Genomic DNA, 72089 nt, shown 5'->3' with positions numbered 1-72089 from the left:
TAATTGAAAGGCAGGAGAGTACAAAGAACACAGAGAGGGAACATAGAAGGAAAGAAATAGCTTCCAACCACTGGTTCACTTGCCAAATGCCTGTAACAGCTGTGGCCAGTCTAGGACAAAGCCACAAGCTCAGAGTCTGAGTCTCCGATGTAAGTATCAGGGATCCAAGTACTTATATCATCACTTGCTACCTCTTTGGATTTGTGACAACAATAGGCTGGAGTCAAGAGTGAATCTTGGACTTGAACACAGGCACTCCAATATGGGATGGGGCATCCTAAACACAGAGGGCATCCCTAATCACAACATCAAACATCTGCCCCCTTGGTAGACATTTCTCTTTTAAATATTTATTTTTTATTTGAAATACAGAGTAATAGACACAGAGAGGTAGAAGTAAAGGGAGCAAGCAAGATCTTCCATCCTCTGGTTCACTCCCCAAATGGCTATAATGGTTGGAGCTGAGCTGATGCAAAAGCAGGAGCCAGGAGCTTCATCCAGGTCTCCCACATGTCTATAGGGACCCAAGACCTTGGGTCATCTTCCATTGCTTTTCAAGACCATTAGCAGGGAGCTGGATCAGAAGTGGAGTAGCAGGGAGACCAACCCATGTGGAATGTTAACATTGCAGGAAAAGGTTTAGCCTGATACCCCATGGTGCCAGTTCCCTGGTAAGTATTTCTAACAAAAGGATTTAAAGTTGAGTTTTTTTTTCTATCATTCCCATCAAATGTATTCTAATGTATTTTAATGAAGGGATAAAGTATTCACAAAAGAAAATGGTTTCACTTGCTACAGGAAAAGATTATTACAAAATTCACTTAAAAGAAAAGAAACCTAAATTCAAGTTGCCAATTGCTCCTACTATCTATCTTAGGTTGCAGTGCTTGTGTGTCTGCCATTGTTTTTTAACCATTATACATTCTTATGTTGCACTGTTAGTACTCAAGGGAGTTAGAAATGTGAGATGAAAATTGAATGCAAGGTTAATGTTCTTTTTTTCATCCTGCAGCCCTAATATTCTGCTTGGTACATTTCATTTTGGTAATGCAATAGTGCTTTCACCCAGCTACAGTGCCTGCATTAATACCACCTGTCCTGACCTCAGCATGGATATTTAAACAGCACTCCACCATGCAGAGAAACTCCAGACCAGTGGCAGTCCCTGCCAGTAAGAACCAGTGCTGCCTTGATGGAGAAACTGAGTGCCTTCTCCTTACATACTGCATTTCATTGCTGACAGTCAAACTGCAGCACACTCTGTGTCATTCTAGATTAGTCCTAATACAATCATGTAAATGAGTCAAGTTATTTGCCATAATCTGGGGGTGTACCCTGCAAAACAAACCTAACTGGCAAAGGCCATGAGTTACCTTTATTATTTCTCTGAGAATCTAGGCCATTAGATCATCAAATAGGAGGGTCAAAAGTAAAAGCATAAAAACTATTTCCAGGCACAAGAATCATAGGGAATGGTGAGGAACACCACATTAAGAAGCCAGGGACTTATTCTAGTGTCTAGACAGTCATTGCCTAATTTTTTTGATGGCACATTTAGTGCTCTCTCAGAAGTGCTGTAGCTCAAGTTGTCACTTGTATCAAATTCAACTTCACAAGTCATAGCCACTGTTCTGCTCCACTTGTGTGAAGGTAACTCAGTGCAGTACTGGCATTCCAACTCTGAAGATATTACGTTTGCATTTGAATGCTGGGGCTGTCACTGATTAGCTATGTGAGCTTTGTGCAAATTACTCAATCTCTTAATCTGTAATCAGAAAAACAATAGCTACTTTACAGGGCTGTGCTGAGGATTTGGGATGAAATTGTGATGTCCTCACTACCTTATATAGAGTAAACTACTAGTTAAACACAAAGTGGTCCCTTCATTGTAAAATTCAGCTTTAAAACCCTTTGCTCCACAGAGCTGCCCAAATAGATGTGGTTAAGAAACAGCAGACAATTGCAGAACTGATTAGTAGTTCCACCATATTGGTGAATTTATGGTGTCTGAAAGCAACAAGATTGACTTCCCTTAAGTGCTAGATGTAATTGACAGTCAGCCCCATACCTTGCTCTTTTTCTGTGCTCCCTGTGTATCTGGGAGCCAGAGCCTAAATGGTGGTGCTCCCCATAAAAAGTCACTTATCAGTCAGCCACTCTACTGCTTGGGAAAACTTCTAATCCTCTTTCAAATGTCACTTCCACCATGAAACTTTCCTGACTCCCTGAGTTAGGAAAACACTCTTCATGGTAGCTTCTTAAATGACCACAAAATTCTTATATTCCTTCCACTGCAAGCTAAAGTCTGGGGCCAGTACCATGGTATAACAGGCTTAGACTCCGCCTACAGTGTTAACATCCCATATGGGCACTGGTCGAATTTCAGCTGCTCCACTTCCAATCCAGCTCCCTTTTAATGATTTGGGAGAGCATCAGAGGATAATTCAAATCTAGGCCCCTGCGTGCACCAATGTGGTAAATCTGCAGGAAGTTCCTGGCTCCTGATTTCAGACCAGCACAACACTGGCTATTGTGGTCATTTAGGAAGTAGATCAAAGAATGGAAGATCTCTATCTTTCTTTCTCTCTCTAATTCTTCCTTTCAAATAAAAATAAATCTTTTTTTTTAAAAAAAAAAGGAAAATTAAGATCAGGAATAGCACGATTATACAGTAGATTAAGCTATCTGTTAGATGAATCATCTCATATTAGAGTGCTGGTTCTAGTCCCCATTCTGCTTCTAATCCACTGCCTGTTAATTAGCCTGAGAAAGCATCAGAAGATAGCCCAAGTACCTGGGACCCCACTACCCTTCTGGCAGACCTGGTAGGTATCTCTTGGTTTTGGCCTGGTTCACCCCAGGCCTTTGATGCCATTTGGAAGTCAACCAGCAAATGAAAGATCTTTCCCCCGAGTACCTGGGCCCCCACTACCCTTCTGGCAGACCTGGTAGGTATCTCTTGGTTTTGGCCTGGTTCACCCCAGGCCTTTGATGTCATTTGGAAGTCAACCAGCAAATGAAAGATCTTTCCCCCATCCCCTTTTTGTCACTATGATTTTCAAATAATCCTAGAGAAAAAGAGACCATTAGATTTTAGGTCTCTTCCCCATGAAACTGAGTGGGTTTAAGTCTGGTTCATTCCAGAGTAAGGCAGAAGTGACACTGGAGTCTCACAAAGCTAAGTTGCAAAAGTGGCTGTGCCTTTTACCTGGTTTGCTGGCACACATTCTCATGAGGTATCAGGGAATGGGGAAGTCTTGTACTCCAGAAAGGCCATGTGTACATACAATGGTTGGCAACCCTAGGCATCTGCAATCCCTGATGGCCAGGAACCATCTCTTCTCTGCTTCTTCTGTGCCTTCTCCTAATTCCCAATCCACTAAATTTGCAAGAATAATGACATTGTTACTTTATGCCTATAAATCCTGTGATACTTTGCTACACAGTCAAAGCAATTTCAATGATTTTCTATAATTCTAAAAGTCCTTTGATATACCACTATCAAAGCCTTCAATCATTGTACAAAATAATGCTATTTATTTACCACACTCCCTAGACCACAATCTATCCAAAGGCAGGAACTTGGCTTCTTGTATATTGGATTTCACCAGCCAAATATGGTACATAGTACACAACAGATGCTCAATATGTCTGTGGAATAACTTACTTCCTTGAGGGGATAGACATAAAATAATACTGGATTATATGACAATAAAATTTTAATTCATAATCAGAAATTTTGATCCAGTGCCTCAGATTCCATAAATTCACAAACATTGAGTGGTTGTGCTTATATATGTACATAGGTTTTTTCTATAAATATTTATAAACTATAAATATATACACACCTTTTTTGTGCAAAACAGCTCTCTTCAGCCTCACTAGTATCTACACATTGGGGTCATCATTCAAAAAGATCTCCTAAATTGGACAGCTTAGAGAAAGCTCTTATTTCTTTCTTGCTACATAAACCATGCCTGAGCATAAAATCCTCTTTGAAGTCATTCATGTTGAATTAGCAGAAAACTTGACTAAGAGCTGCCCTCTGGCTTCTGAACCAATCAGGGAGGCAGTCACCAAGATTCTTAACAGATTCTTTTATGCACACACCCTTTAACAAGCAGTGGCTTACACACTGTTCCTTTGACTATCAAACACTTTATTTTTATGCAGGTTGAGTAAGCCAAGAAAGTGATGGCTTTTTGTTTTAATCACCAGCTTTGGCTGCCTATATATAGATACAGATCATATGCTCATAGAAATACGTAACATATATCTGTATATTCACACCACGTTCCCTCCATCAGGTTAGAAGCCTGATTCAGCTCCACTCTGTAGCTTAGAGCTCCTGCTAACATTTCAAGGGAATGCTGTTCACTTGCTCTTCTGTGTGTTGTGCAGGAAGAAGCTGCCAGTCTGACTAAATGCCAAGCAGAAGCTTCATTTTGGCATTATTTATCTGGTTGCATTTGAAGTGAATCTTTGATTTGGTATCCACATGCTAAACAATTATATTACTTTTTAGATGTCTAATTCTGTAAACAGCATTTTAAGAAGCCACACAAATCAGAAAGTCATGGAAAGGGGTTGAGATAAAAATATGCATAACATTTCTCAAAACTCAAAGATTCTGACATGTGGACTTATATAAGGATACTAATTTGTGAACCATAAAAGTAGGAGATAGGAATTTCTTGGATGAGGGAATAGGTGCATGTGAGATCAGTGCAAAGTGGTAATAGATGGTGATGGATCTGTGGAATGTGGCCACTGAAAAGTCCAGATTTGGAACCTAGTAAACTACATAAAAAAAAAAAGAAAGAAAGGTCATACATTCATCAAGCACCAGTTAATTGCATGCTCGAGATTTTTCAAGTTACGCACCATTCTTTTGCTTTGCCCCAGCCTCATAGCAGGTTCTTAAAAAAAAAAAAAAAAACGATTAATCTATTTGAAAGTCTTAGCTACAGAGAGGGAGAGAAATACAGAGAGACTCAAAGGTCTTCCACCTCTTTGTTCTCTTCCCAGATGGCCACAATGGCTATGGCTGGGCCAGGCTAAAGTCAGGAGACAAGAGCTTCACCTGGACCACCCATGTGGGTAGTAGAGAATCAAGCATTTGGGATATCCTCTACTTCTATTTTCATTATCAGGGAGCTGGATCAGAAGCTAGGACTAGAACTGACATCCATATGGGATGCTAGTGTCCAGACAATGGCTTTTACCTGCAACACAACAATACCAACCCCATGGCAGCTGATTTGACTCCTCTGAGCCTGCCTCTTTATATTTATGGTTGCTTTTTGCAAGAGTTATTCATCCCACACTTACAACAATAGACTTCTCTCCATTCAGTGTGTCCAAGGCTGTGTAATATAATCTCATTCTACCTTCAAACTTTTCATCTTCACTTATGTTTGTTGCTTTTCTTTCATGACTTTGGAAAAACTGTCCAAGTCTCCATATTTGATCTCAACTTTCCTCTCATGTCTTCAGGTATTACCTCTGAATTGTCCACTTGCCCCCAGCCTATAAATGTTCTGAAATCTAGAATTACTTTATCGACTGCTGTTTCCTCCAGGGATCTCTTGTCTATATCAAGAAATGTTAAACCATTGAGCCTAATATTGAAATCACTCTAAAATTATTTCCACTTCTCTCCATTCGTGTTATCATTTCTGTATCTATCAAATTCTGGATCCCATTCCTCAAACCACCTAAATTCCCCACAAGTATATCTTTATGTAGAGTCGTACACTCTTCCCTTTGCTTCTCTATCTGCTGAAATACTATTTATTCCTACAAGTAAATCCTTAATCACACTTCTTCCAAAATACGTATACAAAACCATTAATAAAAGAAAATCACTTTCTCTCACAGGCACTGATCTATTTCAGCACAATAAATAAATAACCCCCAAATCTAAGTAATGTATTATAAGGTTTGTTTCATATCACTCTGTACATGTTAGTTGTGGGTCATTTCATTTTAGGACTCAGAATAAAGTAGTAGCCCTACATGGGTCATTCTGTGACTAAAGAAGAACAACTGAGTGAGGAGAACTCTGCAATGACTCTTGCATCTTGTGCTCGAGGTAGAATCTATCTGGTTCTCTCACATTCCATTGGCCTAAGCACATTGCATGGACATCCTCTTTTACAGAAGGGAAAAGTGAATAACTTCTAATGATCATATGGTGTTTTGCTATCATCTTTATTAAAGCATGTAAGTAGTATGTCTTCTATTCATTTTATTAGAAGAACTTTGGTTTTTTAAAATTTTTCTATCTCCATCTTATTCTTCATATTGATAAATTGGAATATTTTGAATTTCCAGTTTGCCTAATGTGGGATATGTCATTTAGCTTATTTTTAATATTTTTACACTGTATTACAACTGCATTTAGTAAATATTTATAGAACATTTACTTTGTATTAAGCATTGTGTGTCACAATGGAATGAACTTAACTGGTTGCTTAGTGGAGTTTTAACCGAAAGGACAGTTGATTTTTCCCTACATTAAGCTATTTATATAGGATATTAAGTACTTACAGAATTATAGTCTAGTGGAAGAGTAGTTGAGGAGCCATAAAGAGATTCCTGATTTCAGAAAACACCAATACAGATGAGTTGCAGAGATAGAAAGCTGATCCTGTTGTCACCTCTGCTGCTGGCATGAATGCCTCCCAAACTCATGAGGCTTGTCTTACACACTGGAATGCTGAATCCAACTAACAATTTCCATGCCACAATGATCTGGCATGACACCACCCAGTACAAAGAATGCCTCTGCCTCTATTCCACATTCCACAAGTGCATCTCATTGCTAGAATATGTTCATTTCCAGAGTCCTAGCTGCAAAGAGATCAAGATAAGGCAGTTTTTGGTTATCCAGCTATATGTGTTGTTTTTGAAAGGCAGAGTAATGGAGAGGGAGATACAGTGAGAGAAAGAGAAACAGCTATCTTCTATATGCTGGATTACTACCAAAATGACTGCAATAGCCTGGTCCAGACCAGGCTGAAGCCAGAAATCAGGATTTCTACCCACTTGTGTAGCAGAGGTCACAGCACCTTGGCCATCTTTCACCATCTTCCACTGCCTTCCTAGGCTCAATAGCAGGGAACTAGATTGAAGTGGAGCAGCTGGGACTCACATAGCATGCCCACATGAGATGCCAGCATCACAAGTGGCAGCTTAATTCACTGCACTAAAATGCCCACCAACTTATTACTATTTTTATTTGAAAGGCAGACAGAAAAAAAGAAAGATGAACATAAAGAACAGAGAGATTTATCCACTTGTCTGTACTGCAAATTCCCACAACAACCTGGACTAGGCCAAGTTGAAGTTAGGAGCCTGAAACGCAATCTGAGTCTTCTATGTGAAGGAGCCAGGGGGTCAACTACTTGGGGCATTTCTTCCTGCCTCTCAGGGTGTGTGCTAGCAGGAAGCCAGAATCAGAAGAGGAGCTGGGAGTTGAAGATGGTCATCTCAACATGGCATATAGGCACTCTAAGAAGTGAGTCCCAATCACTGTACCAAATGCCAGCTCCAGCTATCTGAATTTTATGGCTGGTAGCATATGTTAAGTTCTTTATACCACAGACAGTACATCCTCTGAGGTTACATGAGCTCTCTGGCACAGGAGTCATGGAACTAAGTTATCTGCCACACACACCCTCCTGTTTTATACAAGTTGCTTAATACATGGTTGTGAAAATGGAGACTGATTTCACAATGCTGCTTATGAAATATTGACTACATGGAAACACATAAAATAGTGTGTTAGTACCATTTATTTATTTATTATTTAAATTCAGTTGCTAAGTATACTTATGAACTTAGACTGAATTTTGATGCTAAAATGGGAATTTTGGAGATGTTTTGGCACAACACATTACTCTGCATTTTTGTATTTCCCACATGCCAGAATGCTGGTTTGAGTTCTGATTCCTCCACTTCCAACACAATTTTCCGTTAATGAGCCTTGGGGTCTCTACCACTCACACAGGAGACACAGGTAGAGTTCCTTCTGTTTTCAACCTGGCTAAGCCATGGATGTTGCTGACATTTGGGGAGTGGACCAATGGAAAATCTCTCTTCTCACTTGCTCTACTTTTTAAACAAACAAACAAAATAAATAGATTAATATATTTTTTTAAAAAGTCACTCCTGAAACAACCCACTCACCAGCATACAAGAAGAATGAAGTGACAGTGAAAGACAGGTAAATGAAGGGAATAGGACAGATAAGAGGGAAGATACTGGGTATTAACCAAGCACCTGATAAGCCACGGGTTTCCATTCCTGTCTAGGGAAATAGAATCCCACAAAGTGGGTTCTTTAATGTCACAGATTACTTCTCTTAGCTAGGCAATCTAAGGTGACAACTAGTGCTAGCAAGTTGAATGTAGAGGGAAAGTATAACATTAGGCTCTATCTTTGGAATAGACACCCATGATTATATTTATTTTCAGAGTGATTTTTAGCAATAATGTATCAAAGCCAATATTGAAGGCTATCCTATTCTAATCACACAAACACCTTCATTTTTTCACATTTTGCCTCAGACTCAGTTATAGACTTATAGTTTTAGCTAATAGTTGCTATGGTATGGTTTGTTCCCCAGGCAGTCCATGGGCTCAAACCTTGGCCCCAATGTGCTGATGCTGAATTGTGACAGGATTATCAGAGCCAGCATCCCAAGAAGAAGGAAGCTGTAAAGCTAGAATGATATAGCACCACCTTTACTAACTTGTATTTTTTAAAGACTCTCAGAGCCTGGGAAAATTCAAGTCAGGAGTGACAGAACTCATTGTAGAAGATAAAGTACTTTGGGGGATACTATTACATGTATTGTTGAAAAATACAATGTGCCCCACTACCAAAAATGTCAAGATTGAAACTGGATTTGAAGGACTTCTTGTGATGTATAATAAGAATTAATGGGGTATAATAATCATCATGCAGAAACCTCAGTGATCTTCAGGGCTGTGGAGGATGAGGAAAATAGTTTCTAGCTTTTCTGTCATTGCAGGGATTAGCAGTGTTGGGTCTAAGAGAAGCCACTCAAGGATACAATCATCCATGGGGTTAGTATACTCAGGGATAATCTTCCTCACAGTTTCAAACATTCACAGTTGTTTCTATAATATCTTTGCTCATCATTCTTCTGTTGGTCAAAATTTTAAAAGATCATGTTTTGACGAAATATCTCACATATTTTCCTAACTTCTAGGATGTTAGCAGGGAAGAAAGAAGAATCTACAAAGACTAATTTGAGAGGGAATCCATTTCAATGAGAGAGGACCTTTGGAGGCAGACTGACACTCACATGAGGCTTTTTTACTTTCTTCCTTGCATATGTTAGAGGTAGAAATGCAAATATAACCTGCATAATAAATAAGTAGGCTCTGTATTATTAGCCTTTGACCATGGCAGCAAAATCATTTTCTCCTAATAATCATATATTCACATAATCATCCCCTTTTTATGGTACATATTCCAATAAGTGCACTATACTTTACATTCTGATCCCACTACTCAGCTGAATCTGTTCTTAGAGTAATCACCTAAATGATGATGTAACAAAGCAGGAAGCGTCTTCACAATCTGATCCTGCAGCATGGCAAACCTCTGCTTGGTGCTCCTCTTACCCTTTTTGCAATATTCTACCAACTAAGCTACTCTGAAGTTTTCCTAAAATGCCTTTTATATTTGTAAGCATTTGCTCATGATTATCACCTTTACCTGATGTTCCCTGTCCCCACTGGTCTACCTGTAGGACTCAATATTAAGGAAGATGCCAATGTTATTTCTTTCTTATACTTCTATTTCTTCCTACCTTATCCCATCAATTGCTCCTTATTTCTATTTACTGTACTGTATGCACTTTCGTTTTTACACTATACCTGATGTATTTTAGCTATTGTATTTCTTCCCCTTAGTTTTCAAAGCACATAAAATTACAAACAATATTCATTGGATTCATGCTTCCAGTTTCCCTTTGAGTGGAAGGAATTGTCACTACATGGTACCCACCATCTTGCATATACACTTTCACCAGGACAGATAGATGTAAGCACAGGTGTATCTTAGGCTCTAGTTCTAGGAGAAGGATATTCAATAGCTTAACGAAAATTCAGATACTTACAAGTGTACTGAGGTTCATGTGAATGATTGTGATAATCGTAACACAGATCTTTAAGAGTTTCACCACAAAAATAATGACAGAAACTGAGAGCATGAGATGGTGATGGTGGAAGTCACAGAGAAAGGAGGCACCCCTCATGCTGTTTTGCTTCAAGTACTTTCTGGAATTATGTTATCCAAATTATACTCGACAAAATGCCCAGCTGTCAGCCACTGTACTTTCTTAAGCTACTATTCAACATTCTTGAGATATGGTTCTTCATCATTTGCTGCTCCCTAGAATGTGCACCAGTGGGATGGAAAGTTGGATAGATAGAACCATGCACTTAAAAATGGAATGTAGGTATCCCAAGGGGGCAGCTTAAGTCATTGTAGCTAATACCTAATTTTCTAATGAAGTGTGCCTTGTATTATTGACACTCAATGCCTGTGATCACACCCCATTACATGGAGGTGCTATGGAGGTTTATATAAAACCATCCAGATCTGGAAAAGAAAACCCAAATAATTCTGCCTGAAGGGTGATGTTGGAGATGAGCTAGAGCAGTGGTTTTCAAAGTTTTAATAATTAGGGAAATCATTAAACCCTCCAATATTTCCACACAGATTTTTTGGGACATGTTTTTGCCTAGCCATAATTAACTACTGTTTTCTACCTAATTTTAGATGTTTTTCATTTCTTGCTTTTTGATTTTGACACTTGTACCACTCAATCACCCAAATGGAAACCTATATTCCTTTCCAAATACTAGCTCTTCAAGAATGATGGCCAAGATAACATTGAGTTTTCTAGTTGAACAAATAAATAGTAGTGATGCTATTCCTTCAGATAAGGAACACTAGGAAGAAAGGAAGGGGATAGCAAGAGAAGGAAATTATAATTTCTGTGTTCAGCTTTAATGCCTGTGTTCAACATGTACGCGGGGGGACAGTTTGATACTAATAAGAAAAATTTCACCAGAAATACAAGTTTTTGGAATCTGACAGCTTACAGAGGTATGATGTTACTCTGAGACACACTAGGGAAGTACCATGACAGCCAGCTTTAATTGGAAGATGAACAGAATAAAAATTGTTCAATGAAACCAAGACTACAGAGAAGCAGGAGAAAACCCAGAAAGCACAATGCTATCAAAGGCAAGGGGAAAGCATTTTAAAGAGACAGTGATTCAAATTTTTCTGGAAATTCAAATTAGGTTAAGAATTTCAGGATGGATGTCATAGCACAGTGGATTAAGCATCTGCTTGCCATGCAGGAATTCCACATTGCATGCTGATTCTAGTCCCAGTTGTTCCACTTCCAATCTAGCTCCCCACTTATGTGCTTGGGATAGCAAGCGGAAAATGGCCCAGATCCTTAGGTCCTGAACCCACATGGATGTTGTTTCATATTCTTGGCCTCTTTTGGGCCCAGTCCTGACCACTGTATCCATTTGGTATACTCTGGGATTCAATCCTTGCCCCCATTCCTAAATATAGATGTCTCTCCATGTATTGTCTCTGGATATAACTTTCTACGTTATCTTCCATGGCAGAGTCCAATCTCATTTAAATAGCACTTCTACGCAATAATGTTCCAATTCTTTAAATGGTTTAAGAACAAAAAGCTTAACATTTAGAAATGGGCCAAATAGGGTTTTAATCCTGGCTTTGTCAATTTCAGCCATGTGCTACTAGGTAAGTGGTTTAACCTATCCAACCCCTCATTTTCTCTGCTAATAAATCTAGATAATAATAGGGTCTTGCTCTTAGGAATATCACATCAGCTTGCCACAGAAAAAGTATCCAGTGCATCAATGCTTTTCAATTTTTACAGCTGTTGGTATCACTGCTTATATAAGAAAAATGATAATGCTTGTGTGTACTCTGGGAGAAACAAAAGTGGCTGTTCAGGTCAAAGACAAGAGTGCTAGAGGGCTCAGGCTCCCTATTTTATGCCATGATCGATATTAGACCTATCAATATTTATAGCCATTATTGGCATACCAATGGGAAGCACTACCAAGATGAAGCAATTATCATCTTCATCTCAAGTCCTGACCTCTCTCTAGGGCTCCTAGCCACAGTAACAATCTCTGCTGGACACTTTCCATTGTACTTCATGCCAAAATCAAATGGTACCTCTACAAGCGAGGTCACTGGGACAGCAGCAGCAGCAGCAGCATCTCCTGAGAGCTGTGTAGAAATGCAAATTCTTAAGCTCCAATCCAGACCTACTGAATCATCAGCTCCGAAAAGGGGCAGCACAGCCCCTCCAGGTCATTCTGATTACAAGCTAAATTTTGAATACAAATAGTGGTATGGTGATTTCAATTCTGAGTGGCCAATCTTGCTCCTCATTCTCCCTCTATCACATAACTGGGTTCATTCATTCCACAAACCTCCCAGTTACATTAGCCTAAACTCTTCCATTCATTTCTCATTCCTTCACCCCACCTGCCTTTGGATCTAATCAGTCACTAATCTCTTCATTCCTTTTTCATCCCCCTTCCCATGACCACTCCTCAAAGGAGGACCTGATCAATGCCTCCCACTCCAATTCACTTAAAAGCCAATTTACCTATAACCAATTTCACTAATAGCCAGTTATAATGAACCAAATCTATTTAATAATTAATTACATGCAGTTAAATCTGCCTATTATTTTCCTCATGACTCCTTATTACTTCTAAATTTATTGAATCCTTGAAGCTTTCCAGCTATTCAATAAATACCAAATTCTACTTTTTCTAGTTGACATTTTGTGCTTTAATTTTGTTACACACTAAATTATATTGGAGTTTGTTTTGGCTCTGGGTATAAAATGAAGGTCAAATTGCTGGCCTGCTTATTGCAACAGGAAGAAAAGCTCCTCCTTTACAATTCTAAGTTCTAAGCTTTAAGCCACTTACAACCTTATTTTCCCTTCAGGCCAAGCAGAAAGATCAAAGTCCACAGCTGGGAAGGCTAAAGTCCTGTGATTGTCATTTCACAGGGGGGTGACTGTCCCACTTTCCAAATTTGACTTTCTCTGTTGTTTCACCAGGGGGTGACTGTTTCACTTTCTATATTTGACATTCTCCTCTTATGAGTAGCTTGGGATGGGCCAATTTGCTGGAAACGAAGGCAGAATTATTCATTAACAATTCAGCTTGAAATCCTTGAACTACAAAATTTAGTACATTGGCTTTCTATATCCTTTCTGATCCTTTGTTTCTACACTGATAGATTCAATCAACACTAGCTTGAGAAATATTCCTCCCAAAATGTTACACTGTGCAGTTCAGTTCACATAGCTGCACGTATACTACATGTATGCATACTTTTTCCTTACCACTATTCCATGAACAAAAATATGGTGTAACTATTTCCATTGTACATAAAAGATTATAATTTCGAAATTATTTAACTTACATAGGAAGACCACATAAATAATGTGCAAATACTATAACATTTCACACAAGGGCCTTGAAAATGCATATATTTTCATTTCTGGATGGTCCTGAAGCCAACTCATGCAGGCAAATAGGGTAACTAAACCTCTGGGTCTTCTTTTACTCTGAGAAAGCTTTTTTTACCTCTCTGCCAAGGCAATCATGGCCTCTAGGAAGGAGCTAGCAAGGAGGAAACAGAGTATAAGTGACCACTTGGTACCCTCTGGTAATGTATTAAGAAAGAGGTAGGCATTAGGTTCATGACTGAGATTCCCAATAATAAATGACAGAATGAAAGAGAATAGCATGTGACTGTCACAGTGGCATAACTGGTTAATCCTCTGCCATCAATGCCATCATCTTATTTGGACACTGTTTTGGGTCCTGGCTATTCTACTTCCCATCCAATTCTCTACTTATGACCTGGAAAGGTGGCAAAAAATGGCCCAGGTTCTTGGGTCCCTACCCCCATGTGGGAGACCCAGAAGAATCTTCCAGCTTCTGGCTTTAGATTGGCTCAGCTCCGGGCTTTATGGCCTTTTGGTAAGTGAACCAACAGATGGCAGATTCTCTCTCCTTCTCTCCTTTTCTCTCTATAAAATCTGCCTTCAAATAAAAATAATTTAAAAAAAAAAAAGAGAACAAGCAAGTAGAGATACAGCTATAGAACAAAAAGGTGTGATCTTAGGGTGACGAGCTAGAGGTGGAGATGGGCAAGCATAGCACACCATGTTTCTTCGGATTCTGTGTGACATTCTTTCCCATGGGTTATGGAGTGGAACATTTATCACATGAGAATCTTTAAGAAAGACTGGAAAGAGGAGGTTAGCGAGTAATATTTCCAGGCTTTATGGCCTATTTGCAGAATAAGGTTTTGGGGTTTGTTTTTTTAGTTGTTTTTTTTTTTAACCAGTTTCCAAGTAGTCATGTTTTAGGGTGGGGTTTCCTATAACGCAGCAGAAGACAAAGGGTCAGATACATTCAAGAAGACTACTTCCTGCCAGCCTTTACACTTGGCAGTGGGAGTTGCTTCCCATCAAAAGAAAGCAAAACATAAGGAGGGATTCTGCAACAAGAAGAATCCTGAATCTATACTTCCCCAGTCTACATAATCCCTTCTGCCCACCTGTGAGTCAAATGATGCTTGCCTAGCATTACCTGGGACCTGCGGAGGAGGGAAAGTGGTATTGCTTAACCACGCCCCTTTCAAGTTCCTTAAAAGCCCATGTTAAGCAGGGCTGCTCTCTTGTTCCCTGTGGACAGATCTGGAGGACCGAGGGTGGTAATATCTCTCCCTTTTTCTGACTGACTCTCCCTGAACATGGCTACATGTGTCTGTTTTCTTACCTTCTGAATAAATCTTACCAGTTTCTTAAGCCATGTCAGAGCCTTGCTTAAAATGCTTTTTTATGTTAGAGGCAAGAACCTAGGAAATAAATGTATTAGATCCAGGCCTAGGCCTTGACCCCTGGAATTCAAGTTTCCAGTGATAATATCCTCCCCAACATGCTGGGATAGGCAGATTGGCCTGTAGAGATATCTCTACCATAGTTCTAAAGTAAATATGCTACCCTCCACAGCAAACTAGACTTTGCAGATATAATTTGAGATAGGATCTCTAAAAGATAGGGAGATTGTCAGTTAAGCCCAAATAAATTACATGATCCCTTACAAAGAGGTAAAGACAAAAAAAAAAATGAGGTAGAAAGGCAGTGAGGGGAATATAGAGTATGAGAAGGATTTTACCTGCCATAATTCTTGAATAAAAAGGGAATCACAAACACAAGAATGTGGCAGCCCCTGGAAGCTAAAAATGGATCATAGATGGATTCCAAAGCTCTCCAGATAACAAACCAGGCCAGCCTATACAATTATTTTAGGTGATGAGACTCAAAACAGAGAAACCATGCAAACCCACCTGGACTTGGACCTAGACAGTTGTGAAATAACACATTTGTAGTGTTTTAAGCCTCCATGTTGATGACTATTTGTAAATGGTAGCCATGTAAAGTAAAATAAGTGTTTATCAATGGGGAGAGGGGTGATGTCAGGTGGTAAATTCAATTCCTATGTTACTGAAAACAGGTTGCTCAGAGTTCCTCTCTTGAAGCAAGAAAAGAATTGAGACTTGAGACAGAATGGTGGTAAGCATGCTAAGGAGACAAGTAATGGAGAGTACAGCTGCCAGACTAGGTAGGCACCTCAGTAAAGAACCAAGGGCCCCATCTGCAGTCAGACTGAGTTTTTATGATGATGTTGGTTGTTTGTCTTCTTTTTCCTTTCACTATACTCTTCCTGGAATATTGCAAGGTAGAGGGCTTTCTGGGTGTGGCATGCCTCCCAGAATGTCCTAAAGCCCACATGGTAAAGGGAAGATGAAATTCCCTTAAGCTGTCCCTAGGGAGAGGGCTGGGACCCAAAGAACCAGTTTAGTGTGGCTCACAAAGTTACTAGGGAATGTGACAACTTGTATCAAATACCTCATAGATGATCTAGGGACAAAAAGTTGCCTCTTTCTTACCAATACAGCACCTTTCCACATCCATGCCCCTGCCTTGCCACTGAGGCTCTCACTTCATCACTTTCACCCACTGTCCTTTCTCCAAGTCCCACCAGATGTTGCCCTCTCACAAGCTTCTCAGACTCATCAAATACCAAGCACATCTCACTCTTAGGAAGGATCAGGTCTCTTTCTGCAGAATTTTGGGAAATACAGAATTTATTTTTTATATATGGAAAAGAATTGTTTTAAAGATCTACTTAGTTATTTGAAAGACAGAGCCACACAAAGATAAGCAGAGATAGACAGATCTTCCATCTGCCAGTTCACTCCCAAATGGCCACAACAGCCAAGGATGTGACAACCCAAAATCTGGAGACAGGAGTTTCTTCCAGGTCTCCCACATGGATGCAGGAGCCCAAACACTTGGGTCGTCTTCTTCTGCTTTCCCAGGAACATTAACAGGGAGCTGGACCAGAAATAGAACTGCCGGGCCTTGAATGGCCCCACATTTGGGATACCAACATAACAAACAGCAGCTTAACCAGTTCTGCCACAACACTTGCCCCAATGCAGTATTTTAAAAGTTCTTATTAATACTCATTCATTTCACTAGTGAGCTGTGAGAATTTGTGTGAAGTGCTCCTTATATCCCCTGCTCCCCAAAACCAAAAGTATCCTACTGATTCTCTGAATCCTAGCTTCTTAATCCACTTCATGGTAACACAATGTAACTGGAAACTTTAAAAGAAAAAGAAATTCATTTGGCTTCCAATTATGGAGCCTGGAGAGTATATTCCTGGAAGTCTTCTTGCTGCTTCATTCCATGACAGAAAGCAAAAGTTCCGTGGGATACCTAGGTAGCTAGCTTAGGTCATGAGCTGGAAGCCACTCTTCCCCAACTTTATGCAATCCTATCTGCCCACCACTAAATCAGATGGTCCCCTTACCCAGGAACTGGTGAGGTGGGGCAGTGTTGTATAACTACTCTCCTTTTGAACCTCATAGGGGCCCAAAATGAATAGGAAGATATCTTGTGTCAAAACTTAGAATGCTTTTTAAGAGGCAAGAACCTAGAAGAGGAATATTAGGCCCAATCTAGCTCACAACAGAATAACAAGGGAGCACATATATTCACAAAGAAAGAAAAGAAAAATAGATGGTTACAGAAAAGAGCCAAATTATCCTTTTATAAGAACAGTTACTGGCTGGAGTTGGCTCAGTGATGTAGCAAGCTTATTTTTTGCCTGCAGTGCCAGCATCCCATATGGGCACTGGTTTGTGTGCCACCTGCTCCACTTCTGATCCAGTTCCCTTCTGATAGCCTGAGAAAGAAGCAGAGTATAGCTTAAGTCCTTTGTCCCCTATACCCACATGGGAGACTTAGCGGAGGTTCCTGGTTCCTAACTTTGGATTAGCTCAGGGTCGACCATGGTGGTCATTTGGGTAGTGAACTAGTGACTGAGAGATCTCTCTCTGTCTCTTCTTCTCCCTCTATAACTCAGGAACTAGTGGCTGAGATATCTCTCTCCATCTCTCCTTCTCCCTCTGTAACTCAGCCTTTCAAATAATAATAAAATAAATCTTAAAAGAAAAAAGAGTAATAATTGGCCCGTTCCTGAGACTGCTGTATTAATCCATTTGTAAGGGCAAGAGTCCATATAACCTAATTATCTCTTAAAGGTCCACCATCCAACAAAATTGCATTGGGAATTCAGTTTCCAACACACGAACTTTGGAAGACACATTCAAACCATAGCACTGGTCATTGTTTCTTGGAAGTGAAGCTATATATCAACATTCTCATTCAACTTTATGGCTATAAAAATAGAGACACATTCAGTAGACACTTCACCTCTAACTTTTATTTTTGATCTTTTTCAGGTGAGTACCATGTGGGATGACATACACAATATTGAGCAGCAGCAGTGCTGGGTTAGCCATAAGATCACAATGGAAAACAACTGATAGCCCAGCATACTCAACATGCTTGCTGCTCAGCTGTGATGTTTAGAAGGTGAGAAAGGTATTTCATACATTTCAAGTTAACTGTATTTTCACTTTAAAGGTTTATTGCTATGTAACCTTGTAAACTGAGGAGCAACTGAACTAGGATTAGGAAGCCTTATGGATTAGGTTATGTTCCCTAGTCCCATATTCGTATATGCAAGACCCAACCTACAATATCTGAAAATGTGACTGTATTAGAAGCTATAGCTTCTAAGGAAGTGCTTAATTACAATGAGAATGGTAGGGTGGACCCTAATCCAAATAATGATATCCTTACAAGGACACAAAGAGAAAGCAGATTACATGCACACACAGAGGAAAGGAAATATGAGGACACAAGAAAGCAGCTGTCTGCAAGCTAAGCAGAGAGGCCTGCCAACACTTTTTTTTTTTCAAACTTCAAGCCTCCAGAATTGTAAGAAACTAAATTTCTGCTGTTTAAGCTACTCAGTCTGTGATATTCTGCTATGCCAGTCCTAGCTGACCAATACTGGAGGAAATGTAACTATGGAACTAACATCTGATAACAGGTAACATTCATTCCCATGATATATTCTTTTAAAGTTGATTTTACATTTCTGAATTTGCATTTTAAACATTCATGAAGTGGTTTGTCAGAATAGATCTTTTAGGAAGCACTATGAAGAGTTCAGGGTAATGGTCTAACATGAAATATGATGAAATATAAATCTACGTAACTCAAGAGTGTTTGAATCCAACTCCCTTCATGGAAACAAGCAACTTTGCATTCTGAACCACAGGAGAGAGGGTTAGGTTAGAAGTTGAGACATCCTGCAACTCTCTATGCAAACATTTCTATCAAAACAGATCACTGATCACTTTTAGTAGCTGCCTCAGAATATTTTGGAGAAGGCTAATATGTCTGCATAATGTAACCTATTAGTTTTTGTGCTTAAATTATTACAAACATATTTACCTCCTTGGAGAAATTAGAAACTCATAGGGACTGTGATTTCTTGCTTACTGTTAAACTCCAGCAACAAGCACAGAGTCTAGTACATATTTATTTAATGAATCAAACCAAACAAAAATAGCACCAAACCCTCAGAGAACAAAGGCATGCCTATTACATAATCTCCATTCCCATTTATCTGATTCTGTAGTCCCAATCTGAATCCCATTATCACCGCATATTTGATCATTCTAACTAGTCAATTTGAGCAGAACCTAATGGAATGTCTTATCTGTGTACGAGTGAAATCTGGCCCAAAGCAATACCACTTTTTCTCCATCAAAACCGTCCCTTGCCTGGGAAGTCCTTCTCCTCCTTTTTGTCTTATTAGTTTCCTTGCCTTCATATGTTAGACAACCCTACTTATTCCATGAAACGCATTCTAACTACTGAATTTCATATTGGTCTTGCCGTCTCTAAATTCCTAGTGTACGTACTCATAATTCTCCTTATGTTTCTCATTACTGCAGCTCTCCACACATCACCAGACAATGTGTCTTAGAGTTCAGTAACTTGCTTAATAGGGCTTAGCAGCACCTACACATGCTACTTGATGAGCAGCAGGAACTTGATACTTACTTGTTAATTGCTTTATCTAAAGTGAGAGGAAAGTATTTGCCCATCAGCTCACATCTCTGCTATCTTTCTTCTCATTCTCTGCAAAAGACAGACATGTCAGATCAATTTACCTACCCTAATGCAGAACACTGAATGGCTGCATGTATTGCTGGGAGGATGAAAGTTAAAAAGCATTCTTCTGTTCAACAATTGTTTATTGTAGCAGTTGACTGTAATGTTCCATGTAGATAGAGAATAATAGATCAACAATAAATGAGATTATTTTAGCTAGTAAAGAAGACTAAGAAAAAAATAAAACAGAATAATGGTGCTGAAGAGGTGATGATTTAGTTTAAGATATTATAAAAGGTCTCTCCAAGGAAATGACAATTTAAGACATAAATTCCCTCAACAAAGAGAAGAAATCTGTTTTCTAACAAATGATGAGCAGAGGAACAAAAGGCCAAAGAGGCTGGAACAGATTTAGGGGTATGTACTATGGTTAAGAGTGGTACAAGAGGTGGACAGCCATTGGCTCATAAAGTACCATGAGGAGCCATGATGACTAGGCTGGCCATGGGAATAGAATTTTATTCAGAATGAAGTGGAAAGCCATAGCAAGATTTTACACAGAAAAGGATTGTAGTAGATTTACAATTTACCCTGAATTTTGGCCACAATTTTGGGAATCACTGTGGTAAAGCAGGCAAAGAGATAAAGACACAGTTACCAAATTAGAACAATGATACAGGCAGAAAAAGGAGAATCCTGGACTAGAGCAGCAACAGGAAAGAACGGTGAGAAGAGTTAAGAAGATTTTGTGGTACCAAAATAGCAGGATTTGCTAATGATTAGACATTATAGGTGGGAATAAAGAAAAGGGAAGAATTCAGAGTAATTTCTAGAGTTTTGGCCCAACTAATTCGGTTTTCTATAACTCATATGGGAAAGACTTGGGAATGTGCAGGTTTAGAATATGGATTAAACAATGCAGACTCCAGCTTAGACATAAGTATTAAATTTAAGCTTATATGGAAGGAACAGTACACTCACCAGGGTTTGTCTTTGGAACCCACAACTGTGACTGTCTTTATGCATGGTTATCTGAACCAGCCAATCATTGCTCAGGTTTCTGTAACATACCTATCCAGAGTTAACAACTGCATTGTTTCAACTTTTAACATAATGCAGGGTCACTCTGGAGCCCCAAAATTAGCTCAGATGGGCAGAGAGACTAATATAGAAACCTTAGAACAGATAGGAAAAAATCAGCTTGGCTTTTCTTAGACCTCACTAGGTAGGATACCAAGTTCAGTTATTTCTCACTAGCTAAGTTATTGGAGATTTCTTCACATACCCCTCCTAAGACTGTTCTACTCTTCATTAATATATGGCTTATTAGAATTATAAGAGTTATAAGTTGGTTTTGATTATCCTAAAATGCACAAAGTTCTGTAAAATCTCGCTTGAATACTATAAACTGCTAAATATAAATAATAACAATAAAATAATGCAAAAGTAAAAGCTCCACATTGACTAAACTAGCCTAAGTTTACATTTCCCATTCTAGAGGATAGATAATAATGACTATAAGACCAAAACAATATAGTTCTAGAATGCAGGCTTTTATCCTCTTTTTCATAGTCACTTGATCATACAGTTTATTTTGTTTTTGCACTTCTATCTATTTACATATGTACTCTATGTAGAAAGAAACTAAAAATATATGTTGCTATCTTGAGGCTTGATCTAATATTACCACACTTTCTGAGCTCTTGGCCTTGTGGTCTCCAGTAACATTTCTTGGATTAGATTATTCGAAGTTACCTGAATCCTTTGTATTGTGTCACCAGACAAAATGTTTGCACTGGCTAAAATTATACATGTTGGAGTTGGTGATGATATCATGAATAGGTCAGGTAAAAAATAAAAGTTTTTTTTTAAAAGCAGAAACACTATTTCTTGTTGTTCTTTGTAAAATAGCTCTCCTGAGACTCTCATAGGAAATGGGATGTGGGATTTTTCCCGTGAAAGTCCTGGGGAAAATATACCAGGATGAATCCTTAGGAGAGTGAGAAAGAATCTTTCTACTACAGCTAGCTCATCTGGTTCTAGTCTGGAAGGTGGGTCTTCTGTTCTGGCTTGGAGGCTTATCCTCCAATCAGGCATCCAGAGAGTATGCAGAGATCTATGGGCTTGGCAGATCTAGTCTTGTCTGTGGGCTTAGCACCAACCTAGCTGGATTTTAAAGTAATTTTCCCAATGAACCAACATTTGTCTTCTTTTTCTGTTAGTAATACCTGGTCCAAGTGATTTATTTCTTTTATTTCTTACATAACCTGGCATTTTCTCCTCAGTATTCAAAGTGTTGTGGAATTGATTCAACAATCTAAGAGCTGAAGGTATAACTCAAGGGAGAAAAAGACCCCTGCCATCCCCAGCAATAACAAGTTGTTCTAACTAAAGTGTCACTACCTTACCAAATTTAATGTTTTCAGAGACAGTATCTGAGATCCTGTGTGACTTTTAATTCTCATTCAATAGTAGTAGAAAAGAGAATTAAGATCTGCTCTTTGTGATTTTAATATGCACAACATGAAGGGATGAGTGTAAAACAGAAAGCAAAGAAATGCTTGCCAGTATTTTTGTGGATTTTTCCAGCTTGTTGTAAAATAGTTACATGTGCCACGTCTCTCTCTCTTTCCTTTCCACCCTCTTGATTGAAAATGACTTCCCTAAAAGCCAGTCTTGTCTTGCAGGAGTTATGCAATGTTGATCTTAATGGAATGGATGTGAATGGATAATTATGCAGTGGCCATCAACTTTACTTCATAATTATTCATCCTTAAAGGAGTATTTGTCAGTAATAATATACCATTGCAGATTCAGGGATTCCTATTTCAATAAGGGAGAAAGATTTACAAAAGTTCCCCTTACTTTCATGAAGTACAGATCTAAATGACATCATAACAGAAATGCAAACCATATTTTTCTAAAGTTACCACAGAGCAAAAACATACAACAGCAATGATAAAAGAATTTTTCATCATTTATATGAATTTACATGAATGTATCATGTACAAGTCCTACATCATTAAAAATAAGTTTATTATTTATCCTTGCATATGTTCTTGCAAGCCCAAAACTCTATGATAAAGGAAGGAAACTGATTTGTTTTCCACAAGAACAATCATGGTTTGCAGACTCAAGGTAATGCATCTTGTGAGCAACAAAAGCTTGAATCTAGAACCAGTACTCTCTCATTTATATTAATAATGTGCCATCCTTGAAATATAAGACCAAGATCTTGTGTTTTCTTTCCAGTAATTGTGATGGACAGTATGACCCATAAACTTCACGTAGCATGGTCATCGTATGGGCTGTAATGTAAATGTCTTAAAAGGCCAGTCCTAGCCTGGGGTTCAACAATCTGGAAATCTGAGATCAGATGAGATCGGGAGCATTCAGGGTAAACAATGTGGAAATCTGAACTGAATTTCTTATTTAATTTGCCTATTTGGAGCTCAAAAGTATGATCTTGGTTACACCCATGCCATGTTGTATCTAGAACAGCTTTTCCATATCACTAAAGTAACTTTATAGATATGTACCCACTCTCCTAATGAGATGAAAATTTTTAAAAGAATCAATAATACAATTTCTGGCCAGAACAAAGAAGATGGCATTTCACCAATTACAGTAACTATTAAATATTTTCCATGTTCTATTGAGATTGGAGCTGCACTGGCATTACATATGCTCATCATCATCCATGTGAGCCAGATTATTTAAAAACTACTCAGCTCATTTAAGTAACCTTCAAAGGAAAGAGATTGTTAGACACCCAGAAGAGGGCAGAGACCACTGTCCTAGATGACATTTCCACAGTGTTCTTCTATTGTATATTTTTTCTTACCAGATACGGCAACAGATTATCATTTGCATTCTGTTTTTACTTGGAAATTGAGTAATTTCCTTTATTTCATAATATAGGATTCATGTGAGTTTGTGCTTTCATACTAGGGTTGACCTTTGGGGGCAGGGAATCCATGGACTGACTTGATACCCTTGCTATTACTGGATTCACCTTGAATGTTTCAAAGCTTATGGGTGTGTTGGGGCCAAAGGATGTCTAGGGAATAAGAATGGAAGCTAACTGGACACATCCTCTGAATTGGAAACAGGCTTTATATGCTGTAAAAGACTCCCAACTATTTTGATAATGACTCAATTTTTATAGTGGTAAGCAAGGGAGAGTTGTTGGGAAAAGTGTTTCCATGGAGAGAAAGAGTTTAATTTTAGAAAATTTTGTGAAAATACATTCCATTGAACTGAATGTGCAGCTTTAGAGTGCAGCTTTCAAGATGCTGGAGGATGTGAAGAGGCTAGTCATTGTTTCTGAGGTCCCATAGACCTTTCACCTAACTCAAAATTCCATAAAGTCTACAGGACTTTGAAGGAGAGATTCTAGGAATGGAAACTCAACTCTATTTCCCTATTGGTACAGATGCGGGAAAAAGAGTAGGGATATTAGAAAAGAAGAAATTCACATCTGCTAAAAGATTCAATAACTAAACCTGAATCTGAAAAACAGTACCGTGTTGCCATCAAGATACAACTCACCAGGACGACCACTTTGACAATATATTAAGCTGTCAATTGAAATGCCTGCATATCAGAGAATATGAGATGAAGTCCTACCTCCACTTTGCATCTGTGAACTAGTCTGGGAGGCAATAGATAATGGCCTAAATACTTACTTAATGTTCTTGCCACCTGGGTGGGAGCTGCAGATGGAGTTCCTGGCTCTGGGCTATTGCCTGTCCCAGTCCTGACTGCTGGAGGTATTTGGGAAGATCTCTCTCAAACATTAAAATAAACACAATTTACTTCTATATTAATTCAAAATTATAGCTAACATGCCGTGAGAAGGTATTACATGCACAGGCAAGTCAGATGAATTACTTCTTTCATTCTTCACAAGAAATCTATTAGGCTCTAATAGTGACTCATTTTACCAATGAGGAAAATGAGATTTAAAGAGATTAGGTAACATGCCCATGCTTTCCTTCTAGACTGCAATGGGTCCCTCTATCTCCTTGATATTGGAGTCTGTTCTGATTCCCACTAGATGTTTGCCAAAGCAGAGATTCCTCTTTTCTCTGGGACTGGAATGCCCTAATTTGGACTAAATACTTAGGCAGCTTCCCAATTCTTAACCCTTCCAGATGAAAGGCATCTGGGTTAATAGAAAGAGGCTGAACTATGAGTCAAAAATTTGTTTCTCCAGCAGTTGCATTTAACAGTCACATGAACCTGAGTTAAATCTTGTGATCTGTTGGAACCTCATATACAAGGTGGAGAGAATCTTTTCTCTTACGATCTGACACAGTTGATGAAAAGAGAAACTAAGAAAATACTGTTTATGTGAATGAGCTTCAAAAATCAGAAAGTACGTCAAGTGTGCTAGAGAAAAGATTAGGATGAATTTGAGGGTTATTGACTGTTTTGGTAACCACACACATCACCCATAATAGTTGGGTAACCCCTGTATATTCCAAGAAGTTCAAAATAAATGTTGAGCAGACTCTCCTTCCTTCTTTTATTGTTTTCTTCTTTTTTAAATCTTTATTTTAAAGGAAAAGTTACAGAGAGAAGAAGAGAATGATAGAAATCTTCCAATTGCTGTTTCACTCCCCAAATGGCAGCAACAGCTGGAGCTGAGCCAACATGAGCCAGGACTTCCTCCTAGATCTGTCATGTGGGTGCCAGGGCCCAAGGATTTGAGCCATCCTTTGCTACTTTCCCAGGCCATAAGCAGGAAGCTGGATTGGAAGTGGAGCAACCAGATTCAAAGTGATATCTATATAGGATAATAGCACCAGAAGAGATGGCATAGTATACCATGTCATGGTGTCAACCCTCCTCTACCTCTCCTTAAAAAAATGATTTATATATTTTTATTGGAAAGTCATATTTACAGAAAGAGGCAGAGTCAACGATCTTCCATCCACTGGTTCACTCCCTAAGTGGCTGCAATGGCAGAGCAAAGTCAATCTGAGCCAGGAGCCAGGAGCTTCTTTCAGGTCTCCCATGTGGGTGCAGGGTCCCAAGGCTTTGGGCTGTACTCCACTGCTTTCACAGGCCACAAGCAGAGAGCTAGATGAGAACTGAAGCAGCTGGGATATGAATCAACACCCATATGAGATCTCAACACATGCAAGGAAAGGATGTTAGCCAGGAGACTACTGTGCTAGGCCCTTAACTCTTCTCTTACAAACATCTTCTTCTCTACTTTTTTATATAGGTATTATTAAATATCTTACTATATAGTTAATCAGCTATAAAGCAGTTATTTTTTTTTTAGTCATGCCTCCTAAAACAATCCTAATGGTCAAGAGAAGCATTTTCTGTCTTCGAAAGTAGCATTAAGCCAGTTGAGCTTGGTCAAATTTAGTGATGCCAAAATATTAAACAAGCTTTCAATAAAGACAGAAAAGGAATTTTCTACACAGAAGAAAGTCTAAGAAAGTTGAGAGTGATAAAAAGAAAGTAGAATCATCCCCTACCTATTTATGAGAAAACACGGGTTTGGTCACAGTTTATATAATTCAAACCCCCAATGGGCCAGTCCAAATACCAGAGCATTCTTATATAGACTGCAGCTCTGAATTTTAAGCATCTTTAAAATATTCAATGGATTTGAGTCCAAAACTGGAGAGTCCACTCTCTCACCTCAAAGACATTCAAGGACATTCAAGGACATGTTATAGTCCTCCTGTTTTAGAGGTCAGCCATCATTGTCACTTCACTCTGGAAATTCCCAAACTCTGTGCTTCCCAGGTTCAAATTTCAAATTCCAACATAAGAAATTAATATAGCACTATGTTAGTTGCAACTGCTGAGTCAGTTGTCTCCAGCCCTGTCTTCTACACAAACTAATGGATGTTGCAGTCCAGTCCAACCGTGCCTACTACACACTCAGCACTCTTGCAAACCAGTGGGAGCTGAAGCCTAGTCAGAACAACACACAATAACCCCCACCAGGCCGACCTTCTGCCCTGGTTCCCATGCTTGCCAGTATGTACAGCAGACTGGTTCTGTCTGTCCTACATCTCATTTAGTTCTTATACATGTTAATGGGCATTGAAGCCTAGTTCAACCCAACCAGCTGCACTATTCAGCCCACACATGTGCTGGCAGGTGCCACTCTTTGTATAACCATGCCTGTCGCAGTCCTGATTCTCATTCTCACCAGTTGGAGTGGTAACCCAAGAGGGAGGTGCCTACTGTTTCCCTACTGGGCCCACTCCTACTCCTGGATCTTGTACTCCCCAGGTGGTATTGCAATTTAGCATAACAGAGTTTCCCCCATGTGCCAGGATCTGCTAGCTGATGCTGCAGCAAAGCCCAACCAACCCACACCCATTCTGGCCTATGCATCTACCAGTAGGTACAGTCCACCCAGCCTGACCCAGCTTGGCACAGCCCCTCCCCTGTCTTGGCCTTTGCCTCAGAATGCTATAGTCTGGCCTGGCCCAGCAAGTCCCAGTCTCAACTCTCACTGGTGGGTGCTGGAACCTGGCCCTGTTCAGTCTGCTCTCATCCCTGACTCATGCAAATCAGGAGGTGTGGCAGCCTAGCCCAGCATGACCTGCACTCCATCCTTGTTTCTGCACTTGCCAGTGAGCTATGGTTTTCTTGGCCCTGCCCAGTCTGCCCTTTTCCAAAACCAACACACACACTTGCCAACGTATGGAGCTACCCTGTCCAGCCTGCCCAACACCCAGGCTTGGAGCACGTGTTTATCAGTGGGAGCTATGTACCACTAGGGGAGTTTCCAGACACCCATGCTGCTTAGACTTACCTGGACTCATAAAGTGTTACCTTAAAGTGTCATTACTATAAAGGCTTCTATAAATTGATCCACTTGATCCCACATGATTATAATTAGGTCAAATGATATGTCTCACTCATACAGTTTCTAAACTTACAAAAATATGTCATTGCTGTGACATATTCCTGCCTTCACAATTATTCTAAATAAATACATAATTCCTCAAAAATAATTATTAAATGTGCAGATCTCTTGATAATTTGGTGTTAAGACAGGGCCACTCAAGCTGTAATGTGACAAGGTATAGTATGGAAGATTACCATATTGCACGGTACCAGCTAGGACACAAACATGACCATGGCAGATACGACTTTCTTGGCAGCATCTAGATTTAGCTTTAGTAAGGACTACTTTGAAAACCTAACTTCTAAACTATTCTTCATATTAATTGTACTAAATGATATATGAGATGTCACATAGAGTGATGTTCAGGAAGCATGTAGCTTGGTGGTTACAATGTCACATTCCACATCAGAGTGCCTTGGTCTGATTCCTGACTCAAACTTCTGACTAGAACTTCCTAGTAATGCACGCCCTATGTGGCAGTAGCTGATGGCTTAAGTAACTGGATTCACTGCTCATGAGTTCCTGGCTCCTGGCCCTGGCCATGATTTTACAGGGATTTGAACACATGATTGAGAGACTTACTTCTCTGCCTCTCAAACAAATAAAAAGCCATTTAATTTTTTTTTAAGTCATGTTTTACTTAATGTTATACTAAAAAATATACATTTTGTATTTTTGTTTTTATTCACTACGATAAATTAGAATATCAATAAAATAGGACTCAATAAACTCAATGAGAAAAACAAATGATGACTCATGCCCAAACCCATTAAACATCATCCTAATGTGTGCCATTCCTGTGGCAAACACAGCCTTATGATTGTTGTCATTTATTTACACTGTGTCCCTCTTTTTACTTGTTATTATCTCTCACCTCTGTTTTGCACAAAGGGAGTGCTCAATAAATTTTTGTTCCTGAGAGGTTGCTCTTCCTGGGGAAAAATAAATTTGTTTGGGCAGAATCACTGAAGGATATCAAAGTCCGGCTGGGCTCTTCTCTACCACCTTCTAGCTGTGCCTGCACTGGGAGTTACGCGAGGTGAGCTGCTGAACTCTGAGTCACACCTTCTCTCTCCTATTCCCATTCTACCCACTGTAAATGTTTCCAGTCTAAGATTACAAAACTAGTGTTTCTCTAAATCAAGCTGGTGGGAATATTTAAACCAGTAATTCATCTCTATTTATAAAAATCTAACCCACCCAGCAAGAAGAGTTAACAAGCCAAAAACCTTTCACTAACAACTTCTCTTCAGATCTAACCACATATAAATTTCCAGTGAACTCAAGACTGATCTTGGTTTCAGGTATAATATATAGCTTTGAAGATGAATTTTTTTCACCTTCTCTTTTACTGAATTTGATGTTTCATGTAGAATGAGTAATGCTGATTTGAAATTTGATTTTGCTAAGTCATTTTTCCTTAGCAGACCTCTAGAAAGCTAAACTCAAATTTTGTGTAAATGCTTCAATTGCTGAGCCATAAAGCTCACAGTAATGTGCTGCTGCTATTTTTAAGACAAAATGACCATGCAGAGCCATGTTTCGTTGTCCCTGTCTGGAACAGAGATGACAAAACAAAATATCTGAGGCATCAGTAGTCACCAGGCCAACTAAGACCCTGACACCTAGACAGTGCCATTCAGCATACCCTATGTTCTCAGAGGATGTCACAATTACACGCAGAACAGGCCAAGCACTTTATTCCTGTCCTAACTTGCAGACTTGCAGGGCTGTTAAATTCTTCACTTTCTTTTGTGCTTAGAAAAGAAATGTTAGCCCGATGTTAGCATGGCAATTACTTAGCCAAAATAAAATTAGCTAAGGATTGTTAGAGCCATAACTTCTGATTCCTGACAATTATTTCAATCTCCTTTCAACTTTCCTTCCCATCACCCTGTAGTCCCTTTAGTCTCTCTTCTCTCTAAAGAGAAAGCACATAGATAATCTCCACCTCTATCTTCATCCCATCTCCCCTCTCTTTCTAATGCAATTCACTTCAGGGTCGGAAGGCGCACTGGGCCTCCAGAATCCAGATTTAAAAAGCTGCAGGAGTCTGAAAATATCAGTCAGACAGATCTAATTGTAGGCAGCTATTTTCCAACAAAGAAAAAAAAAGACAACCAACCCAGGAAAACTGAGAGGAAAAAAATTAAAGATTTTTTTTTGTTCTTTTTCCCTAGGGCTGTAATTTCTTTAGATCATTTTGTGTTTAAGTTCTCCATTTTTAGGTCTTAAATGTCCTTTCTGTCTAATGGAAATATTAAGTCACAAGATCAGTAACGAGGCTGTGTGCATTGTTACTATGGCACACTACAGTAAATGATGTGAATCAGTTTCCCTATATATTCTTTTTTAAAAGATTTATTTTTATTTATTTATCTTTGTTTGAAAAGCAGAGATATAGAGAGAAGGACAGAGAAGAAAAGAGATCTTCCAGTTACTGGTTCATTCCTCAAATGGCTGCAATGGTATGGGTATAGAAACTCAAGGATTTAAGCCACTCTCCACTGATTTCCCAGACCATAAGCAGGGAGCTGGACTAGAAATGGAGCAACCAGACTAGGAACCTGCACCCATATGGGATGTTGGTCCCACCAGTGGAAGTTTAGTCTACTATTCCATGGCACTGTCCCCTCTTTATTTGTTCTTAGTGAAACACAGTTATACAGTGTACACTGTTAACTCTTCTCTACTTCCGCATTGCATGGCTGCTGTCTACCTCTCACGGTGCCTGGAATATGAACATGTATTTGCAGTATCTTACTGCATGGTTATCAGAGGGCATAAGGGAAAGGAATAGAAAGGGGAAGAATAATAAGCAGAGACAGATAAGTGGGACAGAGAAAAGTGTATGTACAAATATTTTATGGGAAAAGAGAGACCGCCTAACAATGCTCTTCCTAACACTTTCTCTATTTGGAGTTCAGGCAAACATCTAGCTGCCACACCCTTGCTACTGTGTCACTGACGGTAGTTCCCAGGTTGTTCCTGTTCATCCGGAAGGAAAGAAAATCATGCCAAAATTGAGAGGAATCACAAGTATACTTCCAGAGAATCTGAAAGAAAACACTTCCATCGTGGCCCTTTTAGCACCCTCTGTCCCAGTTCACAAGAGAACGAACGCTACATGAACTTCAACAACAAAACAAGTCACATTCAAAGCTGGAGTGAGGACAGAAGACACAACATTTTACTAACTAAAACATGCCAGGATTACATTCATTTGCATTTTACTACTTGTGGACTGCAGGATCCAAAGCCATTCTTCTGAATAATACTTTGGAATATTCTCAACTTAGGAGCCTGAATAGGCTGCAATGAACCAGTAAAGAAAAGGTAATGGGAAAACAGTTCTTTTTTCCAATGTTGAACCTTAATTCCACTTCAGCAATAGGCTCCAAATTGTTCATCATAGCTGTCATCTTCATCATCGCTAGTTTTCCTTTAAATATAGGCAAGCACAAAACAAACATGTCTTTGCATTTGCTGTTAAATTTAATCAGAGACTACCTTTACAGCCACTGTAGATCATTATCATCAGCATAATTAGTGTCAAGTGAACAATAATTATGCATATATGCAGCACAGATAATCCAGGAGTCAAACAGAGAAAAGCAGAAGAGCAAGGGATGCTTATTAAGATTTTATGGAAGTTATAATTAATATTGAGAATTAACTAATTTACATAAATGAGCAATTCTGTATAAATATTGACTCAAATGGTTGGGAAAAGTAGAACAGAAACAGAATGGGGGAGGAAAGAATACTTGAAATTTCATAATTAGAATTAATCTGGAGGGCCAATATTGTGATATATTGGGTAAAATCATCATTTATAAGTCCTGCATCCCATGCAGGAGCCAGTTCCTGTCACAGCCCCTGCACTTCCAATTCAGTTCCCTGTGATTGTATCTGGGAAAGCAGCACAAGATGGCCCAAATAGTTGGATACCTATCACCCAGGTGGGAGACCTGGAAAAAGCTCTAGGTCCTGTCTTCTACTTGGCTCAGCCCTGGCCATTGCGGCCATCTTGGAAGTAAACTAGTGGATGGAAGATTCTCTGTCTCTCCCTCTGTCTTCCTTTCCCTCTGTCTGTAACTCTTTCAAATAAATTTTTAAAATCTTTTAGTTAAGTAAACTGTATTTTTAAGGTTTAATAATTACCTTATCTTATTAATAAGATATTAATAATAAGATAAGAACTATCTTATTATTGTGATCAATGCTTTTAGGCAAGTTATCTAATTAATTCTCACACTCTCAATATATATTTAAAACTATAAAATAGCCTAAACATTGCAAACTTTCCTTTCTGGTTGGAGCTTTTTTTGTGGCACATCCTAGGTTATTCCTGTCATTTCTGTTAGCTTTGCTCATGAGATAGAAAGTAAATATTTGAGACTTTAGGAATTAGTTTCTCTCTCATACTTACCAATTTTCAAACTGTTACATTTATATGGGTTTCTAAATCCTATTCTAGGAGTCAAAGCTTACTTTGTCCTTGCATTTCTACAGTGCTTCTAATTTTCCCTCAAGGGTCCTCTGCTGAAGAGGGGCAATGTCATATTCATCCTCATTCCACAATGGCATTCCTAGAACCATGAAGTGTTGAAGCCTGGTCCATCACACAATTATATGATTCAATTTTCATAATCAGACAGAGAAATACTGTCATTCTCATTAGAAGATAAGAAAACAAGATCATCTAGGTAACCAAAATGATCAGGGTCATATAAATAGGAAAGAATGGAGATTAATTTAAAACTGAGGACTGCAAACCCTAGCAAGAACTAGGGTTATGAAATTAAGCTGCCACTTGTCGCATCAGCTTCCCTTTTGGATTCAAGTTCTGGCTACTCTGCTTCCATTTCAGTTACTTTCTAATGTGCCTTATAAGGCAAAGTAATATGGTACAAGGATGTGGACCCCTGTCACCCACAAGGAAGAGGCAGATGGAATTCCTAAGTTCTAATTTCCACTGGCCTAGCCTTGGCTGATGTGGTCTTCTAGGCAGTATATCAGCAGGTGAATATCTCTCTTTATATCTCCCCTTTCTGCCTTTTAAAATAAATAACTAAAATCAAGAAAACAAAAGAGCAAGTGGGCTGGCAATTTAAACTGATATTTAGTTAAAGAAAAATAAGTTAGACTTACACAAAATTAAATGGCAATGGAAAATTGAAATAATGACTCTAGTCAAGATGAAAATATGTCACATGGAATAATATTATTAATTGGTAAGTGGACCATCAGAAAATAATTGGTATAACCATTTGGAGGAAATCAAGATCTATAAACATTTGTAGGCCTTTACAAGCATTGTCCATATATTGGAGATCTCTAAATAAGTCCCTAAGACTAGAGGCAACAGAGAGGCAGATAATAAAAAAAAAAAGACCTTGATTCTCCTGCCATTGTCCATGACCGCAATGATGGACAAATGACTGTGTATGAAGAACTATACTTTAGTAATGATACAGAGGAACTAGGTGGGGGGGGGGTAATGGGATGGGGATAAGGGAAATACCAGGAGCTTATGGAACTATATCATAAAATAATAATAGTAATAATAACAATAAAATATTAAATGTAAAAAATAAAAAGAAAGAAAGAAGAAATGCTAATATTTTATAGACTTTAGCAGGAAAGTCACTTACATATGCAGTTTACTTGTGAGATAAATATTTATCAGTACAGTTTTACAGATGAGAAAATAAACTCACTGAAGTTAAGCAATTTACCTAGTAAACTACAAAACTAAACTTAAACTCCTGTTTCTTAATTCTGACACCAAGATCTCACAACCAAATGCTTGAAGCAAAAATATCCTATCACAAATATAAAAGCCCCATCTTCATCGTCATGAACTCACACTGCAAGCTTGACTAACTCAACTAGGCTGCTATAGCTTGGACATTCAAATCCTTCAGGGTTCCAAAATGTGGTTAATATTTGATATAGAGTCAAAAAGAATAAAATGAAAAGTAGTCATTGGTGATTAAAAACACTGAGATTTGAGGCAGCGGTGTCTGACTTGACCTCCAACTTTCTCAGCAACATAAAATTCAGAAGGTTTTTTACCTCTTTCGGTCTCATTTCCTCATTGGTAAAACAGAGGATACAGGATAGCTTTGGCCATTAAAAAGTCCATGTGTCACAAACTTAGTTAATACCTGGAATATAAAATATGGTAACAAATGACAACCGTGCTATCATCATTTGTTAAACAAAAACATGACATTAAGTGTTAGATGATAGAAATATGGAAAAAGAATATAGTATTTATCCTTATAATGTTATATTTTAGTCCTAGTTGCCACCACAATTTTTATCATCTGTATTATTGAAATCTTTGTATCATCCCTAATACATTGTAGCATGCAAATGTATTAATTTATAAATTATAAGGACACAACTATGCTAAACTTATGTACTTTATAAAACATATACAACAAATAACTGAAAAAAGCATAAAAAAGCATAAACCATTAAGGCATCATTGGATTCTTGAACATCCCTTGAATGTACTTTGGACACCTTTGCTTTCGATCAGGAATTAACATACTTTTCTGCAAAGAGCCAAATAGTAAATAGTTAAAAAACAAAGCAGACCACACCCTCACTGTGTGCTCATTAGGTTCAAAAAAATCTAAACCACCCTTGAAAAATGTAAACCAATACTTAGCCCCAGGACCTGCAAAAACAGGATTTAAGATATAATTTACCTATGTTTGTTATAGACTATGGACTTCTTTAGAATAAATTATTCCAAAAACTGATTTAATAAATACCATAGTAAATTCTGAGTTAAATAAGCTATTTAATTAATACAGTGGGAGAGTGAAGGACAAGGAAGCCCACTGCAGCCAAGATGGTCAAAGAAAACCACATTTCAGCAAGACCTGAAAAGTGAGAAGGAACTGGTCACCAAGTGCAGAAGAAAGTCTTCCAGGCAGAGGAAAGAGCAAGTAAGCTCATGATCCTGAGTTGGACAATGATCTACTTAAATAAGGACTGACAAGAAGTCTGTGAGCCTGGAAAGATAAAAGCTGAGGTTTGTGATTCAGGTAGGAACAAATTTGGAGAGTTTCAGACACAAAGTAAAGCATTTGAAGCAGAAATGTATTTTAAAAGGATAAAATCAGCTGATTATATGTCTCTGGAAAGTACACTGAGTAAAATGATCACCAGAAGATAATGGATCAAAGATTGGCTCCAAGGGTGAAAACAAAGATTAAAGAGAGGTAGACTGTTTCGATGATAACCTTTAGCTATTTGAGATAATTATTAAACTTGTAAGTTCTTAATTGTTACTCAACCCTGAAATAAAGTCATCATTGAGACATAAGATATTCTTTCATTGGCCACACCAAGCTTAGAACAAAACCCTCGCATTCTCATGTACTAAAATTAAAATTACATTAAAATGTCTTCCTTGGAAGACTATACAAGTAGGTACACTGGTTGCCTCCAGGAACAAAAACTGGGTGTCTGCAGCTTGGAGTTGGAAGGCAAGCAACACATCATGTCTCCTATTGTGCCTCAGAACTGTGAACCGTGCAACTCTAGTGCTTCTTCAGATAACAAATAAATTAACTGAATTTAAGATAAAATAGATAAACAAATGAAAACAACTCAATTGTCCACCAGCTGAAGCATGGATGAAATAAATACAGCATATTTGTGCAATGGAATATTACTGTGAAGCAATATAATAACATGAAGCACACATTGATAAATGCTACAATATAGATGAACCTTGGAACTGCATGTTATGTTGAAAAAAGTATTGACAAAAGACCACATGTTGTATGATTTCACCTATGTGAGGAATCCAGAATGGGCATACAGAAACAGAGAGAAGATAAGTAGTGAGCTGGGGTGGATAGAGGAGACGAGATGGAGAATGATCACTAATTAGGTTTCTTTGAGATGAAAAAGTTCTAAAATTAGATTGTGTTGATGACTACGCATACTTCTAAAGATGCTAAAATTTTAACAGTCGTATTTCATGATAAGTGAATTATGTCTCAATAAAACTATTTTTAATATAAACTTATAAGAAGAGAAGCTGCTAGGAACAACACTATAATTTAAGGTATAGGTGAACTATCAACACAAAAGACAAATAATGGCAATCAATATATGAACTCTTGGATTTATAAAAATGGAAGCCAACAGAGATTTTTTTCTAACACAAAATGGGTCTAGTTGGTATTTCTTACTGTGCAATAAGTATGACCTCCATGAAGTTAGTTATTCTGGAACCCATCAACTAGTTTGAGGTAAGCCCCCTCCATTATGCAAGATAGAAGGCTAAAAGAGGTGAAAACAACACAAAATAATTTAAAGTCCTGAAATCAATAAAAAAAGCCCCTTACAATGCACTTTGATAAACAAAGACATTCAACTGCAATTGCCTTTTCCATTAAAGAACACAGATCATGAAACTGCAGAAAATCTGCAAATAATCTACTTGAGGATAATAGAGTTAACACTCGCTAGTCATACATATTCATGGCTGGTTCTTATAAATGCATTTCAAATAGGTTGTTATGCTGACAGACTAGACAATAATTTTGTCTGTTTATTTTACTTTATATACTTTTGTCAACTTTAAAAACTCCTAAAACTAGTACTAAGGAGGTTGATATAATTGATAACAGTATATAGTACCCAGAGTAAATCCTATTATTGCCATATAAAATAATGCCAATGAATTATATGTGGTCACAAATACCCACTGTAAAAATTCAAGGGTTAGATAGAAATACATTTACTTTCTTCTTTAAAATCAAGTTTTTAAAAACAGGGCTCAATCTTGATTAGTAATGTGTTCAAAATGATTTTCAAACTTTACTGGGGGTAGAACTGCAAGCTTAAATAGTATTCAGCTTCTATTACAAGATAGAAAGGTACATAATGGCTCCTGAAGTCTTCCCTGTTCCAGTTAAGGATGGTTAAAATTTTCCAATTTCTTAGGCTGAAATCTTTGTAAGCAATCTTTTTTGTTGTTGTTTTTAAGACTGCTTGTATAAAAACCAGTTTGGGTTGAAGGCCAGTCAGGAAAAGCCACTGCTCCTGCTAGGACAGGAGGTGAACTGAGTAGGGCTGGATCATGGACCCCCTGGTATGTGCAAAATCTGGCACTGGGAGAGGTTCTGATAGAGGAGTCTGGGCAACTCCTCTGGCAAGACACAGACCCAGCAGGTAAGCACAAGAAGCATGATAGGAAACAACCCAGAATAGGCCATGGAAACTTTCCCACTGGATTATATTTGGCATGGGTCAGGGGCAGTTTAGGCTGAACCAGTTCACATCATCCACTGGTGATTCCGAGCACCAGAACAGAGTGTGTTGTGCCCCTGGAAGTTAAACCACTGCTTGCAACATAAGAAACCATTATCAAAGTGCTGTTCAAATCCTAGCTGCTCAGATCCTGATCCAACTTCCCATTAATATATCTGGGAATGGAGCAGAAGATTGTCCAGGTACACAAGCACCTGCTGTATATGTGGGAAACCAGGAATGGAGAGAGTTCCTGGCTCTCTTCAGCCTAGCCTAGCCTTGTGGCTATAATAGTCATTTGGGACGTGAACTAGCTGATGGAAGATCTCTGTCTCATCATTCTCTCCTCTCTCTTTTCAAATAAATAAAACTTTTAAAAATTAAAGTACTCTGAGAAATGACAAAAGTGAGCAAAATTATATACTCAAATATTTCTAGCAAATATCAGTATTACTGATTTTTTAATAAAACATGAAACCCCATGTATAGTATTTCTCTAGTTTTAAGAAGTTCTGTGGATGAATTATTCATAAAGAACTGTTTTCTATAACCAGCCATCTCTTCTTTTTTGTTTTATTTTCTTAGAAATTGTATCTCAAGACATTTCCTTTTTATCATTTATAGCAAAAGAGAGTAGTAACTCATGTGACTGATATCACAGGGTCCCAGGATAGACAATCCCAAATAAACAAACATAAACCACACAATAGTGCTTGAGATAAAATGTTTTTCAAAAAAAAATATGTATGAACTCTTCTGGCACATCCTAGTATATGCGGGACTATAAATTTTACTTCACTCATCCATTAGATTTTTTTCACTAGTCTTTTTTTTTAAGTAAATAAATGTGGTTTAAATAAAAGAACTAGGGCTCCATAACCATAATCTTATGTATTGTCTTTCTCTTCAGGAAAAGCATACTGACTAAGATTGATCTAATTCCTTTCATTGTTACATTTCTTTCTTTTATGTTTCACAACTGTTACCACTTTACAGCACAACCAAGTAAAGCAGAAATAATTACACATTCCAAGGCATTTACCTGGGAAGGGCTTTGTTCTCAGAAAGACATAGTGTAACACAGATTCAGTTTCCCCAGGGCCCAATTTGAGCTCAGTTTACAACACACACACAAACACACTCACTCATATGTTTTTTTTCCCATAAGCTAAAGCAACAAGAACAAAGGTCAGAGCATCCTCCTTTCCTCAGGAAAAACATGGTGTTATATTAAAGGAGAGGGGGAACTAGTGAGTTTTGTTGTCCTTTGAGCATTTCACTAAACCTGGCATTTTCATCTTATTAGCAAATAGGAGATATACACCAGGCTTAAGACAAAGTCACCATACAAAAGTTGGGCTACAAAATGTTTCAGAGCTACAGATAGGAAAGGGTATGTTACTAAAATCCAAAACCAAGTTAAAACCCATAGTCATCATTTCCTGGGAATTTATTATGTGCCAGACACTGTAACAGAGGAGTATATGTACTATATTCTTATCATAATCTTTTGAGATAGGTGTAATAAATTCAGACTACAAAAAAAAAATAAAAGATTAGGAGATTAAATAATTTTCCCAAGGTAACACAATCAATATTAGCCTAACCTGGACTCAAATCCATGTATATGGTAGATATTTGTCCCATAAATTCCATTCAGAGTATAAGGAGAAAAAGAAAATGAATTGAGAGAAGTTACAGAAAACAGGGTGTGATTTTTGCCTGGGATATCCAGGGGGACCTCTCTGGGACAATGATAACTGATCAGTACCTAAATGAAGTGAGAAGTCAAGCAGGTGTCTAGGGACAGAGCATTCCAAGAGGAAAGCCAGCTAAGAACAGGTCATTAGGCAATGGAAAGCAGGCAGGTTAGACACTGGCTGCATCTGTGAGGTGGAGAGGATGGGAGAGGAGGAAAGGGAAATGGCTCATGGAAAGAACTGTGGTTCCTAAGGTAAGGAATTGAGATGCTAGTGGGGATGTTTTGAGCAAAAAAAAAAAAGAAGACCTCCAATGCCACTGTCTTCTCTGCTCCATTCCAACCATAGTGCAGAAAAATTTCCTCTCATTTGCCCACTATCTGCCTCTTTGTAACCTATTCAAAGATCCTGACTGCTCTTGCCTGTTTTTCTAAACCACAGTCTTGTAGCTATGTGGCCACTGATGGTAACCACTGTGACCCTTCAGTCAATCTGTGGAGACACAGGGATCCCAGATAGAGTCTGCCAAGGATAGTTTCTAAGTCCTACTTGGAAGAAACCAACCCAAGGAGCCTAAAACAAAGTTGCCAAGGCACAGACCCTTATTTCTGCCTGTTTGTATTTCTGACATCTCCACAGGATGTGTGCCTTGTTTTGTTGTTGCTGTTGCTGTTGTTGTTCTTTTAATCATGGTGCAAGATTAACTCACATTCAGCAACAGCCACATTTTCTACAATAAAGGACCAGTTTCTCCAGCTGGAACCTACACTCTGTGATTGGGCAAGAGGAAGGGAACTTCCTGGTAAGATGAGGTATTTGAATTAAAATATTTGTTATGTTTTAGCTGCAACATTTTATTTATTTAAAAATATTAATAGGGGCTCGGCACATGAATAGAAGCTTCCACCCAGCAGCCGCATATAGTTTCAGTTGGCGCAGCCTAGTTCCCTGACTTGGGAGCTTCAGTCCACCAGCTGCTTAAATGTGACTGGCACCATTTTGGGCCAGGCAACCAGAGGGCTTTGCCTGGCATCATTGGCACCCTGGCCACCCAGCAGTGAGCTCTGGGTTCTTGGGGGTGTGGACCTATAACGGGCCTTGTAGTTGACACAGGTGGGGGTGTGTAGGAATCTGAGAATTCATGTTCATGTGATGAATGACTTCTGAGGAACTTCCTTGGACATTACCATTGTTCTACAGGTAAACAAGGGTGTTGAGACTGAGTTGCTTGGAGCAGGGAATGGGAGGGACTTTAAGGGTCAGACCGAAGTACCAATTCACCTAGGAGGCCTGAGTTGGAGCAGTTAGCATTGACCATTACATAAATATCACTCACAGGCACATAATAAGGCTGGAATAAAAACAGTCCTGGTTGGGCTAGATCAAGGTCCTCACCAATGAGAGTTGGAACAATGAATGGGCAATGTGTGGATGGGTCATGACTATGAGCAACAACGTCAGTGAATCAGGACCAGGGGCAGAATTTGTGAGGGCTTATAGGTTCTCACTCCCGTGGAACAACAATCTTCTTTGGCATGCACAAGAGCTATAGCTAGGAACAGACCTGGTTGGGGTACTAAGGGGAAGCCCTAGCTGAGTTGGGGTTCCACTGGTGAGCACAAGAACCAGAATAGGATGATGGCCTACGCTGGACATAGCTGCAGTCTCCCTCAGCATGGGTGTGGACTGGGCCGGGGGTGTACCAGACTGGGCTAGACTCCAGCACCTACTTGTATGCATGAAAGCCAGCATGGGTTTAGAATTGGCTGGGCTAGGTCTCAGCTCCCGCTGAACCACATGAGAGCTGTGTCTGGGTGTGGACCAGGCATGGCTTGCTGTAGCACCCAACAGTGAGAACCAGAATGGTGTGGACTGGTTGGGCAACGCCACTGTTCCTGCCAGGACAAGAGGTAGACAAAGTCTACCTTGGCCAAAGACCCACCGGCATGTGCAATATCTGCCATTGGGAAGAGAGCTGATAGAGCAGCCTTTTCAGAATGCAGTCCTTGAAGATGAGCACAAGAATCAAAACAAGGAGCAGCCCAGACCAGGCTAGGTTACAATATCCACTGGCATATATGTGGGCCAGGTCTGGGAGTGGGCCATGCTGAGCCAGTTCATAACATTCACTGGCAGATCTGAGAACCAGGATGAGATGCAGGAGGGGATGGGTTGGGCCACAATAGCAGCCAGTTCACATCAGGGCTGAGACTGGGGGCTTGCTAGACCTGGCTGGGCTGCAGAACCCACCAATATGAGCTGGAAATGGGCTAGACCGAGCTGAGGTATAGCACCTGCTGATGGATGCCGAGGTGAAGCGAGCCATAACAATCAGGGGAGGTGGGTGCTGGGTCCATGAGCCCTCGGGGTGGGATGTCCTGCAGAGGTTGGGTCGCCAAGCCTGGGCCAAGGTGAGTACCAAGTGGTGGTACTGGGCCTGTGAGCCTCAGGGGTGAGGGTTCTGACAGCTAGCCCAGGTGCCTGACCCTCTTGTGTGGTGGGAGGTGGGGTCCGTGAGAACCAAGGGCTGGCGGGTCTGGCAGGGCCCATGTCACCTGGCCTGGCTTCTTGGCCTGCCTGCATGGTAGGTGCCAGATCTGTGAGCCCCGGGGACAGGGGTTCCAGCAGAATCCAGGTCACCAAGCTCAGGTTCTTGTCCCACCTGCACAGTGGGGGCTAGGTCCATGAGCCCTGGGCTCTAGGGGTTCAGTGGGGCCCAGGACACCTGGCCCAAGTCCTTGGCTCACCTGCAAGAACTGGCCCTCTCCAGAGGAAAAGATGGAGTAGTAGACAGCTGGCCTAGATCCACATGGAGGAAATGGAGCCCACTGAGCCCTGCAGGGGACATCTGTACCATCTTAGAGAAAGGAGGACAGAACAAATTGGACAGCTATTGTAGCCAAACAATGACAGCAAATATCTGGCCAAATTGAGACTCTGAGGTTGACTATGTCAGCCAGTGGACTTTGAGAGGGTTCCTTCATCCTTGGATTGGCAAGATCAAGTTTTCAGAACTATCAAAACCACCTGGGCAGAACCCTTGAAGAATGTGCCACACTGGGACTCTGGCTTGATATCAAGTGGCCACTCTCCACCCCTGGGTTCTAGAGCTGGATATGGCTTCTCACCTTATCCCTTCCCCTACTCCACTAAGTAATAAGAAGAAACAGAGAATTTGGAAACAATGATCACACCCACTTTTCCCCAACCCTTGATCCTTCCCACTCTAATCAACAATGTCAACATTATCTAAAATTTAAAATAAACTAAAAAAATTAAAAATAAAAGTAGATAATATTAAAGGGCAACATGTTTTAAATGACCAGGACTAAATAGGCTTTAAAATTCTGAAAAACATACCTGAACACACTTAAACTGAAGCAGTAGTCCATAAAAGGAATGTCAAATGGTAAATCAGGGGAGAAGGTATCAGGAAACATGGTTAAGAGGAATCATCTGAGAGCAGGTGGAGTCTCAAATGAGGGTGGGGCACACAAACCTAGGACCTTTGTCCTGTCTGTCGATCTGAGCATCTCTACAATGATGGTTAGTGGGACTGTTTCAAGGCACTTCCCTGACCAGGATCAATAGACACTCCTATGAAGTTCTACTGAATCTCTTCATTACTAAAAAACTATTTCTAAGAACCAAGCAATCTGGACACTGGCGCTTTGTATTTATAATAATGCAGATCATCCAACAAGGGCATCAAAAATTATTGTTGGGTTCATTTCCTCATCCCCTTTCTTTTAATTGCCTGTAGGCACATAAATGAAAGCTATCCTATAATACATATGTATCAATTTGTATGTGCATAAATATGTATATACATATCTGTACATCATATGTCCAGTAACTGCTTATTCTTTTCTTCCACACTAAAATTGTTTTTATCTTCTAACATTGACTTGATCATTATCTCCACAGATTTTGTGCTGATATTTTATTTCAACCTGGAGCAAGATCCATTCAGATTCACAGTCATATCTTCCAATACAGGGGACAATATTCAGATCGCTGTTTCTTAGCCATATTTCCTCTACAGTGCCAAAGCATCTCCTGGATATTGATGCCCAATGGATCAACTCTGTTTCCTACTCAATTCCAAACATTCTTGAAATTCTAGTTTTTAAAGGGACAATTACCTTCTCATACCACCTTCCCATACCAATCTTCTCAACACTTTGTCCTCTACAGTTCCATGTGTTCAGGAGCAAAAGTATCCCTTCAGATCACTCCTGAGAGAGCTAAGCTCAGGAAAAGGGCTTGCCAAATGGTCAAGAACAAGACTGATGCCTGAGAGATTTCAACCATATTATTTTTCACCCTTCAGCTGTTGAACATGGAAACAAATGTACATTCCACTCTCTTTAAAAGCAGGTGAGAACATTTCTTAAGCCTGTAGCAAGCTGAAAGGCTGCAGGCTGGGTTTCTTCACAGCCTTAAGTCCCTGTTTCTCCCTCGCCTTCTTTCTGGCAATAAATCCTTAGCCATAATTGCTCTCTATTATTCACACCTCCAACAAATATTTATTAGGAAGCCTGCTCTGTACCCTGCGCTTGCTAGGTGACTCTAAAAGACACGTAACAAAAATATGGGTCCATATTTGGAATTTAAGGTGGAAAACAAAAGCAGAGAAGACACATATGGACTCAGCAATAGTGACAGAGGAAATTTAATGGTATGGCATTGTGAAAGACAAAGACCTAAACTAAACTCAGAGGTTCATACATTGGTATACAAGGGTGATTCAGGAAGATATCCTCAGCAAAGCATGAGTTAAGCATGAACAAAATGCATGGCAAGGTCAATGAACAGATTTAGTGATTCCATTAGAATTATAGCATCCCTATGCTGGTGTAGGTCTGTCCCCAGCCTGACATATCTAAATATTGGTTTTTTTTTTTTAACATTTCCCTTGCAAAAGATAAATGGAGGAAGACAAAAGCAGGATGATTCACCTCATCTGAAGGAGGAGTTCAAATAATTTAACGTGAGTAAAAAATAAATGACAGCAGATGTATACTTGGACTGATTTATACCCCTGCTGGCATGACTTATATTTTTAAATATATTTGTAGATATCACTCTGCCTGGAAAGCTACCTGAGTAAATTCCCGAGATGTTCATATTTCCTCCTCCTTCCTCTTTTCTCCCACCCTCATTGGAAATAAAAAGTTTGACTACTCCCTACACCCACTCTTGCTTTCTGCTTTTGTATGCCACCTGTTCATATAATGTTTAAATGAATGTGCATAAACCCTGACTCATAAGACTAAAATGAGCACCCTCCCAAGGACCTGAATGTGCCTTAAAGAATCACAGCCAAGATATGTAGGCTGAGCTGAAAGCAAGAACTTGGATTCTTTTGTGACTGTGTTTAACACCTACACCCTTCTTGCCCTATAATGTTTTATGTGCTTCTATAAGCTTCATGACTCACCAGTCTTTGCCTGTAATTCAGATTGATGGAGTTTATTTTTAAGGGATTGGGCGGGATTAAGGATCCAAAATGCCAGACAACAAAGAACTCCTAAAGTTGTATCATTTTCTAAAGAAAAAGCAGTTTTCCTTACAATATTTTACTCTAAGATTCGCCCGTTGGCAGCATCACATAGATTTTAGCTGCCTTGTTTTCCTGGTAAATGATGGTTGGATGAGCTATGGCTTATACCTCCCTCACTATAATCAGTTCTAGACTGAGAGGAAGAATCATGCTTGACAGATAATTAACTGACAAGAAATAGTGTTTGGCTTCTCTGAAAGTGAAAAAACAGTTTGTGAAAGGTAATCTAAATTTAATGTACCTGACGGGAAATGATAAAGTTATGAATGGTATTGCCCCTCAATGAGACTTATATTAAATTATCTTTTTTAACCTTTTACCATTATTTACATTTTAACTTTAACCTAAGAGGGAAGAATTACAATTCTACAGTTTGTATTTGGAATGAGGTGTTTCTGGGTCACTACTGAATGTAAGATATAGAAACACTGAAATGCAGAGTGGCTGAACTAGATTTGAGACCAGATTACCTATGTAAATAGAATGAGGATGAAGGAAGAAAGCAACACATAGTAAGATGTCAATAGCAGGAATTAAATCATTTTAACATTGTTAAAAATTGGGCCCTGCACCATGGCCTAGCGGCTAAAGTCCTTACCTTGAAAGCACTGGGATCCCACATGGGCGCCGGTTCTAATCCCGGCAGCCCCACTTCCCATTCAGCTCCCTTCTTGTGGCCTGGGAAAGTAGTCAAGGATGGCCCAAAGCCTTGGGACCCTGCACCTGCGTGGGAGACCTGGAAGAGGTTCCAGGTTCCTGGCTTTGGATCGGCGCAGCACCAGCTGTTGCTGTCACTTGGGGAGTGAATCATCGGATGGAAGATATTTCTGTCTCTCCTCCTCTCTGTATATCTGACTTTATAATAAAAAATAAATTAATTTTGAAAAAAAGCTTGTTAAAAATTATTTTGCCCAGTACGGTTTTATAGGAATAGAGGCTTACCCCTCACCTTTTTCTTTTTCTCTCCCCATTTTCCCCTCCCACTTTTTATCCCTGAGTTATAACAACAGTATAGACCCTCAGTTCATGGTTATATGACTAATTTTTTAATATTTAAATGTAAGTATAGGAAAAGGTAGAAAACCTAGCATCACAATGGCAAGATATATATATAAGCTCCATTTGCAGTCCTACTTTTATTAAGAAGTAATGATGCATACTCTATAGTACCTTTACTTCCCAGTATGCTAACATCCCTGTACGGTGTATATATACTGTACATCTCAAATAAGAGAAAAAAAAAACAACCAATCCCATCAGCAAACCTCTGGCATGAGTTGCTTTATGCTTTGATACTATCACAATGGAAGAAAAGCATCTCTGGCAAGAATTACTTCTCCTTACACAAAAGCAAACTTTTGTGTAAGGAGCAAAGTTTGCTTTTGTGTAAATATGGGATCCACACGGCTCAGATCTTCTGGAAAGGCACCAATTTTAAGTATTCATACTGGATTCAGGGTAGGTGTGGGAAGAACTTATGCAATAAGAACAATCACCAATAACTAATCTTTCCACTCGTCCACACACAATCTGTATCCCCTTTGGTTTTAATCTGCTTTCTTCCTATCCATAGAAATCACTTTTTTCCCTTCATGAAACATGCAGAAATATGCAGAAGAGAGTCCTGGTTTAAGAATCCAGGTAGCTAGGGAGAGAAATATACTCTGAAGTTATTTCATTTGCTTGGGTATGCAAACACAGGAAGAGAGAATTGCTATCATTATTCCTAAGAGTTCTGGTTATTATTTCCTAGAAAGTACAAAAGGGGAAAAGAATAACATCTAACTTTTTTCTCCGTTCATTCTAGAGATTTTATAACTGTTCAATATTGTATGGGGCTGGCACTGTGGTACAGTTGCTACTTGCGATGCCAGCATTCCATATTTGAGTGCTAGTTTGAGTGCTAGTTGATCCACTTCTGATCCACCTTTCTATTAATGTTCCTGGGAAAGAAGCAGAAGAGGCACCAAATTCTTAGGCTCCTGCCATCCATGTGGAGAGATCAAGATGCAGTTTCTAGCTCTTGCCTTCATCTTGGTCCAGATTCAACTGCTGGGCTATTAGGAGAGTGAACCAAAAGATGGAAGGTCTCTCTTTCCTTTTCTCTCTCTTTCAAAACAACAAAAAATTGTACTTCAAACCCAGAATAAGTTTTCTGTTGTAGTCCATAGAACATTTGTGTGTTACAAAAAGCCAGTTTTATAAAAATCAGGGTTTTTTTTTTCTTCCTTTGGAAATGTTTACAGGAACTCCAGATGTCATAAAAAATTTGAAGGAGGATTTCAAGTTTTCATTCTGCTCTATGCTCTTCTTGGGAGCAGCACATAGGGTGATGTGTTCCTTTAATAAACTGATGCTGTGGGCTACCCATCTTCCACTTTTAACCCTGAAGAAGATAGAAATGTGGAGAGTTTGGGGACTAAGTCCATCAGCAAAGCCAAACTCAGATTTCTCAAGGTCCCACTCCTCCAAATCCCCAAACCTTGACAGAAAATTCAACAGATCTGCAGGAAAGTAAGAAAAAAGCAAACCAAATTTCTACCTCTTCTCTGCACCTTTGATATCTACCTTCACAGGTGAGTGTCAAGTGGTCTTTCTTTACCCCAAAACGTGACTGCATCCTGACAGCTCCGTTTCTTTTGGATATCTGAGGATCTCCTCATTTCGAGATCTTGGTTAAAATTCAAAACTCCCTAGAAAAGGAGCTACTGTAAATTTGTATCAGTAATCACTTTGAATGTCAGCTGACAAATCAACAGGCAGACACCCAGGTGAAAGTATAGAACTCTGACAAAGAGGAGGTGTTGAAAAATGAATAAATTGAGTGAACAGGCATAGAGGAAGGCAACAGACTCCAACAAAGGGCTTGAGGGATATCCTGTCCATTTCATGCGAAGTAGTGAACTCAGAACCAGGTAACAGTCAAATGTCAATAATCTTGACAGCAACTGTCCAAAAAAATCAGTGTGAAGAAGAAAAAGCTGAATGCACATTTTAAGCACACTGAAGTATAAAAAGCTCTATTGGTATTCGTTTAACTATGGCTAGGTCTGAGATTGAGACTAAACTATGATAGTGTCCCAGGCTACTTTGCTCTGACATTTAGATTCACTGACTCTGTTTTTGGTTGCCAACATGGATCTCTTTGGAGATAAAGACACATGTAAATTTCAGGGTTTATGATTTATTGTTATGGTCTGGATGGCCCCCAAGAGTTAATGTGTGAAATTAAATTCCAACTGTGAAGTAAGATAATGGAAACTTAATCTAACTGTGATGTTTTAAAGTAGGGCCTTTGGAAGAATAATAGGAACAGATAATGTCTTCAGGGTGCAGACATGAGAGGCAGAACAAAAGCTATAGACACCAATGGGTGCTGCCTATCTCTTGCCATGTGATGTCATGAACCATCTCTGCCACAAAAGGCCATCACCACATGGCCCTTAAGTCTCTAAAACCTTTTTTACAGAGTTTTGCAGCCCAAGGTATTTTATTGCAGTACCAGAAAAGAGGCAAATACACTCATATACATATATACTCTTGGTGTACAATTTCTTGGATTAAATGTTAATCTAATTGTCATTAACTCAGGATACATGATTTTTTTTAAAGATTTATTTTTATTATTTTGTTATTGGAAAGGCAGATGTACAGAGAGGAGAGACAGAGAGGAAGATCTTCCATCCGATGATTCACTCCCCAAGTGAGCGCAACGGGCCGATACTACGCCGATCCAAAGCCAGGAGCCTCTTCTGGGTCTCCCACGCAGGTGCAGGGTCCCAAACCTTTTGGGCCGTCCTCAACTGCTTTCCCAGGCCACAAGTAGGGAGCTGGAAGGGAAGCGGGGCTGCCGGGATTAGAACCGGCGCCCATATGGGATCCCGGGCGTGCAAGGCGAGGACCTTTAACCACTTGCGCCACCGCGCCGGGCCCAGGATACATGATTTTAAAAATTTAAATTATTTACAGTTTGATTTCAAAAAAATAATAGTTATGTGCCGATTATTAAAACAGAAAAAAAAATGAAGCACCTGTTAATTTTCCCAGTTTGGGTAATTGTATCATGATTATTTAAGAGAATGTTCTTGAGCCTGGTGCAGTGTCCCAGTGGCTAAAGCTTCACATTACATGCACCAGAATCTCATATGGCACTGGTTCATGCCTCAGCTGCTCCACTTCCCTCCCAGCTCCCTTTTTGTGGGCTGAGAAAGCAGTGGAGTATGGCCCAAAGCCTTGGGACCCTACACCCGCAGGGGAAACACGCAAGAGGCTCCTGGCTCCAGATCAGCTCAGCTCTCGCCATTGTGGCTACTTGGAGAGTTAACCAGCAGATGGAAGATCTTTCTGTCTCTTCTTCTCTCTGTAAATCTGCCTTTCCAATAAAAATTAAAGAAAGAGTGTATTCTTTTCTCTTGCAAAGGTAACAAACTTGAAAGTGTTTTGTTGCAAACAGACATAATGTCCCCCAACTTATTCAAATAACTTTTTAATGTATGTGAACTTGGAACAGAATAACCAAGCAAGCAAATTTGGGAAAATGTCAAGCTTAGTAGATTTAGCTAAAGGAAATCAAGTTCTTGCTTCATTCTTCAATTTTTCTATGAGAAGAGGGAATGAATGAGGATTATACAGACAGGAACTGCTCACACTGAGAGAATGGCTAGTTCCCCAAGGTTTCACCAGATCCTCATTAAATGCATACAACACTGACTGTTCTGCGTAATCAATGACTATGTATCTCATTACAGAACTCCTATCGGGAATTCTGTTCTTTTCATTAAGATGAGTTTTCATTTTTATTAGTCTGGTCATAATATTTCAGTATTGGAAGCTGCCTCTAATTATTATGGAGGTATAAATTTTCACTGTAAAGTAAGACACAACCAGGAAAAGCAAAAGCCACACCATTTCTCTGTCTGGTTTTGGTTTAGCTCAGGCCCAGCTGTTGCAGGCATTTGGGGAGTGTAGCAGGAGTTGGAAGATCTCTTCCTTTATCTCTTTTTGTCTCTCTCTTTGTCTATGTGTGTGTGTCTCTCTGTTTCTTGCATTGCAAATAAAATGCTTATTTTTAAATTTAATTTTATTTTTATGTGAAAAGTGGAGTTACAGAGAGGAGTAGAGAGGGAAGAAGAGAGAGATCTTTCATCCACTGGTTCACTCTCCAAATAACTACAATGACCAGAGCTGAGCCAATAAGAAGCCAGAAGCTTCCTCTAGGTCCTCCACATTGGTGCTGGGACCCAAACATTTAAGTCGTCTTCCACTGCTTTCCCAGGCCAAAAGCAGGGAGCTGGGTAGAAAATGGAGCAGCTGGGACTAGAACTAGAAACCATATGTCGGGTGCTGCAGCTGAAAACTTAGCCGCTATACCAAGGAGTAGGACCTAAAAATGGCATCCAAAGGAAGAGATCAAGGTAAAAATTATCACTGGAGTAGGCTCTTTAATACCTACAATAACCAGCAAGCAGTAACATCTATCAATTAATTATGGGATTATATTGCTTGATGGAAAGTTTTACTTACAATTAAGTAAGACTTACAATTTTTGAGTAAATACTCCTTCAATGCTTTTAAAATTTATTCAAAAGGCAGACTAATAGAATTAGATTTTCCATACTCTAGAACTTCAACTTATTGCAACAGCAAGAACTGTGCCAGCCCAAAGTCAGGAGATTGGTATAATCAAGATTTCACAGGTAAATGAGACCAGTTGGAATTTGGAGCAGTCACTCTATTAATGGATGCAGGTGTCTCAAGAGATTTCTTAAACACTGTGCCAAACACCAGCCTTTGGGCATATAAACTTGATTTTATACATTAGCAAAGTCAATGCTAATCACTATAACTATAAGTTATTCAGTTTGTTAAAACAGAAGAAGCCAGTCTTCAATCTGTTCTCTTGAAATATCTGCAGCTCTTGAAATAACACAGAGCGATTTTTTTTTTCTACAAAATTAACTATTATGAGGGGCACAGTGTTAACTTTAAACAGGTTGAGCTACCACCTGTAATGTCAACACCCCTTATGGGTGCAGGCTGAGGTCCCAGCTGCTCCAATTCCTATCCAGCAGCTATCCCATCAAATGGTGGATCTCTAACTCTCCCTCTATGTCTGTCTTTCAAATAAAAAAATGAATCTTAAAAAGACCAAAATCACCTGTGTCTCTGAGATTCAAACTCCAGATCAGTGAGGTTTATACAGAAATGTGATACTTCTGTCAAATGATGAGTTGGATGCAGTGGTTTTGCTTTGTTTTATTTTGCTTGCAGGATCTATAAATAGTTTTGTTGAAACTGAACAAATAACCTAACAGTCTTCCTATGTAGGGTAGCACCCTTCAGCATTCGCATCTACTTACAGAGCTTGAGTATTCAGGAATTTAAAACAAAAAAAAAAAGTTGTCTGGCTATAGGAAGCAGACTGCTGCATCAGCAACTGCACTATATATAAACCTTTATATTTTAAGTTATCTCTTTATGATTTTCTCCTTCTTTCTGTCCTTAAAAGCGGGCTCTAGTAACCTTCCTTTGCTTATCCTGAAGAGGTGAAGATCAGCAAGGAAGAGATGGTGGGTTACTAACAGCTCTTGATGCCAAGAGCTAGTCAGAGGGATTTGTCCCTTATTCTTAGCCTCAAAAACTCTCCTAGTTCAAGAGAAATGAAATTTCAAACGCTCAGCAACAGCACAAAGGTTCATGTATGAGAGCACTGTGTCTTAAAGCATTCACAATGCATATAAAATATCACTCTCAGAATTTCTGGAACATAATGAGTAACTGCATCAGACAAATGAGAAAGAATCCAAGAGGAGAAAAGTACCAGATTTACAAAGGACCCTAAAGCACAGGGACAATGAAACCAGTGCCTAAAGGAAAGAAAGACAAAAAAATCATAGAAAAAATGAAAATTTCTAGGAAATTATATAAGCATAGATCTTTTACATGCTAAAATATAAGAAAGCAATGGATTGACTTTAATTAGCATTGACTAAAAGGATTATTGTCTCAAGATAGATGGACTTGACCTTTCTGTGATGTGTATCAGCCCTTTGGATCCTGCAGTAAACTCCTTTAAAATGTGACCTTGTGGAAATCAGCAGTATCAAGACAAGCTATGCAGTGAATCACAAATAATTTTTTCTCACAAGGACAATGGGATTTGGAAAGTGGCTTTCCTAGCTGCGGGGGTGGATCCATGTTGTCAGGGAGACAAAATGGCATCCAGGACATGCCCCTCAAACTCAGCCTCCACAAAGGCCTCTTGGGATGAAGTGGCTACACAGAGAGCCAGCATGGGTAATCTGGGTCTAAACTACTAAGGATTTTTCATAGAGCAAACTGTCTAGTCCCTCTTACATCTATTTTAGCACCTATCATCTCCAGGAAGTGCTGCTAAGGAGCACTTTTACTGAAAGGAATTTTCCCCAAGTCTCCTCCCAGCACATCCTCCATCCACCCTTGGGGAACTGGAAGGAAGCCTAACTATTTGAACCTTAGCACCACTCCCTCTGACTCATGAAGGAAACCTATTCTTTCAAGAACTTGTCTTCCCTGGGCTCTTTAGAAGCCAGGCAAAACTGTAGGTGAAAGATGCCAGCCTGCTCCAAACTGCTGCAGGCTGAGTTGTAAATCAGGCTAATCCTGGGTTTTGAATGGGACAACCCATGTATAAGACATACCTACCCATGAAGCCACAACCTCCAACCTCCAGTCTTGTTATGTACAAGATTTTATTTTCAAATATATTACCTATTTTGAAAATTGTATGAAATTGCTTAGACCAGGTTGAGAGTAGGGTGCTGCTACTTGAAATCCTCCTCAGATGACGTACCAAGGATACTGAAAGTGAATTTAGTTTAGTCCAAATACCATCTCATTCAGAGTAATTAACTTGATGCACTGGTATGTGCTTTAAGAAGTCCATGAGTACATGGAAATCTTTGCAGAAAAGTACATTTTTCTATCCCTAAGAAAAGTTTAAGAAACCCCATATACTTATTGACCAAAAAAATCCCTAAATGAACCTTATTACTAGGTATTTTTAGTAAACCACAAATTTAGACTATGTTCATTTCTTTGAGGCTTAAGATATACATAAAATAGAAATGCAACTCCATATGCACTGCTTATCAATAAAATCCTAAACTAAATGCCACATCCGAGAAAGCCTCTTTCTATACTCAGTTTATGGTGGTCATTTTGTTTAGTTTTATTTTTAAATATGGAGTCTTTAAGTATTGGGGTTTGTTGAAAGGAAAGGCTAAATATTGAACAACTGACTGCTTACTAAAAATTATCCTGCAGATATAGAAAATGAAAGATTTTAAGTACAGCAAAATACAAAATCTAACAGAGTCTTTCTCCTCTGGACATGTTAAATATTGGGCAATAATATATAAATGGCTTCACATGTATAAAAAGCATTTTAAAATGTTCAAAAGTCCCTGCTAAACAAAGAAGTTTTATACTGTGAGCAGATCTAGATTCCACAGCTGAAAATTTTATCTCAAACTAGTGGTTCTTCATGCAGAATTTCTACAATAAATCTCCACAATACTCAATAAACACTAATAAAAAAAAAACTGGCTAAAATATAAGCCAAGCATGAAAGGATTACAAACTTCACAAGGAAACAAATCCAACATAAGCAAAACAGACAGCAGATGTAACCAACAAAAAGATGAACAGTTTCAAGAATCTGATATCAGAATAGTCTGAGAAAGGCTGTATAATCAATATGCCTTAAATAATTCAAGCAAGGATAACAATAGCTAACATTATGTAAATATGACTAAATATTACATATAAATATGAGTTTTAGAAAAAAATACTTAGAATTATAGAAAGAAATAACACTCATACTTAAAGCTGACTACAGGACAGGATAAATAAAAGTAAATCTAGGGCCCGGCGCGGTGGCGCAAGTGGTTAAGTCCTCGCCTAGCACGCCCGGGATCCCATATGGGCGCCGGTTCTAATCCCGGCAGCCCCGCTTCCCTTCCAGCTCCCTGCCTGTGGCCCGGGAAAGCAGTCGAGGACAGCCCAAAGCTTTGGGACCCTGCACCCGCGTGGGAGACCCGGAAGAGGCTCCTGGCTTCGGATCGGCATAGTATCGGCCCGTTGCGCTCACTTGGGGAGTGAATCATCGGATGGAAGATCTTCCTCTCTGTCTCTCCTCTCTGTATATCCGCCTTTCCAATAAAAAAAAAATAATAAAAATAAATCTTTAAAAAAAAAAAAAAAAAGTAAATCTAGGGGCAGCTAGTTAAGTCATGGCTTACAAGAACAGCAGCCCATACCAGTGTACCTGGTTTAAGTTCTGGATACTCTGCTTTCAATCCAGCTTCCTGCTAGTACATGGGAAGGCAATGAAATTGCAAGTCCTTTGGGAAACCCAAAGGGAATTCCTGACTCCTGGTTTCAGGCTGGCCTAGACCTGGCTGTTGTGCCCATTTAGGTATTAAGCAAAGGATGGAAGATTTTCCTTTCTTTCTATATTTCCCTCTCCCCCTCCCTGACATTATGCCTTTCAAATAACTCAGCCTTTTAGATTAGAGGGTCTCATTCTCTGTCTCTCTATTAAATAAAGATATTTTTAAATTCATTATAATAATAATAAGGAAAAATTTATCAGGAAACTACAACAAACCTGAAACAATGAACAGCTAAAATGTAACTTCACATTTTTTAAAACAAAGACTGTCAGAATTGTAAAGACAAAGTGACTGATCTGTCTCATACAAATTTAACATATCTCTCTCAGCAACAGAAAAACAAGCATTCAATAAAGTAGATGATATTTTAGAATAAAGACAGAATTAAACTAGCAACTCCAAAATAACTGCCTATGAAGAATAAACAAATCTTCTCACTTTACCAGGAAAGAACTGAGAGATGGCTGCACTCCACAGGCACCAGCCAAATGAGCTTAGTTCTCCTTTGTGACTGATAAAAAGGTTTAAGAAACACACTAGAAGGAAAAGCCTAGAGCTCATTTTGACCTTCTAAGGAAGAGTAATCACATCATCTAACAAGAGAGACCTCTAGCTTAGCACCCACAGACTGTAAGAAACAGTCTCCGGATTCTCCATGGAACAATGACACTGGCAGATGAAGGAAACAAGTCTTGGGCTGAAGTTGGAGTATAGACCGTACTGGGTGATTTGGACATTGGAGTCAGGTCCTGTTCAGTCATCTGAGTAGGATAACTACTTTTTCCATCCTATTGTATTTTTAAGTTTGTGATACAATTCCATAGGTTCTGGGATTTCTCTTACCCTCTCTCCAACTCCCCTCCCGCTAATGGATTTCCCTCATATCCTTACAATAGTACAGTCCATAATAACCAGTTATAAATCCATCTTTCTGCTATTTAACTGTATCCTGACATTGCAGGTACAGACAATGGCAGACAGTCCAGCATCTTTTGGAATGACTACTTCTGAGTAAGCAGAATTTATATTGTCTAAAAATCAGACTACAGAGTGCCTTGCATTTCTTTCAGTCTAACAAGGTTTAGAGGAAACAATGTATTCTCACAAGGTGGAGATCTTAGTTTCTATAACACCATGGCCTCTCTCTTCTCTGGGTCATGCCAACCAACATCTCGGAGTACTTCATTTAAATGCAGGAGGAGATTACTAAACTTTTAGAAAAATCTATCAACACAGATTGAAATTGGTAACTGAATTAGTTCTGATAAGGATCTCAAGGATATGGGGAGCTGCATAGATTTTAAGACAGAAGCTAGCAAGTAACACAAGTTGGGAATCCCTATTCATGCACACACAAAGCTATGATCTCTAAACTTGGGTTACAGAACATAAATGACTGGATGAGCCAGCGAGCGAGCAGCACTTAGAACTTCAGGCTCCCAGAGCCACTTCCTTCATGTTACCAATGAGGCCTTTCCCTGTTTTTCTACCTCCAGCTGATCACCATGTAAAATTTGAAAACCCAGCACCAGGCTGAAGAATGTAAAACTCACAGTAAATTAGCCACATTGTTTAGGAAGAGAGAAAGATCACTTATCTCCTGGTTCACTCCCCAAATGGTCACAATGGCCAGAAATGATCCCATATGAAACCAAGAGCCAGGAGCCAGGAGCCTCCTCCAAGTCTCCCAAATGGGTGCAGGGTTCCAAAGATTTGGCCCATCTTCCACTGCTTTCCCAGGCCAGTGGTGGAACAGCTGGGACATGATCTAGGACCATATGGATGCTGGCACTTAAAGGTTGAGGATTAGTCAACTGAGCCATAGCGCCAGTCCTTAAATGCTGCTCTTATATCATCTTATTTATTCTTCACAACAAAGAGTCTAAGTTAGGGATACAGTTTACAGTTGAGAAAACAGAGACTTATAAAGGTTATCTGCCCAGGTATAAGGGTTATTGCTCAATGTGTTAACCTGTCACTTAGAATGAGGATTTCCCACACTGAAGTTTCAGTTCAATTCCTCGCTCCTCTACTTTTGATCTAAATTCCCTGCTAAGGTACCTGGAAGGAAAACAAATGATGGTTCAAGTCCTTGAGTTCCAACTATTCATGTGGAAAACTCAGATGGATTTTCAACTTCCTCATATCAGTTTGGCCCAGCTTTTTCTTCCGCATCAATTTAGGAAATGAATCAGTGGATAGAAGATTGTGTGTGTGTATGTGTGTGTGTGTAGCTCTGACATTCAAATTAATCATTTAAAATATATTATATATAAATACATATATATAGGATTATTTACTCAATTTTCACAGCTAATAAGAGGTAAAGCTGGGATTTAAATCCAGCAAGTCTGAAAACATGTGAATATCACATGATAACTTGTCTCTTAAAGGAAGAAATGGGACTGTGTGTGACTGTATCATAATATTACAAAGCACTATGCCATTACTTATCAACTGTCTTCTATAAATCAGGTATTCTATTATATTCTTTTTAATATCAAAAATAGATAAAAGAAAGACTTATTTTCATTTTACAGAGATTTTAAATAATTTTCCAAGTCCCATAATTACATGCTGGAGCCCAAATTTTAATCCAGTCTTACTTCAAACTATTCCATCAAATTGTCTCCCATGACTTTTCTCATTCCTGTCATCATCTCCTCAGGGTCTCAGGGAAACCGCTACTTCTGCCTCCAGTCTCTCCATTTTCAGAATAGCAGGAGAGTAGCTATGCTTACCTGACAGAATAGCTATTAGATGAGCCCAGAACAAAGGCAACACCTCAAAATAATGAGCTTCTTTTCTTGAAAATGGATGTGGTGTCATGGAATAACCATGTAGAAACATATTCAATAACTTTACCTCCTAACCCCACTTGTACTTTTATTGTGTTTCTCACCCTGAGTTTCTACCTTTATATTTTTAGGGCAGAGAAGTTTCTGAAATAATTTTTTAAAATTTTATACTTTTGATGATTACTCAAATTTACACATAAGTACATTTTGTGTCATTTGGATAAGCATTCGATGGTCAGTACTCAGTAAGGTTTCTAAAGTTGGAGGGTATTTCACAGTAGAGGGAACTAGACCAGAAGCAGAGCCATAAGGATTCTAGCTGGCACTCTGATATGGAAAGCTGGTAGATACCCCAATGGCAGCTTAACCCATTGTACCACAACAGTGGCCTCTTTACTCCTTTATGATATTTATCTACTATTTCAAAATCTGGTATTAAATTTAAAAATGTATTTTTCAGATCACTCCTCAGACTCAAATATTTACTATTTTATTTTAAATAATTATTTTAAAATAATTTTATTAATATTTTGAATAATTTATACTATTTTATTTTAATATTATTATTTCATATAGCAACTATTTTAAACATATACTAAACACTGATACAAAATTTCAAAATATCAAGAATCATTAAACTGGTGGTTTAACTTATGGCAGACCATACTCCTCTCTCTCCATTTGACGCTGCTAAGGATGACGTTTGAGAAAGCTGTTAGTATCTAATCACAAAAGATGACAGGATAAGTTTTCCTTGGCACTCTGTACTTTAAACTATATTACCACAGATGGTAATAATCACTATTTCCACATGTGGCATTTGTTTTCTCGCTAAGATGATGTAACATAGACAACATGATCCTTTAATATAAATTACTCATCAGCCAGAAGGGTTAATAGAAACTTAAAATCAATTTGCTTGGGCATACCTGTTTAATAATTTAGTGATGGAGTAAACATGGTCTACATAATTACTGTGATTTGTGGCATCTCCCAAATTATATAGGATTTATAACTTCAGCATTGCAGGGTAGGAAGCAAGCAATGGTTTATTGAAGCAACATTGTAGTCTTTATTTGTATGCTTGCTGATTATTAAAATTCAAGGACACTGTGTAGCTAGGATCTCTTCCAAGTAAAATGAAAACAAGGTACCTTTCAGTACATAACACAAGAGAGATGTGTTGGTTTGGTTAGGATAATAATGATGCAGACACTGAGAGGATCACATAGCTGAAAACAGAGGTCATCTCGCACAGAAGCAAAAGGGAAGACATTTAAAATATCCTTGATCGATGAATCTGCCATGGTTTCATTGTTCATATGCATGTTATAGGAGAAATAAATGAAATCTGAGAATACTGGATTTCCTGGTACCTACAGGAGAGATCCAACATTAAAGGAATATACTCACATCGTTGCAATTTGTGAAAAGTCGGGGGTTAGAAAATTTACTTTTGTCCTGCTATGATTATCAAGAAATGAGAAAAAGACTAAAAGTAAGAAATAAATGCCTACCGGAAAAAAAATTCCAAAGGGTTCCTTCTTCATAGATAATCAATTTGGGGTGGGAATAGGGGGAGTCATTCTCACTGTGGTTGAATTCCCTGAACTCATTTAATCCTTAACTATTGGAGTGCAGTCCTACCAATCAAGCCATTGGAGACTCCTTTGAAAGAAAGGCTAATGCCAATATTAGCCAGATTGACAGGTAATTAGTACAGAAAACCAGCTTGAGCAATGATGTACAATGCATTCTTCATCAAATATAAATGACCAAATATGCTGTTGCTTGTTTTTGCTGGCACTAAGTTGGGAGCTCCCAATCCTTACAGAAGTTTTGCTCTGTCAGAGAGCAACCCAGAGATAATAATACCTACTATTTACTGAACTCTGTGCCACTTCCTCTTATCTCATTTCATCTTCATCACAACTGCTCAAGGCAGACATTATGTTCACTTAATAAGCAAGCAAAGTCAGTCTCTCAGAGATGTGCAAAGCAGAGTGAAGGCACAAAGCAGAATTCAAAGTCAAGGCTTTTGTTGCCAAAATGTATGCAGTTATAACGCACAGGCAACAAAATGCTTAGCAGTTACCTATTTGCTTTAGTGTCTGTCATAGTGATGCTGACTTCCAGACAGGAAATATGGTTCAGGTATCTCTCTGTTGGCTACATATTGGCTACTGTTCAAAAACAGATTTGGGGCTGAAATTATACAGAAAGAAAAGGAAGGAAGAAAAGGAGGGAGGGAGGGAGGGAGGGAGGGAAGGAGGGTGGGAGAGAGGGAGGGAGGGAGGAAAATCTTGAGAAATGCCGAGACAGACTACCTGTGAAGTGCATAGAATCCGGGGAAAATGGAAACCAATGAACTGAATTTTAGACACTGTTCTTTCTTATAACAAAATCTACACCCAACTTGACTTCCTCTTCAGTCATTTTTGCCTCTTTCCTCATCCCAGAGCAGAGCCTTCTTTCATTCTCTGGCCACAGAGGCTATCCAGTTGCAGTACACCAGATGCCTTCAGAGGGTCAGTTCCCTTGGGTCTCCTCAGTTTCCCATGCAATTTCTTCAACCCATCTGAGGGCAGAATTCCATTTAGAAACTGCTTAGGGGCAGCATTCTCTAAAACAGGGCACTAAGTCTCAAGTATGATAGAAGATGCACTGTGGAGTTTGTCTAAGTGAAGGGATAAGATCCTGGGCTCTCACTCCCTGGAGGCCTCAGCCTCAACTCTACCCCACTGCCTTTACTTGCTGCTGCCTTTCCTCCACGCAGGACCTGACTTTGTCTTGTGCAACTGTTTACATTCCCAGACCTGATGAGAGAAAACAAAGTCATAGTGTTTGTGGCAGGTTTCAGGCCCCACCCTAGGCCAGGCTTTCTGGTTTTTGTTTTTGCCCAGTCTGCAGTAATAGATAAGACTTAGACAAAGAATCATCTATACAAATTGCTTCTTTTTCAAAACTTTAGGATTATCAATCTGCATATTTCTACTGCCAGGCAAGTGATGATTGGAGACTAACAAAGACTATCTTCTCTGCTCAATGTGCTCAAAATCAACTTTTACAGCTGCCGCCACTCTATGCCCTATTCTATGATCAGCTTATACATGAAGCAGATCAAAAATCATTAAACTGAAAATTCTAGAACTCCGGATGTCCCACAATATGAAACTCATTGAATTTTAACATGACACCATTAATGGAAACTTTCATGCCTGCCCATTTGATGGATCTCAGTCAAAAGGCAGATGCACAAAAAATATTTTAAATTTCCTTCAGGCTGTGCATATAAGGTATGTAAGAAGCAAATAAGAATTTTTACTTAGACTTGAGTTTCAGCCCCAGGATATCTTAATGTTGGCTATGTGCATATTCAAATCAGGTGCCTAACATTTTGGATAAGGGATGCACACCCTCCACCACACACATATTCCGGGGCTGAGTATGGAGTCTGCAAACCACCTACCAACCACCATTTAGCAGCCTTCTGACCTTGGCTAAACCTCTGAACTCCTCTGGGCTTCAATGGCCCCATACATTATATGGCTATTGAGTTTTCATCTCATAGAATTGTGAAGTTGGTGTGAAAAAATGCACTTACAATGTTTAGTTTAGGCCCTGTGTTTGGTATTGTGTTCTGCTTACAAGATACCTAAGAGCCATGATGTTCAGATTCTAATGAAAGTGCAAAAATAACTGATGTCTTCTTTTGTAATTTTTAAAATAAATTGGGTGTTACTATTTATTTGAAAAACCAGCAGAGTCACTCACACATACACACACACACACACACACACACACACACACACACACAGAGAGAGATAGAGGGGGGAGGGAGAGAGAGAGATGGAGAGAGAGAGAGGAGAGAATTTTCATTTGCTGATTCATTCTCTAAATGTCCACCACAGTTAGTTCCAGGCAAAACCAAACTCAGGAGCCAGGAACTCTATCTGGGTCCCCCACATGGCAGGAACCCAAGTACCAGAACCATCAACTACTGCCTTGCAGGTGCATTAGCAGGAAGCTGATCAGTAGTGGATGTGAGACCTGACTGATCCCAGACATGTTAATATGGAATATAGATGTCCCAAATGGCAGCTTAACTAGCTTTACCACAACATCTTACCTCATATTCTTATCATTTACAGTATTTATACAAAAATGGCAATATTACTCTTGCCTGCTGAACCTTCTCAGTAGAGGAATGTCTCTTTCTGCTCCTTGTTCATGTCATGGAGACATAAAGAAGAAAAAAGATTGACAATTCTATGAAGGTGATGGAGGAAAATGTTGTTTCAAAGTTTCAGTACCTTCTCTAACCAACTCAAGCATCTCTGGTAGTGGGACAGAATCAAGGAGACTGAAATTAAAAACAAAAAGAGCCCAAGGCTGACAATATGGAAAGAGCAAGCCCATGTACACTCTCAATGCTGTAATACAGGAGGGAGAAAACAATGACCATAGAGACACGGATGATGGATGCTGGGATTCGATGAACCATGATCATTCAAGCTTCCACATAGGACCGAAGAGTTTAAAAACATTTAGCAATTAAAACAACTAAGAAACACCTCACATTTTTCACATGTCTCATTGATTTTAACATGGATTTCACCCACTGATTCCAATCTAGTCAAGAAAGCTATAACTTCATTGAAAGAATATTATTCTTTATCCTTTCGTAGCTGTTTCTCTCTCTCTCTCTCTCTCAAAAGAAATGAAGAAATGCACTCTGAACCAGTGAATGAATAGCCAGTGTTACATAACAGGAAAAAGTAATAGTTCTGGAGCATTTGCAGCACAAATTTAATTAGCAGAACCTGTAATAGTACAATCTCTACTTTTAGCTACTTTCTTTTTGTTCCTAGGTTGCTGACTCTTGTCTCTTGCCTGGCACTTCACCCATTTTTCTCCTAGTAAAAAATGCAAGGAGCAGCAATTTTAGAATTAGAAACCTTTCATACTTCTAATCAAATCTATCTTACACCTTGCCATTGGTTAAGAATAATTATAGGGCCTGATGTAACAACTGAGTGACAAAATCCTTGCATTGCATGCACTGGGATCCCATATAGGCACCACATTTTGTGTCCCAGCTGCTCCACTTCCCATCTGGCTCCCTGCTTATGTCCTGGAAAAGCAGTCAAGGATGGCACAAAGCCTTGGGGCCTTGCATCCATGTGAAAGACCCAGACGAGGCTCTTGGCTCCTGGCTTTGGATCGGCTTATCTGTGGCCATTGCAGCCGCTTAGGGAATGAACCAGTGGATGGAAGCTCATTCTCTCTCTCCTTCTCTCTGTAAGTCTGCTTTTCTAATAAAAATAAATAAGTCTTTTTTAAAAAATGATAATTATGAATGGCCAAATTTCCTTTTCAATATAAGCCTCATAATAATTCATTTGTCTTAATATTTTGATAATACCTTTGGCGGTTATTTTTCACAAACAAGTTTATATTGGGAGTCACTGATAGAATACATATATATTGGACACTTTTTAAATTTTTCTTTTAATTTATTTGAGATGCACAGAAAGAGAGAGAGAATTTTCATCCTTTGATTCATTCTCTAAATACCTACAATGGCCAGGGCTTGGTTGAAGGTGAAGCCAGCAGCCAGAAACTCAATCCAGATTTCCCACATAGGTTGTAGGATTTACTTAAATCAACACTGCTACCTCCCAGTATCTGCACTACCAAGAAACTGAGATCAAGAGCAGAGTCCAGTATTGGACCCAGATTTTCTAATATGAGACAAAGGAAACTTTCTGTGTATTTTTAAGATTTTAAAAAATTTTATCTAAAAGGCTGAGACACAGAAGAGCAACAGTGAGGGGCAGGAAGGGAAAGCAGAGAAACACAAAGAGAGCAAGAGAAAGATATTAAGATGTTAGATCCACTGGTTCTTTCATTAAGCCAGGCAGAAACCAAGATACCAAAACTCTATACAGATCTTGCAATTATATGGCAGAGATCAAAGTATTAAAGCCACCATCTGTTCCTTTCAGAGTACACATTAGCAAGAAGCTGGAGCAGAAGCAAAGAAGTCACAATTGGAACCAAATATCCAGATATGAAATGTAGACTTCCCAAGCAGCAACTTTGTTCCTGCACCAAATGCACATCCCTTAACTGATATCTTTCTTAACCACTAATCTAAACACATGCCCCAGGAAAATTTCTTTCAGAAGAACATTGTTACAGTTCTATAATCCCTCACCAACAATTCCAAAACTCAAAACCTCGTCTTTAAGATTCATTTACTTATTTTAAAAGCAGAATTAAAGAGAGAGAGAATATATTCCACCCTCTGAGTCACTCCCCAAATGGCTGCAATGGCAAGTCCAGAGACAGGCTAAAGCCAGGAGCCTAGAGCTCTTTCAGGTCTTCCACATGGGCAGCAGGGCCCCATACATTCAGAGCATCTTCTAGTGCCTTTACTAGATCATTAGCTGCATTGAAAGTGGACTTAAAGTAGAACAGTCACGACTCTGCTATACTACAACACCAGCCCCTCAGAAATATCTGGTTAGTTCAGAACACAACTGGCAGCAAACCTGGTCTGACCTGAATTCATTTGAAGAAAAAACCTAACCTGCATTGACATAATCCCACTCATAGTCTTAATTCCTCTCTTAGCATAATGCAAACACATATAGTTTTTTTTTTTTGCACTAAAGTAATGTGTTTTATTACTGGGCCTGCCCTATATTTCATTTCACATAGTATATGATATATTGCCATTCTGAAATATGAACCAAAAAAGTTAAATTCTGAAATATATCCAGTCTCATGATTTCAGGTTACAAATTGTGTCCCAGTAAAATATTTACTAAATAAATAAATTAATTAATGACTGTAACTTTATGTTTTACTATGTTAACCTGAGCCAACTTTGAATTTGTGATTGTTTGAATGAAGGACGTGACTTCCTTTGCTAGATCAGCAGCTTTCTATCTACAGTACAGGAAGCTCTGAGTCTTTGGCATTGTTTGAAGCAACCACGGTTTCTTCTGTCATTTTTAGTGATGAATGGACCTTCAGCTCTAGGCATTCATGGAATCATTATACCACATCATCCATTTATCCACTTAGCCCTCCATTCATTCACCAAAAATGTAGTAAGTGTTACTACCCAGGCACCATGTAACAGAAGGCACAAAGATGGATGAGAGTTACTCTCTACCCTCTAAGACTTCTTTTATAAATGTGAGCATTATAAAGCCAAGTATTAGAGACCTATAGTGTTTTTTAAAAGTTTATTTAAAAGATGAGGTGACACATGTGGGCCATTTTCAGGAATGGTTTTGGCTGGGAAGAGAGAGAGGCGTAAAGGAGGACAAAAATATTTCTACCTTCCCTTTTGTGTCTGCAGGAAGAGAGCACTTCCCCTTGCACTCCTCCCTTCCACACCTCAGCTTTTGCCAGACTACATCTATGCCTGGGAAGGGGTGTGGTTCCTGATACACCTCCGGGATTATATATTCATCCATTTGTTCTAAAACATGTTTACAGAGTTCTACTGGGCCAGGCACAAGGGATACAAAAATGAATAGAGCTTGTTTGGGTCTGCAGTCTGATTGGCAAGGCTAGTGTTCAAAAGAATGTATCCTTTTGCAGCTATTCTGACACAGTGGTGAGAAAACACTCATCTCTGGCTAAGAGAGTCAAACAGCTTTCACAAAGGTAGTGATACTGGAGTTAAAATGAGTGCTTATTTGGAAAAACAACCCGGGAAAGGGTACTCTAAGGAAAAGGACAGAATATGTAAATATGAGACTAGAAAATATGTGACTAGAAATAGCCTGGCACACAGAGCTAGAGCCAGTTTGGAATGGCTGGAGTCCAGACTGCATATGGAAATAGAACACTTTAAAATGGAGAGTCATATCATAAACAATGTTCCAAGCTAAGGATGGTACATGGTTTTCGCTAGACAATGAGGAACAACTAAGGGATTTTAAAGTGACCACTTGACATAATCAGATTTTTATAAAAGAAGGATCTTTTGTAGGGGAACAACAACAGCAACAACAAAAAGATACTGAATTTCTGTTTCCAAAAAGATGCCATTAGTAGGGAATATTTGTATCCTGCCAAGCTGGCCCTAAATGGAAAGTCGGAGGCTTGCATGAAACCAGGATGAAAGCAAAATGATTTTGTTTATTCTTCCACTACAACAATTCCCAATGCTGCACTTCTTGCACATACATGCTCAAGTTGCAGTGGGATACTTAAACTGGCCAATTTGCATTGAAGTGGAAATGATAGCACATTTCATTCAAATAGGAGGGTATTGTGATAGTAAATAACTTTCTCTTCAAATATTTTCTGCAGTGAGGGAAAAGTTCATAACATGCACAACATATGCTTCACTTTCTCTTTCCTTTCCCTTAACTAACTGTATAATGCTTCAAATGTGAAAAATAAGCAGCATCCCATGAAAGAAAGTAATAACTATAGATTAACCCGCAGTTAGCAGGATGTGCTAGCCATCTCTTGCAAATTCTAGCTGAATTTATAAAACATGAGTAAAGGCAATAGGGTATTATAACTGTCTGTCCATTCTTTTATAAAAAATAAATATGAAGCAAATGTGTTTGTTGAGTCTTTTATTGTATACGTTTAAAGTGCACAACATGTTTTCTTTACAAATTTTGAAATGATTACCACTTATGGGTGGAACTTTGAAGTACCCAGGGGAAGGAATGTATGTATTCTTTGATGGGATAGTAATTAGCAGTGACTAGTCTCATTCCTCTTGCCAGACAACTCTCCCCAGCCTGTTACAAGATATAAAAGCATAGAGTGTACTTGATAGGGCCTTTTATGTCACATGGTGTGGTTATAGTCACATGCATATTTTCACAAATGAGATGTGAATGCTGATATGGTTGATGTTATTTTGATCTGAGATGTTATTTTGAGTGCTCTCATTTGTGCACCTGTTGGCTGCACTGAGACTAGAGCAGACTATTATCTTCTTTTTAGTCCTCTTATCTCAATGCCATAGAATGAGTCCTAATTGAAGCCTTATTTGGGGATAAGGGCAGGCCAGGAAAGAGGCTGAGTGTTCTGGCACCATGGGCCTCCCTGGCCTAGGCTGCAGCACCCATTAGCACATGTAAGAGCTGAAGCTGGGAACAGACTGGGTGGCAGGGGCAGGAACTACATGTCTACCCAAGTCAGGGAGCCACATCCACTGCCGGGGAGGCCAACAATGGCTTTTTGTGTCAGAAAGCATTCTGTGCTTTCATCTCATGTTGGCCTCAGACATATCAGGATCACTGATCTCAGGAACCAGAACCTGTGAATGTGCGTTCTGGCCTCTGTGCACACATTGCCTGATTAGATAACCTATGTTGCTAAACCCTTTGCAAAGAAATCAACAACATCTCAGAGTAATAATGAAGGGGGGGGTGGGCACAACCATTCAAACCAAATGCAACTTCTCCACTTCATGAGATGGATCCATTGGGTGAGACAGTTCAAAATCCAGGCTTGGCAAGCCCTATGACCCTAATCAACAGGAAGTAATTGTAGCAGATGTGATAAATCTGCACCCGTGAGCAACCTCTAGGTTAAGAGTCAGAAATCTTGGATGTAGGAATGAAATGCAGACAGGTAGGTAGCTAGCTTAGAGTCACAAACTGGAGGCTACACTCCTGTTGCTCTTTATAAATTCCAATGGTCTATCAACCAAATTATTCCTTCCCCAGTAATACTTTCTCTCACCAAGGACTGGAGACAATGTCATGAAACTACTCCCTTTCTGAAGATCATATGAAGATTTTTAATGCAGAAGGATGATCTCTTCCTGAGGATACAAAATGCAAAACAAATACATTTTCCTCTTTCCCACTTATCCCCTCCTGATCCACTCTACGCCAAACACGCCCCATGTGTACCTGTGATTGTCTCACCTCTACAATAAACTTAAAATAATTTGAAAAGAAAAAACAATGAAGCCTCAGCCAAAATGGTTAAGTGCCTTAAAACCAAATACCTCACCTGGAAAATTCCAAAATCTGGCTTTGATTTGGGTTTTATTATATATTTATACATTTCCTGTTGCCAATTATAGATAGAAACCTAAGTAAGAAGATATTTCAAGGTTAAAAACTGCAGAAAATCACTCAAATGAGAAAATATTTATTGGAAGCCTTATTCAATGTTAAGTACTATTAACCATGGTTCTTGCCCTCATAGACCTTGAAACACTACCATGTGTCTACAGCACTAATATTAATGTCTGAGTTTTAGTTGTAAAACTCTTAGTATTCACAGCCAATCTAAGGCTCACCATTTACAACAAAACAAAAAGTAGAATAAAATCACCCCTGTCACCTTTTAAGAATAATTAGATGGTTTAGATCAGGCAAATTTTTGCCCATGGACTAAACCTAACCAACATCAGTTTTTGTAAATAAAGTTTTATTGGAACAGAGTTCCACTTGTTTACTTATACATTATCCATGGCTGCTTTCACAGAGTCTAATGGATTCCAGAGCTCTTATAGCCCATACAGTATAAGAATTGACTCTCTGAACTTCCACTGAAAAAGTCTGCAAATCTCTGGCTTAGATGATTATTGTTTATGTGCAAGAATTTTCAATACAGCACTTAAATTTTATATCCTAAATAGCAATAAATGTCAAGCTTGGCAGAAGACCAGCGAGCCCTTCTAGTTTGGGACATGGAGAACCCTAATCTTTGACTTACGAAGTTCTACTGTAAAAACACTCAACAATAAGTGTTCAGAAAATCGCAGGAATCAGGAAGACATCAAATATAAACACAGAAGTAAATATTTAAAAGCAAATTTGAGGAACAGTAGAAATGAGTATCTTATAAAATCTGACCAATCTTCCAAAAAAGGTGTATATGATGGCTAAGTCTATGGAGTCCAACAGCCTCAGGGCAAATCGCCTCAGACAGGAAGCATGCTGCTACATAGACTGATTGGAAAAGTCATTCATGTGCATCTATCTCAAAATAAATGTCTCCTTTTAAAATTGAAATATAGAGGCAGTTGGCCTTTGATCTTTGAGCCAAGACACAACCAGGAAACTCCAGCTGGCGCCCCCAAGATCCAGTGGCCACCACGGCCAAATACCTGTCCCAGATCTTTGTGATGGGCATGCAGGTGGTGGGCAACAGCCCTACGGCAGGAGTTTACAGCCAACCAGGTAGCAGCTGACATCTGGGATTAAGCTGGCCATTAGTCTACAGCCTTTTCAGCTTTTTAGCTTTCAGCCTACAGGAGGCACAGCAGGTATTCAGCATCTCCACGCTGAGTTCTGAGGAGATCCCAAAGAACTGCAAGCACCTGTTCAAGGTGAATGGTAAGACTGAGTAGCTCGTTCTACCTGCAGTCCAAGCTGGTCTGTGTGAAGGAGCATGTGGATGAGGGACTCAAAATCAAAGTCCAGCAGGAAAAAGAGAGAAGGCTGACTCCCAAAACATGACAGCTCAGTTCCCTCTACTCCCACCTCTAATTTATAGTTTAGTAATAAATGTCTGCTGTGTAAAAAAGCGGGAGGGTGCAGCATTGTGGCATGGTGGGTAAAGTTGCTGCCTACAACACCAGCATTCCATATGGGTGCTGATTCAAGTCCTGCTACTCCACTTTTAATCCAGTCTCTGCTGCTACACCTAGGAAAGCAGTAGAAGATGGCCCAGATTCTTGGGTCCCTGTACCCATGTGGGACATGTGGGAAGCCAGGAGGAACTCTAGGCTTTCTCTTTCTCTCTCTCTGTCTGTCTCTGTAAACTTTACCTTTCAAGAAAATAAAGCATTAAAAACAAAATAAAATAAAACTGAGATAGAGTAAGGCATATAATGTTTAAGTGCATACTTCAACGAATTTTTATGTATGCATATAAATTAGCAGCCAATGCCAAGAACAAAGAATTTTCAACATCCCAGGACATCATATAAATATAATTAACAAAACCTACATTTTGTGTCTGATTTCTTTTGATGTGGACAAGCCACATGAATTTAAGATCATTCTCAGCTGTGAATATATCCAAAATTGGGGCAACAAGCTCACATTGCTGCCTATAGCTGGTGTTTTGTTTAAATTTAAACACAAGTGCTGTTTAACCTATGCAAAAATTAACTGAATTGCCATTAATGGTAAATACCGTTTGGTCCTTAATAGCTATAGACTCGTTCTTCCCTATCATCAAGCAAGTATCTCAGCATTGCCTGCTTAGAATACAACCTGCATGCTCAGCTGTCTGCTCTCTGAGATCCTTGCTGAACTGCTGAAGGCCTGACCCTTCTCCTGGCGCCTATATCTTTGCCTCTGGAGAAACATGATTATCTTTACAAAAACAGCTCCTTGCCTGTGGCCAAATCATCAAAACTTCAGCTTCTATCCATGATAAAAATCTGAAGTGTTTAAACACCTAGTAAAAAAATCAACAAAACTGAAGATTCCCACTAAGCCAGAAATCTCAATTTTCATGTGACATTTTAGCCTCGTAGCCCATTGATTCTGTGACACTTAAGTCCATGAGCTAGTCTGATGACTGAGGCCATTTTCCCACTTAGTCCTAAAAATATGAGAAATAAGACAACAGAAGCAGGTGATAGGAAGCCACAATGTCACATTACACTGAAAAAGTCCAGGAGGAAAGACATATATAAATGCAGGTGAACAGATTTCCTAATATCAAACCCTAAAGTGAAATACTCTTCCAAACCCAGACAAATTAGATCATTTCAGGCCAGTCCTAAGCATAGAGAACTAATGCAAAAGATCCTGGGTAGTTTTGAAACAAATCTTAAACAATAAAAATAAAGCTGGAGGTATCAAAATATCAGACTTCAAGACATACTACAGGGCAGTGATAGTCATTAAAATAGCCTATACTAGCAAAAACAAACAAACAAACAAAATCAAACCTGAACACCAATGGAATAGAAGAGAAATCCCAGAAGTGAATCCACACATCTACAATTAATTTTTGATAAATAAACTGAAACAACTCAGGGAGAAAGGATAATCTCTTTAACAAATGATACTGGGAAAATTGAATATATGCCAGCATAAGAAACAAGATCTGTACCTTTCACCTTATACAAAAATCAACTCTAAATGGATCAAAGATATACATGACCTGACAAAATCAAATTCCTGGAGAAAAACTCTGGGAACATTCTGCAAGACATAGGCATGGGCAAAGACTTCTTAGAGGCAACACCAAAACCATAGGCAATTAAAGCAAAAATAAATAAATGGAGCTACGTCAAACTAAGAGGCTTCTGTACTGCCACAGAAACAACAAATAAAGGGATGAGACAACCAACAGAATGGGAGAAAACACTTGCAAATTACACAACAGATTTAGCTTAGAGACTAAACCCTTACCTTGCATGTGCCAGGATCCCATATGGACATCGGTTCATGTCCCAGCTATTCCACTTCCCTTTCTGCTCCCTGCATGTAGCCTGAGAAAGCAGCAGAGAGAGGCCCAAGGCCTTGGGACTTTGCAACCAGGAAGGAGATCATGAAGAAGCTCCAGACTCCTGACTTTAGAACAGTTCAGCTCAGTTCTAACATTGCAGCCAGTTGAGAAGTGAACCAACAAATGGAAGATCTTTCTCTCTGTCTCTCCTTCTCTCTATAAATCTGCCTTTCTAATAAAAAGAAGTCTTAAAAAAGAAAATAGAGATATATCATAAAAATAATTATATAGTTTATAGATGCCATAATTATATGTAATTATATTAAATATGTTTATATTTTACACATAATTATATTAATGTAATATTGTTATGCACACAAAATCCAGTATTTTCCAAACTGTGAGCCTTAAAAGATACTTGAAGTATCTAGTAATAATGATTTATATTTTGATTTATCTTTTCAGTTGGCCACTAATTGCATTAAATTGATTTTCTGCTCTATGGATCATCTGAGGAAATTTAGCACTTTATATTTTTACTGCAAAATTTAGCCATGAGTCACTAACAGAAGTATAAAGATGGTACAATAACATGAGAAATATAAAATCCTATGAAAAACTATATACTGATTTCCTGAAAGCTGCTACTGGAAAATACATTTCATTACCTCTTCTGGGAAATCAGGGAGAAAAAAATATTGTAACAAACCACAGGCATCTATATGGAAGCAAATGTTATTTGGAGGGATATCATTATTGACTGACATTTGAGGGCTCCAAGAGGACTTGAAGAAGTCCCTCAGTACCTTTTTTGTTTGCCTAATTATTAATCACAAATGTTAAGACTTCCTAAATGGCAAGCTTGATGGTTCTTATCAACCAGCTTTACACCCTAAGAGGAAGTTCATTTTTTTTTACAATTCCTCTTAGTATTAATTAATAATCAATTAAATCTGTTTCATGCTAGAAAGTTACCCATTAATTAACTAGATAAACAATCATTCTTCTGGGCAACAATATGCATGAAAGTCTATATAAAGAGGAATATTCAGGAGCTGGTATTATTAACATAATGGGTAAAACTACCACCTGCACTACCATGTGCGTAACAGTTTGTTTAATGGTTGCTCCACTTCTGATCCAGCTCCCAATCACTGAGCCATCTAGCGGAAGAATCAGCAGATAGATGATGCCTCTGTCTCTATCTCTCCCTCTGTCTGTAACTCTTCCAAATAACTTTTTAGGTTTATACATTCATACACCTGATATATTCACATTCATACATATACATATAAAACATGTATGCATGCACATATACCAGGTTTCTTTAAAAAATGATTTTAAAAAAGTGGGTTAACAAGTAAATCTATTATAGTGCAAATGTTTCTAAATGTATGCATTTTCAAAATATGAATAGCAGACAAGGAACTTACTCTCTGGATATTGTGATTCAATGGTAATGTTAGATGCTGGCCCAGGAAATAAAAACATATACACAATGATTTAGTCATAAATACCTTTAAAAAGGCAATAAAAAGGATATGACAAATTATTCAGGAAAGAGTGTAACTTTGTATTTAAACCCATAAAACAATGACCACAATAAAGAAAATGGATGTACCCAGCCAGTACAAATTTCTCATGTCCTGCCTGCCACCCTATCCTTGGGCTTTCTAACACCACCAATCTTTTTTACAGTTCCTAGAATATTATACAAGCTGAAACATACTCTATGTATAGTTTTTTCATGACTTCTTTCAGTAAGTGTAATTATTCTGAGATTTATTTATATTGTGGAATATATCAGTAATTCATTCCTTCCCATTGCTGGGTTGAGCATCTCATGGCACATGTATATCACTGTTTATTTACTCATTCTTAACGATTTATTTTCTACAACTCAATTTCTATTCCATGAAAGAGAGAAATAAGAAGAATATGACTCAATTCTGCATGAAGAGACTGTGAGACTTCCAAACACAAATGTACCATACAGCAAAGATACTCACAATGACAGTACAAACATGACCTTTAATGTCATCTTTTTGTTCTTCTAACAGGTTTTAACTCAACTTGCAATCATCAGGCTACATGAGATAAACTGAATGCAGAGTTCTAGAATAGGATTATTAGCACAAAGAGCTGTCAAGATGGGTAGCTTTCATGAAATCTGTAAAGCAATAATTGTGGCATGAAATTTAGCTTGGAGACAGTTAATTGACACCATTAGGTAGGGATGCTTAATTTAAATAGGGTAATAAGTTACCTACATAGTTACAATATATAAAAAACAAATAAATAATTGCAGAGCC

At 38.9% G+C, this 72089-nt stretch overlaps 1 pseudogene; it reads left to right on the top strand.

Moving 5' to 3' along the window:
- The first annotated feature begins 40860 nt into the window (after positions 1–40860).
- LOC121146380 lies at positions 40861–67826 on the top strand (annotated as a pseudogene).
- The last annotated feature ends 4263 nt before the right edge of the window (positions 67827–72089 follow it).

Source organism: Ochotona curzoniae, unplaced genomic scaffold, assembly GCF_017591425.1.
Source record: "Ochotona curzoniae isolate NIBS_2020 unplaced genomic scaffold, NIBS_Ocur_1.0 scaffold_4505, whole genome shotgun sequence".
Lineage (NCBI taxonomy): Eukaryota > Metazoa > Chordata > Mammalia > Lagomorpha > Ochotonidae > Ochotona > Ochotona curzoniae.
This window is presented reverse-complemented; position numbering and strand designations above follow the sequence as displayed.